The 60,948-nt window shown below is 44.9% G+C and overlaps 1 protein-coding gene and 1 long non-coding RNA gene across 4 annotated transcripts; one reads left to right on the forward strand and one right to left on the reverse strand.

The window, feature by feature from the left end:
• Positions 1 to 8,006: 8,006 nt before the first annotated feature.
• On the reverse strand, positions 8,007 to 16,837 carry LOC134341885 (uncharacterized). Its single transcript, XR_010016900.1, has 3 exons — positions 16,680 to 16,837; positions 14,091 to 14,218; positions 8,007 to 8,470 (listed from the first exon to the last, which is right to left on the reverse strand). It is a non-coding gene; the product is annotated as an uncharacterized LOC134341885 (long non-coding RNA).
• Positions 16,838 to 27,867: 11,030 nt separating this feature from the next.
• LOC134341882 (zinc finger protein 229-like) lies at positions 27,868 to 37,772 on the forward strand. Of its 3 annotated transcripts, XM_063039817.1 has the most exons (3): positions 27,868 to 28,061; positions 32,479 to 32,617; positions 35,483 to 37,772. In XM_063039817.1, exon 3 carries the CDS (start codon positions 35,893 to 35,895, stop codon positions 37,165 to 37,167), a length of 1,275 nt encoding a protein of 424 aa, XP_062895887.1. In that variant the 5' UTR covers positions 27,868 to 28,061; positions 32,479 to 32,617; positions 35,483 to 35,892; the 3' UTR covers positions 37,168 to 37,772. The 3 variants fall into 3 exon arrangements, with proteins under 3 accessions (XP_062895887.1, XP_062895889.1, XP_062895888.1); XM_063039819.1 differs by lacking the exon at positions 32,479 to 32,617 and having other exon boundaries at positions 27,869 to 28,061; XM_063039818.1 differs by lacking the exon at positions 27,868 to 28,061 and having other exon boundaries at positions 31,463 to 32,617.
• The last annotated feature ends 23,176 nt before the right edge of the window (positions 37,773 to 60,948 follow it).

Raw genomic sequence — 60,948 nt, forward strand, 5'->3', positions numbered from 1 at the left:
CCCATTTCAATCAGTAACATTTACAAAGATAAATAAGAACTATTTACACTCAAACCCACTTAGATTAACACTACCTTGGATAGAAGGAGGAAGAGAAATAACACACATGAAAAAAAGATCACACAACAATCAGATAAAAATTCTAAGTATATATTTTCATCAAAAATGAACAGGATTCAGCACTCCATGTGTGTATATGCAATCATGATAAGTAATACAGAGCAGAAAACTTCAATGCGAGACCAACTCAGAAAAAGGAATCATCACTATGGAAGAAAACATTAACCAGTGGAATGAGTATGACCATCCATGGGAGGCATCTCAACGATCTGAGCAGATGAGATGGTGACAAGGAAGCATCAAGCACCTGGCTGAGAGTTGGATCCCTCTTCCCAGAAACAGAGGGGTTCCTTGCAGAAATATGTGACAAGGCAGATAACAAAAGGGAAAAAAAATGAAAATACATGAAATACAAACAAACAAGGCAGTAAGTGCAGAAAATGCCAAGAGAAACCAGACACAATCCAACACATTCCAGGATCCTGCATCAGTTTAACTCAATCTGATTACTTACAAAGGTACAATCAAGTGGCAAATATCATTCACCAAAATCTTGCTTTAAAATACAAACTCATGAATGCCCTCCATCACTTCATAAAGGCACCATAAATTCAAGCCTGATCCAGTTTCAGTCAAAATCTTACAAATTATATGATAATCAGTACATTATTTCAGATAGGACAATCCATAATAACTATCCGGATATAATATTACAGGATAAACAAGCAGGAACAACTCCCTCAATAGATATAACCATCCCAACACACACATTTTCCTTGACCAGTGGAGCACTTCACCACAGGTATTGTTTGTGTCATCAGTCAGACAACCAAAATATTTTCTCAGTCAATCAGCTTCCAAATGTTGCTACTTTGTCGTTCGCTGCCACACCCCACTGCTGATTCCCTTCTCCTCATCATACGTTCTTACCCCGAACATCGTCTAGAGCCCCAAACTCTGCCCTGTGTATACCTGCCTCTGGTTTCTGACCCTACATTGTTGAACATTCCAACTAATGGTTTCCCATTCTACTTTCAGCCTTTAGGGAAAATGACCCATGATGTGGAAACATGCTGTGAATAAGGAGGTTAACTCTCAGTGTCATTCTTCCTCAGCCCAGAGATTTGAGGAGTGAAGATTATCTTAGACAGAACTGCAGTCAGCTCGACTTCTTCAGTCTGCAGAAAATTCAAGGGAAACCTCTTCACCCACAGAATGGTGACAGTTTGGAACAAATCACCACAGGGAGAGTGAGAAATGACCAACAGGGGAAGATTTAAATGGACTGCCGTGGAACAAAATCACTGGCAGGGTCTGGCCGGCCTGAGTTGACTCTCTACTGTACACTAGGTGTGTTATTAATTCACTAAGTACCATAGACAGAGTTTAAAATAGAACTGATTTATTTGTCTCTTATCAAGAATATTAAACTCCAGTCCCATTAAAGGTGAATATGCAGCAGAAGAAACTCTTCCCATGCCCAGTGACCAGGGTGCAGAACTGGGTGTGGTGAGCAGCAGCAATAATTAGGGTTCAGCACCAACAGTCACTCTCGAAATTGCATTCAGCAACAGTGATGGACAAATATCCAGCATGCAGCTTATTGAAACTTCCTCCACAGTGTGAACCCGGTAGTTTGTCACAAGGTTAGATAACTGAGTGAATCCCTCCCCACATTTACAGCAGGCTTCTTCCCAGTATGAACTCAATGATGCACATTTGGTGGAGATGGCTGAGAGAATCTTTTCTGAAAGTCTGAGCAGGTGATCGGCCTCTACATAGTGTGAAATTGCTGGCGTTTTAGTACATGAGTCGATCGTGTGAATGCCTTCCCACATTCACAACAGCTGAACGGCCGCTGCCCAGTGTGAACTCGCTGGTGTGCCAATAGGGTGGAAGAGCGAGCGAATCCCTTTCCACATTCTGAGCAGGTGAATGGCCACTCCCCAGTATGAACTGACTGGTGTGCCAATAGGGTGGATGACTGAGTGAATCTCTTCCCATAGTCTGAGCAGGTGGACGGCTTCTCCCCAGTGTGAACTTGCTGGTGTCTCTGTAGGTGGGATGACTGAGTGAATGTATTGCAACAGACTGAGCAGGTGAATGGCCTCTCCCCAGTGTGAACTCACTGGTGTCTCTGTAGGGTGGATGACTGAGTGAATTTCTTCCCACAGATTGAGCAGGTGAACGGCCTCTCCCAGTGTGAACTGACTGGTGTCTCTGTAAGGTGGAAGAGTGAGGAAATCGCTTCCCACAATCTGAGCAGGTGAAATCCCTCTGCCCAGTGTGAACTGACTGGTGTCTCAGTAGCTGAGATGATTTAGTGAATCCCTTCCCACAGTCCGAGCAGGTGAACGTCCGCTCCCCGGTGTGAACTCGCTGGTGAGCCATTAGGTCAAATGACCGAATGAATCCTTCCCCACAAATTCAGCAGATGAATAGCCTCTGCCCAGTGTGAGCTGACTGGTGTGTCCACAGGTGGGAAGACTGACTGAATTCCTTCTCATACACAGAACAGATGAATGGCCTTGCCCAGTGTGAACTTGCTGATGTACCATCAGTTGAGATGACTGAGTGAATCCATTACCATTGCCTGAGCAGGAGAATAGCCTCTCCCCTGTGTAAAATGACGGGCATGCTAGTTGGTCAGATGATCGAGTGAATCCCTCCCCACAGTCTGAGCGGGAAGGGCGATCGAGTGAATCCCTTGCTCCATTTCTTAAATATCTGGACAAAGGCAGCAAGACAGGTGTGTTGTGTTCAAGATTCCTGTAGACAAGTTCCTTGTTATTTTTAACCTGTAAAAATATTTACAAAATCCATCAATGGGTGAAGGACAACATTTCAGATGAGATCACTTGAGCTGTCAAGGTGTGATCTGACATCACACTGTTACTGTGAGGTTCAACCCAAGTTGGAGAGAGAAATTATTTTCTAACTGGGCACAGTGCTGGTATCTGGAATGACCATCAAATTCTCTGATGCTCTTCCTGTCTCTATAAGAATGGGGCATTTCCACCATCTCCAATCTGTGACCTGGCTCAGTTTGACTCTCTCCATTGGTATTATTCCCTCTTCCCACTGAGCTGCATGGGTGCCTGGCTCCACAGTAACTGAAACACTGTCACACAAATAGCCTTTGTTGACGTACTGCTGGGATTTTCTTTTATGTACTGTCTTGGTGTTATCCACAAATTTGCTGATCCAGTTAACCACACTATCATCCAGATTACTGATATAGATGACAAACAACAACAGATCCAGCACTGATCCCTGTGGCACACCACTAGTCACAGGCCTCCGGTCAGAGAGGCAACCATCTGCTACCACAGTCTGGCTTCTCCCAAAGACAGTGTCTCATTCAATTTACTATCTCATCTTGAATGCTGAATGAGTGAACCTTCCTGACCAACCTCCCATATGAGACTCTGTCAAGTGCCTTGCTAAAGTCCATGTAGACAACATCTACTGCCTTGTCTTCACCTACTTTCCTGATAACCTCCTCAAGAAACTCTATAAGATTGGTTGGACATGACCTACCATGCACAAAGCCATGTTGCCTATCCTTAATCAATCTAGATTTATCCAAATACTTATTTATCCAGTCCCTGCACTTTCCTGTCTTAAACAGTGGAACAACATTGGCTGTCCTTCAATCCTCCAGTACCTCACCTGTCACTGAGGATGCTTAGGCCCCGACAATTTCTGCACTTGTCTTCTGCAGGGTCCCAGGGAACAACTTGTCAGGCCCTGGGGATTTATCCATGGTAATTTGCCTTAAGACAGCAAACACCTCCACCTCTGTAATCTGTACAGGGTCCATGAAGTTGATGTTGCTTTGCCTCACTTCTATAGACTCTGTGTCTTCTGAGTAAATACGGCTGTAGAAAAAAAATCTCCCCTATTATTTTGTCTTCTCATATGGATTACCATTCTGATCTTCCGGAGGATTAATTTTGTCCCTTGCAATCTTTTTGCTCTTAACACATCTGCGGAGTCCCTGAGGATTCTCCTTCTCCTTGTCTGCTGGGACAACCTCATGCCTTCTTTTATTTCTTTCATAAGTGTTCACTTGAATTTCCTGTACTTCATAAGTACCCCATTTGTTCCTATCTGCCTGTACCTGGTATGCACCTCCTTTTTATTGATCTGGAAGATGAAAGCCAAAGGGGTAATACAGCTGCATGGTCGGAGGTGGGTGGATGGGGTGAGGTGGTTAAACTGAAGTTGCAAGGGAAATGGGAGCCTGAATAACAGAACAGATAGTGGAGGGGTTGTGGAGACATATGCTGTTCAGTCCTCAGACAAGTCAGGAATGAAAAAGTTGAGCATGGTGCAGTGAATATGCTAAGCCCTGTATATTTCAATACAAGGAGCATTGTAGGAAATGCAGATGTGTTCAGGGCGTGGATCAACACCTGGAATTATGACACTCGGATCTGGCAACAGTGGACTGGGACAGGCTGCTTTATGGCAAAGGTGTGCTTGGTAAGTGGGAAGCCTTCAAAATGAAATTTTAAAAGTACAAAGCGGGTACGTGCTTGTCAGAATAAAAGGTAAAGATAGAAACTGTAGGGAACCTTGGATTTCAAGGGATATTGAGAGTCTGGTGAAGCACAAAATGGAGCCACATAACAAAAATAGGCAGGTAGGTTCTTATGGAATACAAGAAATGCAAGAGAACACATAAGAAATAAATCAGGATGGCTAAAAGAAGGCACGAGATTGCCCTCACAGAAAAGGTGAAGGATAATCTTCAGGGATTCTAGGGATAGATTGAGAGCAAAAGGATTGCAAGGCATAAAGTTGGCCCTCTGGAAGACAAGAATGGCAATCTACATGTGGAACCAAAGCAGTCGGGGGAGATCTTAAATATTTTTTTCATCCCTATTTACTCAGGAGATGGACACAGGGTCCATGGGAGTGTGGAAAAGTGGCATTAAAATTGTGGACCCTGTACAGATTAAAGCAGAGGAGATGTTTGCTATCCTGAGGCAGATTAGGGTGGATAAATTTCCAGGACATGACAAGCTGCTCCCTCGGACCCTATGGGAGGCAACTGCAGAAATTGTCAGGCCTTAGCAGAAATAATTAAATCATCCTTTGTGACAGGAGAGTTATCAGAGGATCGTTGGATAGCCAAAGTTATTTCGCTGTTCAACATAGAACATAGAAATCTACAGCATATTCCAGGCCATTCAGCCCACAATATTGTTCCAACCATGTAACGTACTCTATAAATTGCCTTGAATTTTCCTACCGCATAGCCCTCTATTTCTCTATAACCCTCTATTTTTCTAAGCTCCATGTACCTACCCAAAAGGCTGTTAAAAGACCCTACTGTATCTGCCTCAACCATCGCTGCTGGCAGTGCATTCCACACACCCACCACTCTGTGTAAAAAGTTTACCCCGACATCCCCTCGGTACCTATTTCCAAGCGCCTTAAAACTATGCCCCCTCGTGTTATTCATTTCAGCCCTGGGAAAAGCTTTTGGCTATCCACACAATCAATGCCCTGCATCATCGAAAACACCGAAAAAGGCTCTAAGCATAAACAAGGAAATTATATATTGCTTTGAGGATTTGTTGGAAGTATACAAAATTATGAGGGTATAGATAAAGTACATGCAAGCAGCTTTTTCCACTGATGTTGGGTGGGAGGACAACAAGAGGTCATGGTAAGTGGCTTCCATATTTAACGAAAATTTAACTGGAACATGTGGAAAACCTCTTCACTGAATTGATTGTGAGAGTGTGGAATGAGAAGCCAGCACAAGTGGTGCATGTGAGCTCGATTTCACCATTTAAGAGAAGTTTGAATAGGTACCTGGATGGTAGGGTATGGAGGGCTATGGTCCCAGTGCAGGTCATTGCATCAGACAGCTTAAATGTTTTCAGCATTGTCTAGATGGGACAAATAGCCTGTTTCTGTAGTGAACTTCCCCATGATTCTTTGACAGAGACGCTGGCCAAACTTGATTGGAAGGGGAAACTGGTAGGAATGACGATGGATCAGCAATGGGTGGAGTTTCTTGGAGAAATTCGGGAGGTGCATGGTAGGTACATCCTAATGAAGTGATTCTTCCTCAGCCCAGAAATTAGAGGTGTGAAGAACATCTCAGACAGAACCGCAGTCAGCTCGACTTCTTCAGTCTGCAGAGAATTCAAGGGAAACCTCTTCACCCACAGAGTGGTGACTGTTTGGAACCCATCACCACAGGGAGAGAGAGAGATGAACAACAGGGGAGGATTTGAAAGGACTGTCATAAAACGGAATCACTGGCAGGGTCCAGCCAGCCTGAGTTAACTCTCTACTGTACACTAGTGTGTTATAAATTCACTAAGTACCAGAGACAGAGTTTAAAATAAAACTGATTTATTTGTCTCAGATCCAGAATATTAAACTCCAGTTCCACTAAAGGTGAATACGCTGCAGAAGAAACTCCTCCCATGCCCAGTGACCAGGGTACAGAACTGGGTGTGGTGAGCAGCAGCAATAATTGCAGAGTTCAGCACTGACAGTCACTCTCGAAATTGCATCAGCAATGATGATGGACAAATATCCAGCAAGCAGCTTATTGAAACTTTCTCCCCAGTGTGAACCCGGTAGTGTGTCACAAGTTTAACATGCTGTAAGGTTTCACTGCTCATGTAATGGCCTCTCTGTAATGTTTCAGTGCTGAGGTAATGGTTTCTCTGTAGCAGCAATATTTAGGTTACGACTGGAGATAACAGGGTTTTGGAGTGCGGGGCTATCCAATGACAGAAATGTTCTTTGTTGTGAGTCTGGAAGAGAGATTTTCATGGTCTTTTGCTTGGGAGAGATGAGAAGATGTGAATGGAGAGAGTGGGCCCTTTTGCTTTTGTTTCTGTTTACTTCACTAACCCTATAGTCAAAGCAAGAATTATAAAGCTCAGTTGTGTAATCACATATTGTGTACTGTTTGTTATTTCAGGGTACTGATTTGTAACGGGACACATTGCGCAGGATCCACCAAAATGAGGTTTCTTAAGATTGGCCAGGCTGGGGGGCTATCACTCCCTATATTAAGCTGCTAGCTGAAGCTAGGGCTACATAAGGTTAGATAATTGAGTGACTCGCTTCCCACATTCACAGCAGGTGAACAGCCTCTCCCCTGTGTGAACTCAATGATGCACATTTGGTTGATTTGGCTGAGAGAAACTCTTCCCAAAGTCCGTGCAGTTGGTGGGCCTCTCCGCTGTGTGAACTCGCTGGTGGCTCTGCAGTTGAGATGACTGAGTGAATCCCTTCCCACAGTCCGAGCAGGTGAATGGCCACTCCCCAGTGTGAAGTGACTGATGTACCAGTAGGTGGTATGATTGAGTGAATCCCTTCCCACAGTCTGAGCAGGTGAATGGCCTCTCCCCAGTGTGAACTCGCTGATGTAGCTTCAGTTTAGATGAGCAAATGAATCCCTTCCCACAGTCCAAGCAGGTGAACGGCCTCTCCCCAGTATGAACTGACTGGTGTGCTTGTAGGCTAGCTAACTGAGTGAAACCCTTCCCACACTCTGAGCAGCTGAACGGCCACTCCCCAGTGTGAACTGGCTGATGTACCTTCAGTTGAGATAAGCAAGTGAATCCCTTCCCACAGTCTAAGCAGGTGAACGGCCTCTCCCCAGTGTGAACTGACTGGTGTCTCAGCAGGTGAGATAACTGAGTGAATCCTTTCCCACAGTCTGTGCACGGGAATGGCCTCTCCCCAGTGTGAATTCTCTGATGTTCCTTCAGTTTAGGTGACCGAGTGAATCCCTTCCCACAGTCTGAGCAGGTGAATGGCCACTCCCCAGTGTGAACTGACTGGTGTCTCAATAGGTCGGATGACTGAGTGAATCCCCTCCCAAAGTCTGAGCAGGTGAATGGCCTCTCCGCAGTGTGAATTCGCTGATGTACCTTCAGTTTAGATGGGTAAGTGAATCCCTTTCCGCAGTCTGAGCAGGTGAATGGCTGCTCCCTGGTGTGAACTCTCTGGTGAGCCATTAGGTCAGATGACTGAGTGAATCCTTCCCTACAAATTCAGCAGATAACCAGCCTCTGCCCAGTGTGAACTGACCCGTGTGTCCACAGGTGGGAGGACCGACTGAATCCATTCTCACACACAGAACAGGTGAATGGCCTTGTCCAGTGTGAACTTGCTGATGTACCTTCAGTTGAGATGACCGACTGAATCCATTCCCACTGTCTGAGCAGATGAATGGGTTCCCCCCTGTGTAAAATGACGGGTGTGGCAGTCGGTCAGATGATTCAGTGAATCCCTCCCCACAGTCTGAGCAGGAAGGATGATCGATTGAATCCCTGGATGCACTTCTTAAATATCTGGACAGATACAGCGAAACTGGCGTGTTATGTTGGAGATTCCTGTAGACAAATTCCTTGTCATTTTTAACCTGTAAAAAGATTTATAAAATCCATCAATGGGTGTAGGACAACATTTCAGATGAGATCACTAGAGTTGTTGAGGTGTGATCTGGCTCACACTGTCACAGTGAAGTTCAACCCAAGTTGGAGAGAGAAATCATCTTCTAACTGGGCACAGTGCTGGTATCTGAAAAGACCATCAAATTCTCTGATGCTGCCCCTGTCTCTATAAGAATGGGGTATTTCTGCCATTTCCAATCTGTGACCTGGCTCAGTTTGACTCTCTCCATTGGTATTATTCCCTGTTCCCACTGAGCTGCATGGGTGCCTGGCCCCACAGTAACTGAAACATTCTCACACAAATAGCCGGCAGTGCATTCCATGCACCCACCACTCTCTGTGTAAAAAAAATTACCCCTGACATCCCCTCGGTATCTATTTCCAAGCACCTTAAAACTATGCCCCCTCGTGTTAGCCATTTCAGCCCTGGGAAAAAAGCCTCTAGCTATCCACACGATCAATGCCCCTCATCATCTTATACATCTAAAAAGGCTCTAAACATAAACAAGGAAATTATGCATTGCTTTGAGGATTTGTTAGAAGTATACAAAATTATGAGGGTATAGATAGGGTGACGGCAAGCAGCTTTTTCCACTGAGGTTGGGTGGGATGACAATGAGAGGTCATGGGTAAGTGGGGAAGGTAAAAATTTAACGGGAACATTTGGAAAAGCTGTTCACTGAAATGGTCGTGAGAGTGTGGAATGAGATGTCAGCACAAGTGGTGCATATGAGCTCGGATTCACTATTTCAAAGGTGTTTGGATGGGAGCCTGGATGGTAGGGGTATGGAGGGCGATGGTCCTGGTGCAGGTAGTTGCATTAGACAACTTAAATGTTTTTTCAGCATTGACTAGATGGGCCAAATGACCTGTTTCCATCCTGAACTTCTCCATGTTTCTATGACAGAGAAGCTGGCCAAACTTGTTCGGAAGGGAAAAGGTAGGATTGACAATGGAGCAGCAATGGCTGGGGTTTCTGGGAGCAATTCGGGAGCTGAGAAATTGATACATCCCAAAGAAGTGGAAGCATTAGAAAGGCAGGAGGAGACAACCGTGGCTGAAATGAGAAGCCAAAGCCAACAGAAAAGACAAAGAGAGGGCAACCAAAAGAGCAAAAACTGTTGGGAAGCTTTAAGAAACCAACAGAAGATAACGAACCGGGGCAGGTCACAGATCTCTCAGTGGGTGAGCATCTGGGGGGCAGTGACAACCGCTCCCTGGCCTTTAGCATTATCATAGAAAAGGATAGAATCAGAGAGGACAAGAAAATTTTTAATTGGGCAAGGGCAAATTATGAGGCTATAAGGCAAGAACTTGCGGGTGTGAATTGGGATGTTGTTTTTGCAAGGAAATGTACTATGGACATGTGGTCGATATTTAGGGATCTCTTGCGGGATGTTAGGGATAAATTCGTCCTGGTGAGGAAGATAAAGAATGGTAGGGTGAAGGAACCATGGGTTGTGACAAGTGAGGTGGAAAATCTAGTCTGGTGGAAGAAGGCAGCATACATGAGGTTCAGGAAGCAAGGATCAGATGGCTCTATTGAGGAATATATGGCAGCAAGAAAGGAGCTTAAGAAGGGTCTGAGAAGAGCAAGAAGGGGGCATGAGAAGCCCTTGGTGAGCAGGATAAAGGAAAACCCCAAGGCATTCTTCAATTATGTGAAGAACAAAAGGATGACAGGAGTGAAGGCAGGACCGATTAGAGATAAAGGTGGGAAGATGTTCCTGGAGGCTGTGGAAGTGAGTGAGGTCCTCAATGAATACTTCTCTTCAGTATTCACCAATGAGTGGGAACTTGATGACGGTGAGGACAATATGAGTGAGGTTGGTGTTCTGGAGCATGTGGATATTAAGGGAGAGGAGGTGTTGGAGTTGTTAAAATACATTAAGATGGATAAGTCCCCTGGGCCTGACGGAATATTCCCCAGGTTGCTCGATGAGGCAAGGGAAGAGATTGCTGAGCCTCTGGCAAGGATCTTTATGTCCTCGTTGTCCACGGGAATGGTACCGGAGGATTGGAGGGAGGTGAATGTTGTCCCCTTGTTCAAAAAAGGTAGTAGGGATAGTCCGGTAACTATAGACCAGTGAGCCTTGCGTCTGTGGTGGGAAAGCTGTTCGAAAAGATTCTTAGAGATAGGATCTATGGGCATTTAGAGAATCGTGGTCTGATCAGGGACAGTCAGCATGGCTGTGTGAAGGACAGATCGTGTATAACAAGCCTGACAGAGTTCTTTGAGGAGGTGACCAGGCATATAGATGAGGGTAGTGCAGTGGATGTGATCTACATGGATTTCAGTAAGGCATTTAACAAGGTTCCACACGGTGGGCTTACTCAGAAAGTCAGAAGGCATGGGATCCAGGGAAGTTGGCCAGGTGGGTTCAGAGTTGGCTTGCCTGCAGAAGGCCGTGGTGGAGGGAGTACATTCAGATTGGAGGGTTGTGACTAGTGGTGTCCCATAGGGATCCGTTCTGGGACCACTACTTTTCGTGATTGTTATTAACAACCTGGAAATGGGTTAGAAGGGTGGGTTGGTAAGTTTGCAGATGACACAAAAGTTGCTGGTGTTGTAGATGGTGTGGAGGATTGTCACAGATTGCAGAGAGACATTGATAGGATGCAGAAGTGGGCTGAGAAGTGGCAGATGGAGTTCAACCCGGAGAAGTGTGAGGTGGTACACGTTGGAAAGACAAACTCCAAGGCAGAGTACAAAGTAAATGGCAGGATACTTGGTAGTGTGCAGGAGCAGAGGGATCGGGGGGGGGGGGGTACATGTCCACAGATCCCTGAAAGTTGCCTCACAGGTAGATAGGTTAGTTAAGAAAGCTTATGGGGTGTTAGCTTTCATAAGTTGAGGGATAGAGTTTAAGAGTTGCGAGGTAATGATGCAGCTCTATAAAACTCTGGTTAGGCCACACTTGGAGTACTGTGTCCAGTTCTGGTCACCTCACTATAGGAAGGATGTGCAAGCATTGGAAAGGGTACAGAGGAGATTTACCAGGATGCTGCCTGGTTTAGAGAGTATGTATTATGATCAGAGATTAAGGGAGCTAGGGCTTTACTCTCTGGAGAGAAGGAGGATGAGAGGAGACATGATAGAGGTGTACAAGATAATAAGAGGAATAGATAGAGTGGATAGCCAGCGCCTCTTCCCCAGGGCACCACTGCTCAATATAAAAGGACATGGCTTTAAGTTAAGGGGTGGGAAGCTCAGGGGGGATATTAGAGGAAGGTTTTTTTTACTCAGAGAGTGGTTGGTGCGTGGAATGCACTGCTGAGTCAGTGGTGGAGGCAGATACACTAGTGAAGTTGAAGAGACTACTAGACAGGTATATGGAGGAATTTAAGATGGGGGGTTATATGGGAGGCAGGGTTTGAGGGTTGGCACAACATTGTGGGCCGAACGGCCTGTACTGTGCTGTACTATTCTATGTTCTATGTTCTATAAATAAAATAAAAAGTCAGATGAGCTCAGTGCGTGAAATTATGATATTGCAGTCATGAATGACTCTTGGTAGAACCCAACAGTCTAAGGCATTTAGAGGAACAAAATATCCGGGGCCTCAATATCTCTTGAAAGCCAAGGTACCCTGCACCAGTTACCTTTCAACTTTTATTTCGGCAGGCACATACAAACTAGACACTCTCCAAATTTCACTTCTGAAGGCCTCCCACTTACCAAGTACTCCTTTGCCAGAAAACAGCCTGTCCCAAAAAACACAGGTCAGATCCTTTATGATACCGTCAAAATTGACCTTTCTCCAACTTAGAATCTCAACCCATGGTCCAGACCTCTGTTTTTCCATATTTACTTTGAACCTCATGGCATTACTGTCACTAATTTCTGTCACCAGCCCTGGATCATTTCCTAACAGATTGTTACACACTTCTAAGTCAGGAATTCTACATACTGATTAAGTGCACATTTGACAAACTCTACCCCATTGAGTCCTTTTACAGTATGGGAGTCCCAGTCAATGTATGGAAAGTTAAAATCACTTACTGAATCAACCTTTGTTTCTTGGCTTGGTCTGCGATCTCTCTACAAATTCCTCGAAATCCCTCAGACTGTTGGGTGCAACCAAGACCCAATAATGGCTACAATATCATAATTCTCTGCCCTGAGCTCACCTGGCTTTCCTACGATGCTTCTTGCATTGTGATATACTCAGCTCAGCACATTCATCGCACCATGCTCAAACATTTGATTGCTGACTCTATCTGAGGTCTGAACAACATCTGACTAGTATCAAGAAAACAAACTCTCCCTCATTGTCACAAAAACAAACCAGCTGATTGTGGATGACGGGAGGAATGGAGACAGGCTAACCCCTATTGACATCAATGGATCTGGGGTTGAGAGGGTGAACAGCTTTAAGTTCCTTGGCATAAACATCACCAAGGATCTCACATGCTGTGCACATACCAGCTGTGTTGTGAAAAGAGCACAGCAGCACCTCTTTCACCTCAGACGGTCGAAGATGTCTGGGATGGGGTCCTAAATCCTAAGAACTTTCTGCAGGGACACAATTGAGAGCATCCTGACTGGCTGCATCACTGCCTGGTATGGTAACTGTACCTCCCTTAATCACAGGACCCTGCAGAGAGCAGTGTGGACAGCCCAGCGCATCTGTAGATGTGAACTTCCCACTATTCAGGACATTTATAGTGACAGGTGTGTAAAAAGGGCCCAAAGGATACTGGGGACCCAATTCACCACAACCACAAACTGTTCCTGCTGCTACCATCCAGGAAATGGTACCACAGCAAAAGGACCAACAGGCTCTGGGACATCATCTTCTACCAGGCCATCAGAATGGTTAATTCATGCTGATACAATTGCATTTTTATGTTATATTGACTGTCCTATGTACTATTTATTATAAGTTACTGTAAATTACACATTGTACATTTAAACAGAGATGTAACGTAAAGATTTCTACTCCTCATGTATATGAAGGATGTATGTAATAAAATCAATTCAATTCAATTCACCCTCTCCAGTATCTGTTCTGTCATTCTGGCTCCCATTCCCCCTACAATTTATATTAACCACATATCCCCTCCCCCCACACTAGCAAGCCTTACCACTAGGATATTAGTCCCCTTTTGTTCTGTTCCCCTAACTAATGAATCCCCTATCACCCCTTTGACTTTCCTCTGCCAGGTAATCCCTCCAACAGTTTCTAAAGTGGTCCACCTGTTGTTGTGTGGGATAGCAACAAGAGTACTCTGCAATGGCTATTGAACCTCATTTCCCTTCCTGACTCTCACCCAGTTTCCTGTGTCCTGCACCTTGGGTGTAACTCACCTCTCTTCATGTCATATCTATCACCCCCTCCAACTCCTGGATGATCCGGAATTCATCCATTTCAAGTTCCAACTCCTTAAAGTACAGGGTTACAAGCTGCAGCTGGATGCACATCTTGTAGGTGAGGGCATCAGGGACACTGGAGGTCTCCCCACCTTCCCACCACTGTCCCCTCTAATTTGTAATGACCAGTGTGCACATAAATCTTGTATTGTGTATTTTCTTTTACCCAGTGACAACGTGTGCACAGTGAATTTTATATAGAGAGTGTTACATACCTCGTGGTATCTTGTGACTGTCTTATGACCATGATGTAATTGTCTTGGGATGGTGGGGTGATGTAATTTCCTGCCAGTGTGAGGTCACATGATGTAATTTTCCCGCCAGCGTGAGGTCATGTGATGACCTGTTTCAACCAGTATATAAAGGAGAATTCCTGTTGTTATGCGGTTTAGTTCGTCAGTTCAGTTCATCAGTTACTCTGTAACTCTGTCAGTTAGTTCTGCTGCGTATTCATCTCATTATGCAGTTTTGTTTTAAAACAGAGTTTTACTTTCTATTTTAAGGTGCAAAGCTTGTGCCGGCAGTATCGCCAATCGCCGCCAGTTTTGTGTGTTGCACCTCTATTTTACCCTTTTCAGTCGAGTATTGGAGAGTGAAGACTTTCACCAAAGTCCGGGAACCCAAAGGATTGAGTAAAGTTGGTGTTGTTTGGCAGTTATATAAAGGATCGACCTTAATGAATCTTCGTTCGAGAATAGTGCCCTGCATCTGAGATACCCCCTACAAGATTAGGAAGGTTTGTGCAGTGTTCACACTCCAGGAAAAGGCCAGTTCCTTTAAGCTGTTTTATTTCCTCCGTCCTGAATCCTGTGGACAAGGCATCTCGGCTGGGATCATCAGTAACATCGCGTCTTCGAGGAAAGCAGGGTTCAGGGAAGTCTCTCCATACTGACTGTATCAAACACTTGGACTTTTAAAATTTACCACTTTAAGACTGTGTTTGAATTTAGCACTTTAAGAACTGTTCCAGAGTTCAGCTGTTTGTTACATTGCTGTAGAGCAGTCAACTTCCGGTGAAGTTAGTCGTTTGTTTACTTTTCACTATTGTTGAGCAGAGTTTAATAAATGTTTATGTTTGTTTATAAAAACCAAATTCAATTATATATTCATTGTTGCCGACCATGTAACAAGAGGTATTCCTTTTAACAGCTAACTGTCGATAAGAACTTTGATCTCCTCTGGGTTCGATCAAGTTCATCTGCACTCTCACACAACCTACGTAGCAGGCCTGTAGCGGGTTATGAAGGATTTTCTCACCAGAGCCCCCATCTTAACACCTTTCTGTCTCTCTGTCACACCTATGCCAAACAGGTAGAACCAGGGGCCTGCTGGGTTTGTGCAGAAATTCCGCAGCCTGGTAAAACTATGATTCCAATGTCAGTAATCCCACTCAACCAGAGTGAGGAACTCTCAGCCTCGGCTTTCTCAAATAGCACCCGGGGAAGTGAGGTGAGGAGCTGTGGTCCAGTCAGAGATGACTGTGGATGTCAGTGTTTTGAGGGATGGTATCTCAGGCCCCCACCAAACGGAACTTCCTATACTGGGAAACATGCATCCTGGCCATACTTGCAGGTGCCCAGCAGCAGAGAGGAATAACTGAGACTGAGCGATTGTGGATGATCGCTTTTCTCTCCTATGGAGTAGCCAGGAATTCACGAGAGATAATCATTTTGGCTACAGCACTTGAGGAGCTGGCCACAATACTGCAGGGGCCCTGACAGAAACACAGGCCCAAGTAACAGAAATATCCACTGAAATGATTGCAATCTGGCAAACAGTCCTACAGAATTGTATGGCTTTAGATTTTATCCTAGCTGAGAAAGGGGGAACCTGTGCTATTATTGACACAGAATGCTGCACCTATATCCCTGATGAGTCTACTAACATTACATCCCTCTCCGAGCACACTGCCAAGGAGACTGACAGCATCAAGAAAGTAGGGCAGGATTTACACGGGTTAACCGAAGGGTCGAAATGGTGGTCTTCGAAGGCCTGTTCAGTAATATGCGGGACATGATATTGCATTGTGCCCTAATAGTTGTACATATGATTGTTATAATTACTGTTGTACGCTGTTTATACCCACTGATGTCAATGCTGTACTCAGTTGCTTTCTCTGTAAAATATTACTGCTTTGTTGATCATGTAATGATCAAAAGGAGGGAATGATAAAGTATGTAAAAGGGTTAACACTTTGTTAAACAATAGCAGTCTGTTTTTCTGAAAGAAACTGCTGATGATCAACAGATGTGCTAAGCCATGCTGAGTCATATTTCTTCTTGAGGGTCGCTAGCTAGGGTTTCAGGATGCTTATCTCCTTGTGCACTCATGCGTAGAGATAGGACAGCTTCAGTCTGTTCTGTGTGTGAACGCCATGATGACTATTTTGTAATTTGTCTTTAGGGGCTGTCATGTAGTAAATAACTTTGGCTCCAGCCTGTCATGTGTGGGGGGTATCTGGACGGATATATCTGTGGTGTGAGGGGAATTGTTAGTCAGTTAGTCATACACTGTTCCTGTTTGAGCGACTAACTGAGTAAGCCCCGGGTGCTTGGAATAAAGAGTTTGTACTTGTACGGTCTCTGAGTGACTTTATCCGGATTCGACTTCCACAGAATGGGAGTGGTTTTAAAGGGCTGGGCTGCTGGAAGCACATTACCAGACCTGGAGTGATTGCAACTGGGTCTGACAGAGGCATAACTAGTTCTTCTGGGCACACTCAGTCTCACTCCAACTATTTCCTACCTTCCTTTGTACAGGTATGTAATGGCTAAAGGACCAGAGTTTGAGTAAATGAGACTCACCAAACTTTCTCCTGACTGAATCACTGGATTCTCCGAGTCAGATGGGTCCTCTCCAGTTGATGTTGTCAATCCTCGGGCTGGTTCTCTTGTTGCTGTTCGCTCGTCTTCAGTCGTGGTTTGCTTCCAGTTGTGGGTTTTTCCTCTAATTAATGTCTCACTTTAACTTTAACATGAAAGATAATGAAGGACATTAACAATAAAAAGGAGAACCAAAAGTTTCTGCTTAATGTTACTAAGAACAAAACTCACTGAAATTTAAATGTTGAAAGCAGATATAATAATCTCAGTGAACAATCTTTTATTGTCCTTCACATGTCACAAAACGATATGGGATAAAAAGGAGCCATCATTCAGTCATGGTAAGACATAAGACACAGGAACAGAATTAAGTGATTCGATCCATCTGGTCTGCCCCACCACTCAACCATGGCTGAGTTTTATTCCAACACCATATTCCTGCCTTCCTCCTGTAACCCTGAAGCTACTTAACAATCATGAATATCTTAATCTCTGTCATAAATATACTCAAGTGGCAGCCTCAACCAACCTCTGCGGCAAAAAATTCTACAGATCGGACATCTTTTGGGCAAAAAACTTCTCTCATGTCAGTTTTAAAGGAAAGCATCTTTATTCTGAGACTCTGCTATCAGATCCAGACTCTCCATCTAATGGAAACTTCCATCTAATGGAAACATCCTCTCCATGTCCACTGTATCCAGGCTTTTCAGCATTCGGTAGGTTTACATAACAATACATCCCTCCACCACCCCCACCGTCCCTCTGAACTCCATTGAGCACAGGTCCAGAACCATCAAATGCTCCTCATACATAATGCTGATCATTCCTGAGATTATTCTTGTAAACCTTGTTTGCAAAAATTGCGCAAACACATTTCCAGGAATAATGGACAATTTGGTACCAGGATAATTTACAGGGAAATGTTGTGCTTTCTTTACTGTTCTACTATCACAGAACAAGCCATTTCCATTCCCAGGTTAAAACAGGTCCATTTCAGGAAATATAAACCATTCCAGGGTGAATGTAATAAAAAGAAACTGGAATTACCAGAAACACTCAGCAGGTAAGGAACAGCTGTGGGGAGAGGAACAAACTTTACAATTCAGATTAATAACGTTTCATCAGAATGACTTCAAACATTTTCAGTTTTTAGTGCAGATCTCCAGCAACTTGAGATTCTGTCTGATTTCCACCGAGTGACAGACAGGCGTGGTATTTCCAAACACAATTTGAACACTGAACTCCAGGGTCTATTTCTACTGTTGTAAACACGGAATTCCTCGCCTCCTCAGATCAGCAGTCATTGCTTCCAAAAGAACTCCAGAAACAAACATTTGATCCCAGACCAGAAATACTCGCTCAACACCTCATAAACCCTGGCAGCTTGATCCCCGGGTCCATTTTACCTGGATCAAAAACTGTGATATCCCAGGACCCAACCTCACAGAGTCACACAGCTGAATCTGCCACTCACCGACCCTGAGAGTCTCACACATCGTCCCCGCATCTCACACTGGGTAGTTCAATCTGGGATTTCCCCACAACCAATGTCCAGCTACTCGAAATTTCTGCTTCATTGCAGAAGGACGACCATCCAGCCCCATCTGTAGAAGCACTAACCAAAGTCAAAGCCAAAACACCAACAGTTCCATATGCCTGGAATGTAGATCACAGGATTATAGCCCAAGCACCAACTCTCCCAGTACTCTTTGCTGCCAGTAAAATGCTGTAGTGTGTCAGCCAGTCACAATTCAGCAACTAACACCTCCACACCAATGTACAACAGAACTGGTACCTGATGACCCTCTGGCATTCCAGCTAACAAAAACTGATTCTGGAAATAACTCATCATGGCCAAAGGTGTAAAAGAACACTTCACAATGAAAACAAGGTTAGAAGAAAGATTGCTGATATATAACATTGAGGTGGTGGGATACAGGGTGGACTGAGGTTGACCCAGTTGGTTGATGCATATCACTGAAGCTGGTGGGGCGGGGGGGATTAGGAGACTGGACCGAGGTTGAACAAGATGGGCAGGGATGACCCAGTCCAGAGAAACACTGACTTCTGGCAGCATCACAGGCAAGTACATTCAGATAACACACGGAACACAGATTATACAATTCTCTGTCGGTAACAGCCTGTAAATTTGTTGTGTCATGATCAATATTGAAATGTGCATTTTGTGTCAATAACAGATTTGAAAATGTTGAATTTGGTCCCTGTCTCCATTCCTCCTGTAGTCCACAACCAGCTCCTTTGTTTTTGTGACAATGAGGGAGAGGTTGTTTTCCTGACACCACTGTTTCGGGGTGATGACTTCTTATCCGCAGGCTGCTTCGTTATTATTTGAGATTAGTCCAATCAATGTAGTGTCGTTAGCAAATTTAATCATCAGATTGGATCTGTGGGTGGGGACAGAAGTCATGTGAATACAGAGAATAAAGGAGGGAGCCAAGGAGACAACCCTGCTCGTATGAGTGCTGAGGGTCAGAGAGACAGAGGTGAGGGAGCCTACTCTTACCACCTGCCGGTGATCTGACAGGAAGTCCAGGATCCAGCTACACAAGGCAGGGTGAAGGCCGAGGTCTCTGATCTTCTTGTCGATACTTCACGCCTTCGTATGGCTACTGCTCTGTCCATGACTGCAAGGAACTGCAGAGAACTTTGGAGAGCAGAGAACATCAGAGAAACAAGCCTCCCCTCCATGGACTCTTCCTACACTTCCCCTGCGTCGGAAAAGCAGGCCATGTACTCAAAGATCCCCACAACCTGGACATTCTTGCTGCAAACCCGCTCCCCCATCGGGGAAGAGATACAAAAGCCTTAAAGCCCGTACCACCAGGCTCAAGGACGGCTTCCTGAATGCGGTTATAAGCCAAATGAATGGTCTGCAGTCCGATAAAACGGACTCAACCTCACAATGTAACTCGACGTGACCCTGCACCATATGTCTATCTGCACTGCACTTTCTCTGCAGCCATAATACTTTGTTACAGTTATTGTTTTGTCGTATATCAGCTCAATGTACTGTCGTAATGTATAGATCTGTGTGGATGGTATGTCGGGCAAGAATTTCACTGTAGCTCAGTACGTGATAAGAATAAACAAATTCCCCATTTTAATTGTGTGGAAATATTAGACAAACTGAGCTTCTGCTTTGGAACGTCAGAGGGAAACTTAACTGAACTGTGGAACACAAATAAATGGAAAAGGCTTCAATCTCGCATTATGATCCGCGGTAACTGGGACCAGGTGACCGGTGGTGGGTCTCCCATACCGATGATCAGAATCAGGTTTAATAGCACCGGCAAATGTCATGAAATTCGTTGTCTCTGCGGCAGCAGTAGAACCTAATTCATAATAATAAATTTTAACAATTGTGAATTACAATAATATACATATTAAATAGTTGTTATATAAGTAGTGCAAAAAATCTAATAAACTCTTAATTGTGTGGAAATTCTGGAGCAAAGCTTAACTAAACGGTACACATTTATGAAAAGCTCAGAAAAATAGAAAAGGCTGAAATCTCATGTGAATGGGTCATATACCCAGAAATATTGACTGCACTTTGGCAGGTTGAGACAGTGGAATAGACCATCAGACCATAAAATATTGGAACAGTAGTAGGCCATTCGGTCCATCGAGTCTGCTCCGTCATTCAATCATGGACTGATCCAATTCTTCCTGTCATCCCCACTCCCCTGCCTTCACCCCATACTCTTTGATGTGCTGGCTAATCAAGAACCTGTCTATCTTTGTCTTAAATACACCAAATGACTTGGCCTCCAGAGCCGCTCATGGCACCAAATTCCACAAATTTACCACCCTCTACCAAAAGTAATTTCTCCGCATTGCTGTTCTAAATAGACGTCCTGAAATCCTGAAGTCGTGCCCTCTGGTCCTAGAATCCTATACCACGGGAAATAACTTTGCCATATCTAATCTGTTCGGGCCTTTTAACATCCAGAATTTTTCTATGAGATCCCCCCTCATTCTCCTAAATTCCAGGGAATACAGTCCAAGAACTGCCAGATTTCCCTCATATGGTAACCCTTTCATTCCTGGAATCATTCTCGAGAACCTTCTCTGAACCCTCTCCAATGTCAGTATATCATTTATAACCTCGCTTAGTTATAGTAATAGTTATAGTCATTGTCATACTGTATTGATCCCGAGGGAAATTGGTTTTCGTTACAGTTGCACCATAAGTAATTAAAAAGTCATAAAACTATAAATAATTAAATAGTAATATGTAAATTATGCCTGGAAATAAGTCCAGGACCAGCCTATTGGCTCAGGGTGTCTGACCCTCCAAGGGAGGAGTTGTAAAGTTTGATGGCCACAGGCAGGAATGACTTCCTATGACACTCTGTGCTGCATCTCGGTGGAATGAGTCTCTGGCGGAATGTACTCCTCTGCCCATCCAGTACATTATGTAGTGGATGGGAGACATTGTCCAAGATGGCATGCAACTTATACAGCATCCTCTTTTCAAACACCACCGTCAGAGAGGCGCTTAGCCTAGTGGTATGATCGAGGGGTGATATCCCGTGTCCAGCCAAACCTTAGAACTCTCGTTTCGGTGGATGCAGTGCGATGTGTCCCCTGTTTCAAATCAGTACCCCGTAATAACAAGCCGTACACAGTATGCGGTTAAACAATTAAGACTTTATAACTCTGACTTGAACTATGGGGTTAGCAGAGAAACAAAATATAAAATAAAAAGGCGCCACTATATCTTTATACAGTTCGTGCACCTCGTTGGAGCTCATGCAATATCCTTGGTCCACCATTCGATCTCCTCCAAACTCTGCCAGGTCGCGAGTCCCCGCTCAGGGTTCGCTTCAATTGCCAGGTCACAGCATCTCTTCAGGTGCATCTTCTCTCTTCTTCCCCATGGCGCGTTCCGGCCAAATCCCACGCAAGCAACAGCTTCAGATACACAAAAAAGAATAACATCTCTCCCATTGGATGGCAAATGAATACAAGTCCCGATATCACAAATTATAACCCAAACATGCTGCTACAGAGAACCCCTTACCTCAGCAGTTAACATTACAGAGAAGCCACTTTATTATCCTTAGCAAATAACATGAAAGAAGAAACCCCCTACACTTTTCTAAAATAAGGATCCCAAACCTGCACACAACAGTCTGTGTGATATCACGAGTGCCTTATAGAGCCTCACCATCACATCCCTGCTCTTATATTCAATACCTCTAGAAATGAATATGCCTTCTTCACCACCGACTCAACCTGGAAGTTAACCTTTAGTGTATCCTGCACAAGGACTCCCAAGTCCATTTGCATCTCTGCATTTTGAATTTTCTCCCCAACTAAATAGTAGTCTGCCCATTTATTTCTTCCATCAAAATGCATGACCATACACTTTCCAACTTTGTATTCATTTGTCACTTCTTTGCCCATTCTCCTAAACTATCTAAGTCTCTCTGCAGGCTCTCTGTTTCCTTAACACTACCCGCTCCTCCAGCTATCTTTGTATCATCGGCAAATTTAGCCACAAATCTATTAATCCCATAGTCCAAATCATTGACATGCATCGTAAAAAGCAGCAGTCCCAACATCGACCCCTGTGGAACTCCACTGGTAACCGGCAGCCAGCCAGAAAAGGATCCCTTTATTCTCACTCTCTGTTTTCTGCCAACCAGCAATGCTCCACCCACGCTAGTAGCTCCCCTGTGATTCCATGGCCTCTCATTCTGCTAAGCAGCCTCATGTGCGGCACCTTGTCAAAGGATTTCTGAAAATCTAAGTACACTATATTTACTGCATCTTTTTGTCTACCCGACTTGTAATTTCCTCGAAAAATTGCAGTAGATTTCTCAGGCAGGACTTTCCTTTCAGGAATCCATGCTGGCTTTGGCATATCTTGTCATGTGTCTCAGGTACTCCATAATCTCATCCCTAACAATCGATTCCAACAACTTCCCAACCACTGATGCCAAGCTAACAGGGCTATACCTTCCTTTCTTCTGCCTCCCACCCTCCTTAAATTGCGGATAACGTTTGCAATTTACCAGTCATCCGGTACAATGCCGGAGTCTGTCGATTCTTGAAAGATCGTCGTTAATGCCACCACAATCTCCCCAGTTACTTCTTTCAGAACCCGAGGGTGCATTCCATCAGGTCCAGGAGATTTATCCACGCTCAGACCATTAAGATTCCTGAGCACCTTCGTAAGCGTAATTTTCACTGCACAAACTTCACTTCCCTGACACTCTTGAATGTCTGATATACTGCAGATGTCTTCCACTGTGAAGACTGATGCAAACAACTCATTCAGTTCCACTGCCATCTCTGCATCTCTCATTACAATATCTCCAGCGTCATTTTGTATTGGTCCTCTATCTAACCTTGACTCCTTTTTTACCCTTTATATACTTAAAAAAGATGTCAGTATCTTCTTTGTTATTATTCTTTGCTTCCTCTCATAATTCATCTTTTTTCTTCCAAATGACTTACCTAGATTTCTTCTGCAAGTTTTTAAAAGCTCTCCAATCCTCTATCTTCCCACTAGCTTTGGTTTCCTTGTATGCTCTCTCTTTTCCTTTTATTTTGGTTCTGACTTTATTTGTCAGCCACGGTAGTGTCCTTCTTCCTTTTGAAAATTTTTGGAAAAAAAGTCTGTCTTACACTTCCCTGATTTTTCGCAGAAACTCCAGCCATTGCTGCACTGTTGTCCTTCCTGCAAATGTCCCTTTCCAGTCAACTCCGGCCAGTTCCCCTCTCATGCCATTGTAATTTCCTTTATTCTACTGAAATACCGACACATTGGATTTTATTTTTCCCTCTCAAATTTCAATGTGAACTCGATCATATTGTGATCACTGTTCCCTAAGGGTTCGTTAACCTTAAGCTGTCTTATCACCTCCGGATCGTTGCACAACCCCCAATCCAGCACAGCCAATCTCCTAGTGGGTTCAACAACAGGCAATGCTAAAAAAACCATCCTTTCGACATTCAAGGAATTCTCTCTCTTCAGGTCCAGTACTGACCTGGATTTCCCAATCCACTTTCTTGTTAAAATCCCCAACGATTATCATGACATTACTTTTCTGACACGCCTTTTCTATCTCTTGCCAAATTTGTAATCCACATCCCGGCTGCTGTTAGTAGGCCTGTACACAACTGTCATTAGGGTCCTTTTACCCTTGCCATTTCTTAATTCAACCCATAGAGGCTCTACTCCTTCCGATCCGATGTCATCTCTTTGCAATGATTTAAGATTAAATCGTACAACGACAACGCGACAATTTGAGGAGTCCACAGCCGACAGGGCTGCGTGGCGCACCCTGACCAGAAAGGCTGCATTTGACTTTGAGGATGACCGAAATCAGCGCCTTGCAGCAGCAGGAGACCGACGCCACAAAGCTGTGTCTGCATCCGTTCAAACAACCGCCATTCCATGTCCAACCTGCAACTGCTTGTGTGCTTCCGCCTTCGGCCTCCGAAGCCACATGAATATCCATAGATGACTGCACAATGTCTTGTCTTCCTCGGACCCCGATAGCCAACCACCTATCTACCTTGTACACAGGGCCTTGCAGCATTATTTGTCTACTAACCTACCTTTCTGATATACCGTATATCAGCTCGCAATGGCAGCTATCCTTTAGACAAGTTTCAGAGTGGGTCAGAACATCATATTTGCCAACCTGTAGCTGAATTTCAAGATCGTCCATTTTATTTGTTATGCAGCGTGCATTCAAATCCAACACTTTCTGTCCAGTATTTACTGTATTATCTGCACCACGCCTCTATTACCCTGTAAATCATCCCACTGGCTGTGATTAAACCTCATCTCCTGCCTTTCCTTAGGGGTCTGTGTTGGCAACGTTTCTTAGAAGTCGAATATTGAAAGGACTAGATAGAGAGGTCGTGGAGGGCGATAGTATCTGGTTATCACAATGCCATAAATACAATTTACATATACAAACGATAGGCTTTCGCCACGGCTTGAGATTCTAAATTGGAGAATGGCGCTTTATTCACAAAAGCACAGTGACTGTACACTGATCCCAGCAATGGAATCCGCCACTACCATTAAATGACAGGAGGGACATAATAATCTGAAAGTCTCTAGTCGCAGCCGTGTAAATAAAACGTGATCTCAGTGGGTGTGTGGCGCATGTTCAGAATGCGAAGGAGACAGACAAACTGAGCCAAGTCACAGACTGATGAAGGGGAGGAATGACCCATTTTCATACAGAGAGGGAAGCAGAGAGTTTGATATTGTGCCTGATGCCGGAACTGAAGCCAGTTAGAAGATGAAGTCTTGTTCCTCCAAATTGTTTTGAACTCTGACAGTGTTTCTATCACAAGAAACCATGGAGACTAAAATTATCTGAGTTGAAATGTTGTCCTTCACCCACTGAAGTACTTTGTAAACTTTTAACAGTGTAGAAAAGTCAAAGGATTTGTGTATGGGAATCACAAACACAACATCACGTTCGTTCCGCTGTATCTGTCAGTTCACCAGCGCTTGAATGCCGCCGATCCTTGAATGTGGAGGTGGAGATGCTGGAGAAGACAGCGTCCCACTCGCTACAAGGAGAGCCCGATCACGTGTCCATGTCCGTGATCTGATTGGATACATCGCCATGACGTTGATAGCAGTGTGATGTCATTCACTGGCTCTCACTATGGAAGGGATTCAGTCGGCCATCGCAAATCCATCCTCCCGCCACCCCACTAGGAATAGGGTTCCCCTTGTCCTTACTACCACCCCACCAGCCTCCGGGTCCAAAATATAATTCTCCTTGAGTTCTGCCACCTCCAACGGGATCCCACCTCTAAGCACATCTTTCCCTTCCCCCTCTCTCTGCTTTCCACAGGGATCGCTCCCTACGCGACTCCCTTGTCCATTAGTCCCCCCACAACCCTCCCCACCGATCTCCCTCCTGGCACTTATCCTTGTAAGCGGAACAAGTGCTACACATGCCCTTACACTTCCTCCTTCACTACCATTCAGGGCCCCAGACAGTCCTTCCAGGTGAGGCGACATTTCACCTGTGAGTCGGCTGGGGTGATATATTACATCTGGTGCTCCCGATACGGCCTTTTATATATTGGTGAGACCCGACGCAGACTGGGAGACTGTTTCACTGAACACCTACCCTCTGTCCGCCAGAGAAAGCAGGATCTCCCAGTAGCCACACATTTTAATTCCACATCCCATTCCCATTCTGACATGTCTATCCACGGTCTCCTCTACTGTCAAGATGAAGCCACACTCAGGTTGGAGGAACAACACCTTATATTCCGTCTGGGTAGCCACCAACCTGATGGCATGAATATTGACTTCTCTAACTTCCGCTAATGCCCCACCTCCCCTCCCCGTACCCCATCCGTTATTTATTTATTTATTTATATACTCACATTCTTTTTCTCTCTCTCTTTTTTCTCCCTCTGTCCCTCTCACTATACCCCTTGTCATCCTCTGGGCTTCCCCCCACCCCCTTATCTTTCTCACTAGGCCTCCAGATCCATGATCCTCTCATATCCCTTTTGCCAATCACCTGTCCAGCTCTTGGCTCCATCCCTCCCCCTCCTGTCTTCTCCTGTCATTTCTGATCTCCCCTCCACCCCCCCCCGCCCACTTCCAAATCTCTTATTAGTGCTTCTTTCAGTTAGTCATGATGAAGGGTCTCGGCCCGAAACGTCGACTGTACCTCTTCCTAGAGATGCTGCCTGGCCTGCTGCGTTCACCAGCAACTTTTATGTGTGTTGCTTGAAATTGCAGCATCTGCAGAATTCTTCGTGTTTGCAGATACACCAACAGCTTCGCACTGGGAAGCGGCCGATCACCTGCTCCGTGTGTGCGAAGAGACTCATTCAGTTAACCCACCTTGTGATGCTCCGGTGAGTTCACAATAAATAGAGGCCACATTTCTGTCCGGAGTGAGCAAAGAGTTTGACTCAATCATCCCATCTGCTGCAGCACCAGCAACTTCACATCAGTTTCTGTTCCATATCTGTATTTTAAAATCTATCCCTGCCGTTCACCTCTCAGTCTCCCTGTGAAGACAGGTTGTAACCGGTCACCACTCGTGGGAGAAGAGATCTCCCTTGAATTTCATGGAATCATAGAAATCTACAGCACATTACAGACCCTTTGGCCCACAATGTTGTGCCGACTATGTAACTTACTCGAGAAACTGCCTAGAATTACCCTGCCGCATAGCCCTCTATTTTCCCGAACTCCGTGTACCTAGTCTCTTAAAAGACCCTATTGTATCTGCCTCTACCACCGTCACTGGCAGTGCATTCCACACACACACCACTCCTTGTGAAAAAAACTTAGCTCTGACATCTCCTCTGTGCCTATTTCCAAGCAGCTTAAACCTATCCCCCTCGTGTTAGCCCTTTCAGCCCTGGGAAAAAGCCTGCGGCTATCCACAGGATCAATGCCTCTCATCATCCTATACACCTGCATGAATTTCCTGCATGATTGTCTCCAGGCTGAATAACACGATGAGCTCGCTGTGGGTTTGATGTTCTTCAAGGCTCTGGACGAAGTTGGTTAAACTCCTTCCCCGCTCTTTCCAACGTTTTGTGTCATTTTCACTAATTTGAAAGGACTGTGCTTCAGACAGTTGGGTTGTTGCAATGCGCCTCTCAAGCCTGACAGCAGACTAGCGAATGAATCTTCGATAGAGCGGAGTCAGAAAGAGTTGGCAGTATGAGTCAGGGCTTTGGGGCTCCAGAGAATGATGGGGTCTAGAGTTTGCGAGGAGGAAGAGAAATCAGACCAGCAGGATATGGCTACAAATGAAAGATCAGAAACATTTGGAAATTGGTTGAATGAAAAAAAAAGGTGGTTGATTTTTGCAAATTACTGGTGGAAATCAACAGATCAGGCAGCAAATGTGAAGAGGAATAAATAGACTACGTTTAGGCCGAGCTCCTTCAGTATGCTTAGCCTGTGAACTCCGCTGCTTATTTGCTGCCTGAACTGCAGAGTTCCTCCAGCATTGTGTGTGTGTGCGTCTCTGTATTTCCAGCAACTGCAGAATCTCTTGCATTTGTAAGAGGATTGTACTTTGGCATTAGATAGACGGAATAGCTGTTGATAATGAGCAAATCGTTTATGGGATCTGCTTTCTATGTTAAAACAGCTACTGAGTACTCTACACAAAAATAAACAACTGAGATCTGGACATGGAACTGAAGCTTGCAGAAACTTTTAATGTCACTGTGATCGACCAGAAAGCTCTGCATAACAATTTTCGCCGTCGCCGAAGCACCGATCAGATGCGCATGCGTCAGGGTTGATGTTTATTCCCGAATATCGCGCATGCGCGCAGTACACTAAAGGCCTCGGAAAATCGGCTCCAGGTAAGAGACAGTTTACTGGTGGGGTTTTCAACACCGACTGAGGGACATTTACTGTGACTCCGGACACCGTGACCCGCGATTCCGGGACAGTCCTGTTCCCTTCCCTCTCTCTCAGCCCCACGATCCGTACACGGGTCCCGGGGAGCTTCCGGCTGATGAGGGAATGGGAACCGATGGATCTCTCAGACAGAGCTGAGCTCCAGCTGTCTAAATGCAAGGATTGGGAACTCGGAGAAACGGAACAAATCTTTTAAATCACCTTTGTTCTACCTCCTATCACAAACGAGAGAAAATCTGTAGATGTTGAAAATCCAAGCAACACACACGAATTGCTGGAGGAATTCAGCATTAGTACTGTTCCTTAGATGCTGCCTGGCCTGCTGAGTTCCTCCAGCATTTTGTGTGTGTTGCTCCTTCTACCTGCTCTTGTTCTGGACTTTTCTACTCGTGAGAACACGTTTTGACCCATTCTGTATGGGTACATGATTATATCAAACACCTTTGTCCTGGGCAACAAGTAGCTTTCACATCACAAATGTGCCGGACCGACTACTGCCCTTCCCGTCATATTCATTGGCATTGCCATCAATAAGCTCAGCGCCGTCAGTCACCTGGGGGGAGGGTTCAGGGGAAATATTTATGTACAAAACAGAAACTGTGTGTATTGTGGCGATGCAAAAGTTGCTGGAAAATTTGCAAGTGGGAGGAAGTGGAGTGATATTTGGAAATCTGACTTTTGAAAGTGTCATTTAGCAAGCAAATCAGATATGGATGGTGTGCAAAATCTTGAGTGAGAAAATTCTTCCTAACCCTCTACAGGCCTGCTACGTAGGTTGTGTGAGAATGCACATGAACTTGATCAAACCCAGAGGATATCAAAGTTCATATTGACAGTGATTTACTAACTGTTAAAATGAATACCTCTCTATTTAAAGTTCAGTGTGCACATATTGTTGTCACTGGGTAAAAATTGCACATCCCAAGATTTTTTGGCACACCGCTCACTACAAATTAGATGGGACATTGGTGGGAAGGTGGGGAGACTTCCAGTGTCCATGACACCCTCACCTACAAGATGTGCATCCAGCTGCAGCTTGTAACCCTGCACGTTAGGGAGTTTGAGCTGGAAATGGATGAATTCCAGATCATTTGGGAGTTGGAGGGGATGATAGATATGACATGAAGAGAGGTGAGTTACACCCAAGGTGCAGGACACAGGAAACTGGGTGAGAGTCAGGAAGGGGAATGAGGTTAAACAGCCATCGCAGAGTTCTCTTGTTGCTATCCCACATAACAACAGGTGGACCACTTTAGAAACTGTTAGGGGGGATTACCTAGCAGAGGAAAGTCAAAGGGCTGATAGGGGATTGGTTAGTTAGGGAATTAAAACTAGCAGAGGTCTAATATCCCAGTGGTGAGGCTTGCTAGCTAGTGCGAGTGTGTGACAGGGAGTGGTGGTTAAATTAAAGTTGCAGGTGGGGTTGGAGCCAGAATGTCAAAACAGATGGTGGAGAGGGTGAATTGAAATGACTTATATCCTTAATATACAGGAGGAGTAGAAATCTTTACATTAATTCTCCATCTAAATGTGCAATGTGTAATTTCTAGTAATCTATAATAAATAGTACAGTCATTATAACAGAAATACAATTGCATCAGTATGAATTAATCAGTCTGATGGCCTGGTGGAAGTAGCTGTCCAGGAGCCTGTTGGGCCTGGCTTTTATGCTGTGGTACCATTTCCTGGAGAGTAGCAACTGGAACAGTTTGTGGTTGGGGTGACTCGGATCCCCAATGATCCTTCGGGCCTTTCTACGCACCTGTCTTTGTAAATGCCCTAAATAGTGGAAAGTTCGCATCTACAGATGCTCTGGGCTGTCTGCACCACTCTCTGCAGAGCCCTGCGATTGAGGGAAATACAGATCCCATACCAGGCAGTGATGCAGCCAGTCAGGATGCTCTCAATTGTGTCCCTGTAGAAAATTCTTAGGATTTGGGACCCCATCCCAAACTTCTTCAAGCTTCTGAGGTGGAAGAGGTACACAGCCACATACCACACAGCCGGTGTGCACAGACCAGATGAGATCCTCGGTGATGTTCATGCCGAGGAACTTAAAGCTGTTTACTCTCTCAACTCCAGATCGATTGATGTCTCCAATCCTTCTGTAGTCCACAACCAGTTCCTTTTTTTTTGTGACATTGAGGGAGAGGTTGCTTTCTTGACACCCAGACAGATGTTGTTCAGACAAAGTCAGCAATCAGAAGGTTGAGCATGGTGCGATGAATGTGCAGAGCTGTGTATATCACAATGCAAGAAGCATCGTAGGAAATCCAGATGAGCTCAGGACATGGAATCATGATATTGTAGCCATTACTGGGACTTGGTTGCATCCAACAGTCTGAGGGATTTAGAGGAACAAATTTGTAGAGAGATTGCAGACTATGCCAAGAAACATATGTTGATATAGTAAGTGATTTTAACTTTCCAAATATTGACTGGGTTGGCCATACTGGAAAAGGACTATCTGGGGTAGAGTTTGTCAAATGTGTCCTTCATCAACATGTAGAATTCCCAATGTAGAAGTGTGCAAAAAGCTATTAGGAAATGATCCACGGCTAGTGACAAAAATTAGTGTATGGGAACACTTTGTATCTGGTGATCTTAATGCCATGAGATTCCAAGTCAATATGGAAAAAGAGAGGTCTGGACCACAGGTTGAGATTCTTGGGAGTCCTCGTACAGGATACCCTTAAAATTAACCTGCAGGTTGAGTCAGTAGTGAAGAAGGCGAATGCAATGTTGGCATTCATTTCTGGAGGAATAGAGTATAGGAGCAGGGATGTGATGTTGAGGCTCTATAAGGCGCTGGTGAGACCTCACTTGGAGTATTGTGGGCAGTTTTGGTCTCCTTATTTAAGAAGGGATGTGCTGACATTGGAGAGGGTACAGAGAAGATTCACTAGAATGATTCCGGGAATGAGAGGGTTAACATATGAGGAACGTTTGTCTGCTCTTGGACTGTATTCCTTGGAGTTTAGAAGAATGAGGGGAGGCCTCATAGAAACATTTCGAATGTTAAAAGGCATGGACAGAGTGGATGTGGCAAAGTTGTTTCCCATGATGGGGGAGTCTAGTACGAGAGGGCATGACTTAAGGATTGAAGGGCGCCCTTTCAGAACAGAAATGCGAAGAAATTTTTTTAGTCAGAGGGTGGTGAATCTATGGAATTTGTTGCCACGGGCAGCAGTGGAGGCCAAGTCATTGGGTGTATTTAAGGCAGAGATTGATAGGTATCTGAGTAGCCAGGGCATCAAAGGTTATGGTGAGAAGGCGGGGGAGTGGGACTAAATAGGAGAATAGATCAGCTCATGATAAAATGGCGGAGCAGACTCGATGGGCCGAATGGCCGACTTCTGCTCCTTTGTCTTATGGTCTTATGGTCTAAATTGGGGAAAGGTCAATTTTGATGGCATCAGAAAGGGTCTGACAAGTGTGTTTTGGGACAGGCTGTTTTCTGTCAAAGGTGTACTTGGTAAGTGGGAGGCCTTCAGAAGTGGAATATTGAATGTGTAGAGTTTATATGAGCATGCCAAATTAAAAGTTGAAAGGTAACTGGTGCAGGGATCCTCGGTTTTCAAGAGATATTGAGGCCCTGGAGATCTTGTTTCTCTAAATTCCTCAGACTGTTGGGTGCTACCAAGACTCATTACTGACTACAAATCATAAATCAATGCCCTGAGCATATCTGATTTTTTTTTTTAGTTCTCTTCTGTTGGTTTTAAAAACTTTCCAATAGTTTTTGTTGTATTATTTGCCCTCTCTTTGGCTTTTATATTGGCGTTGGCTTTGGCTTCTCATTTCAGCCACGGTTGTGTCCTCCTGCCTTTCCAATGCTTCCACTTCTTTGGGATGTATCTACCATGCGCCTCCCGAGTTGCTCCCAGAAACTCCAGCCATTGCTGCTCCATCGTTATTCCTACCAGTTTCCCCTTCCAATCAAGTTTGGCCAGCTTCTCTGTCATAGAAACATGGAGAAATTCTGTGCAGAAACAGGCCATTTGTCCCCTCTAGACAATGATGATAACATTTAAGCTGTCTAATGCAACCACCTGCACCGGGACCATCGCCCTCCATACCCCTACCATCAAGGTACCTATCCCAGCTTCTCTTAAATGATGAAATTGATCTGGCATGAACCACTTGTGCTGGCATCTCATTCCACACTGTCACAACCATTTCAGTGAAGAGTTTTCCCACATATTCCCCTTAAATTTTCACCTTCACCACTTACCCATGACCTCTGGTTATAGTCCCACCCAACCTCAGTGGAAAAAGCCTGCTTGCATTTACCCTCGTAATTGTGTATACTTTGAACAAATCCTCAAAGCAATGTATAATTTCCTTGTTTATGTTCAGAGCCTTTTTTACGTGTATAAGATGATGAGGAGCATTGATCGTGTGGATAGCCAGAGACTTTTTCCCAGGGCTGAAATGGCTAACACGAGGGGGCACAGTTTTAAGGTGCTTGAAAATGTGTATCAAGGGGATGTCAGAGGTAAGTTTTTCTCACAGAGAGTGGTGGGTAAGTGGAATGCACTGCCAGCAATGGTGGTAGAGGCGGATACAATAGGATCTTTTAAGAGACTCTTCGATAGGTACATGGAGCTCAGAAAAACAGAGGGCTATGCGTTAGGGAAATTCTAGGCAGTTTCTAGAGTAGGTTACATGGTCGGCACAACTTTGTGGCCTGAAGGCTCTGCAATATGTTGTAGATTTCTATGTTCTATGTTAAACAGCGAAACAACATTGGCTGTTCTCCAATCCTCTGGTACCTCCCCCTGTCACCAAGGATGATTTAATTATCTCTGCTAGGGGCCCCGACAATTTCTGCACTTACCTCCCGTAGGGTCCGAGGGAGCACCTTGTCATGCCCTGGAGATTTATCCACCCTAATCTGCCTCAGGATAGTGAACATCCCCTCTTCTTTAATCTGTACAGGGTCCATGATGTTAATGCCGCTTTCCCACACTTCGATAGACTCTGTGCCCATCTCCTGAGTAAATAGAGATGATCTTCCCCATCTGCTTTGGTTCCAAACATGGATTACCATTCTGGTCTTCCAGAGGACCAACTTTGTCCCTTGCAATACTTTTGTTCTTAATCTATCTCTAGAATCCCTTAGGATTATCCTATGTCTTCTTTGAGAGGGCAACCTCATGCCTTCTTTTAGACATCCTGATTTATTTCTTATGTGTTCTCTTGCTTTTCTTATACTCCATAAGAACCTGCCTGCCTATCCCTGTTATGCAACTCCATTTTGTGCTTCACCAGGGTCTCAATATCTCTTGAAAACCAAGAGATACAGTTTCTATCTTTACCTTTTATTCTGACAAGCACATACCCGCTTTGCACTTTCAAAATTTCGCTTTGAAGGCCTCCCATTGACCAAGCACACCTTTGCTATAAAGCAGCCTGTCCCAGTCCACAGTTGCCAGATCCCAGTGTCATAATTCCAGGTGTTGATCCATGCCCTGAACACATCCGCCTTTCCTACACTGCTCCTTGTATTGAAATATACAGGGCTCGGCATATTCACTGCACCATGCTCAACTTTTTCATTCCTGACTTTGTCTGAGGACTGAACAACATCTGTCTCCACAACCCCTCCACTATCTGTTCTGTTATTCAGGCTCCCATTCCCCCTGCAACTTTAGTGTAAACATCCCCCTACCGCCACCTCCCACCATGCAGCTCTATCACCCCTTTGGCTTTCATCTCCCCGATCAATAAAAAGGAGGTGCATACCAGGTACAGGAAAATAGGAACAAATGGGGAACTTATGAAGTTCGAGCCTCAGCTGTGGCAGCGTGTTTGTGTCCTTGAGCAAGGCACTTAACCACACATTGCTCTAGTGTCTGTGCAAGGAGTGGCGCCCCACACAGACTTCCAACCTGTGCCTTGTAAGGCATGAAAATGCCCAATGCAGGCCTCTCATGGTCTGAGTCGACGTTCCTTCCTTCCTTCCTATGAAGTACAGGAAATTCAAGTGAACACTTATGAAAGAAATAAAAGAAGGCATGAGGTTGCCCCAGCAGACAAGGTGAAGGAGACTCCTCAGGGATTCTGCAGACATGTTAAGAGCAAACAGGTTGCAAGGGAAAATATTAATCCTCTGGAACATCAGAATGATAATCTATATGAAGAGACAAAATAGATGGAGGAGATTGTTTTTTCGCATCTGTATTTACTCAGGAGATGGACACAGAGTCTATAGAAGTGAGGCAAAGCAGCATCAACTTCATGGACCCTGTACAGATTACAGAGGTGAAGGTGTTTGCTGTCTTAAGGCACATTACCGTGGATAAATCCCCGGGGCCTGACAAGTTGTTCCCTAGGACCCTGTGGAAGACAGGTGCCGAAGTTGTCGGGGCCCAAGCACCGATACTTAAATCATCCTCAGTGACAGGTGAGGTACTGGAGGATTGGAGGACAGCCAATGTTGTTCTGCTGTTCAAGAAAGGCTCTAAAAATAAACTAGGAAATTGTACGTTGGTGAGCTTCACATCAGTAGGGGGAAAGTTATTGGAACGTATGTGCAGGAACTGGATATATAAGTATTTGGATAGATGAGGACTGATTAAGGATAGGCAGCATGGCTTTGTGCATGGTAGGTCATGTCTAACCAATCTTATAGAGTCTCTCGAGGAAATTATCAGGAAAGTGGATGAAGGCAAGGCAGTGGATGTTGTCCACATGGACTTTAGCAAGGCACTTGACAGAGTCTCATATGGGAGGTTGGTCAAGAAGGTTCAGTCATTCAGCATTCAAGATGAGATAGTAAATTGAATGAGACATTGTCTTTGGGAGAAGCCAGACTGTGGTAGCAGATTGTTGCCTCTCTGACTAGAAGCCTGTGACTAGTGGTGTGCCACAGGGATCAGTGCTGGATCTGTTGTTGTTTGTCATCTATATCAGTAATCTGGATGATAGTGTGGTTAACTTTTCAGCAAATTTGTGGATGGCACCAAGATTGGTGGTGTAGTGGACAGCGAGGAAGACTATCATGGCTTGTAGTGCAATCTAGACCTGCTGGAAAAATGGGTTGTGAAACCAAAAAAATGGAATTTAATGCAGACAAGTGTGGGGTGTTGCTTTTTGATAGGACATAGGCCGTACACGGTGACTGGTAGGGCACTGAGGAGTGTTGTAGAAGAAGGGGATCTGGGAATACAGGTCTATATTTCACTGAAAGTGGTATCACAGTTAGATAGGGACAGAAGTTAGAAGATGATTTTTCTCTCCAACTTGTGTTGACCCTCACTGTAACAGTGTGATGTCAGATCACTCCTTGGTGACTAAAGTGATCTGGTGTGAAATGTTGTCCTTCACCCACTGATGGATTTTGCAAATGTTTTTACAGGTTAAAAACGACGAGGAATCTATCTACAGGAATCTCGAACACAACACGCCAGTTTTTCTGTCTCTGTCCAGATATTTAAGAACTGGAGTAAGAGATTCACTCGATCATCCTTCCTGCTCAGACTGTGGGGAGGGATTCACTTGATCATCTGACCGACTGGCACACCCGTCATTTTACACAGGGGAGAGGCCATTCACCTGCTCAGACAGTGGGAATGGATTCACTCGGTCATCTCAACTGAAGGTACATCAGCAAGTTCACACTGGGACAAGGCCATTCACCTGTTCTGTGTGTGTGAGAAGGGATTCAGTCGGTCCTCCCACCTGTGGACACACCAGTCAGTTCACACTGGGCAGAGGCTGGTCATCTGCTGAATTTGTGGGGAAGGATTCACTCGGTCATCTGACCTGATGGCTCACCAGCGAGTTCGCACCACGGAGAGGCCATTCACCTGCTCAGACTGTGGGAAGGGATTCACTCGGTCATCCAAACTACTGGTACACAAGTCAGTTCACACAGGGGAGTGGCCATTCACCTGCTTAGAATGCGGGAAGGGATTCACTTGCTCATCTCAACTGAAGGTACATCAGCGAATTCACACTGGAGAGAGGCCATTCACCTGCTCAAACTGTGGGAAGGGATTCACTCGATCATCCCAGCTACAGAGACACCAGCGAGTTCACACTGGGGAGAAGCCGTTCACCTGCTCAGACTGTGGGAAGGGATTCACGTGCTCATATAAACTGAAGGGACATCAGAGAGTTCACACTGGAGAGAGGCCATTCACCTGCTCTGACTGTAGGAGGGGATTCACTGAATCATCCAGCCTACAGAAACACCAGTCAGTTCACACTGGGGAGAAGCCATTCACCTGCTCAGTCTGTGGGAAGGGATTCACTTGCTCATCTAAACTGAAGGTACATCAGCGAGTTCACACTGGAGAGAGGCCATTCACCTGCTCAGACTGTGGGAAGGGATTCACTCGGTCATCCCACCTACAGAGACACCAGTCAGTTCACACTGGGGAGAAGCCGTTCACCTGCTCAGACTGTGGGAAGGGATTCACTTGCTCATCTAAACTGAAGGTACATCAGCGAGTTCACACTTGGGAGAGGCCATTCACCTGCTCAGACTGTGGGAAGGGATTCACTTGCTCATATAAACTGAAGGTACATCAGGGAGTTCACACAGGAGAGAAGCCGTTCACCTGCTCAGAATGTGGGAAGAGTTTCACTCCGTCATCCAATCTGAAAGTACATCAGCAAGTTCACACTGGAGGGAGGCCGTTCACCTGCTCAGACTGTGGGAAGGGATTCACTGAGTCATCCAGCCTACAGAGACACCAGGCACTTCACACTGGGGAGAGGCCATTCACCTGCTCAGACTGTAGGAAGGGATTCACTTCGTCATCTCAGCTACTGAGACACCAGCGAATTCACACTGGAGAGAGGCCATTCACCTGCTCAGTCTGTGGGAAGAGATTCTCTCGGTCATCTCACCTACAGAGACACCAGTCAGTTCACACTGGGGAGAAGCCGTTCACTTGCTCAGTCTGTGGGAAGAGATTCTCTCGGTCATCCAGCCTACAGAGACACCAGCGAGTTCACACTGGGTCGAGGGCGTTCACCTGCTCAGACATTGGGAAGAGATTCTCTCAGCCATCTCCACCAAATGTGCATCATTGAGTTCACACTGGGGAGAGGCCATACACTGCTGTGAATGTTCGAAGGGATTCGCTCAGTAAACTAAACTTGTGACACACTACAGGGTTCACACTGGGGAGAAAGTTTCAGTAAGCTGCATACCGGATATTTGTCCATCACCATTGCTGAATGCAATTTCGAGAGTGACTGTTGGTGCTGATCTCTGCAATTACTGCTGCTGGTCACCACACCCAGTTCTGCACCATCAGCACCCAGGGCATGCCCTTTTCTCACTGTTGCCATCAGGTGGGAGATACAGAAGCCTGAAGGCACACACTCAGCGATTCAGGAACAGCTTCTTCCCCTCTGCCATCCAATTCCTTAATGGACTTTGAAAACTTTGGACACTTTTTTAATATGCAGCATGTGTGTTTTTACACATTTTAATAATATATTCATTATGCATAATTGATTTACTTGTTTATTTACTATGTTTTAATTTATGTATTATTATTATTATCTATGTCAAAATATGTATTGCATTGAACTGCTGCTGCTATATCAACAAATTTCACTTAAAATGATGGTGATAATAAACCTGAAACCTGAAACCCTGGTCACTGGGCATGGGAGGAGTTTCTTCTGCTACACATTCACCTTTAATGGGACTGGAGATTAATATTCTGGATCTGGGACAAATAAATCAGTTTATTTTAAACTCTGTCTCCGGTACTTAGTGAATTTATAACACACCCTGTGTACAGTAAAGAGTCAACTCAGGCCGGCTGGACCCTGCCAGTGATTCTGTTCCACGACAGTCCTTTTCAATCCTCCCCTGTTGTTCATCTCTCGCTCTCCCTGTGGTGATGGGTTCCAAACAGTCACCACTCTGTGGGTGAAGAGGTTCCCCTTGAATTTTCTGCAGACTGAAGAAGTCAAGTTGAGGCAGTTCTATCTGACCTGCTTTTCATTCCTCAAATCTCTGGGCTGAGGAAGAATGACATTGGTAGTTAACCTCCTTATTCATGGCTCATTTCCACATTATCGGTCATTTTCCCTGCTTCTGATGTGTTAACGTAAAATAACGTACAGCACAATACAGGCCTTTCAGCCCACAAAGTTGTGCCGAGCATGCCCCTACCTTAGAAATTACTAGGGTTACCCATAACTGTTTCTAAGCTCCATGTACCAATCCAAAAGTCTCTTTAAATACCCTATAGTGTCCGCCTCCCCCACTGTTGCTGGCAGCCCATTTCACGCACTCACTACTCTCTGCGTACAAATCTTACCCCTGACATCTCCTCTGTACCGACTCCCAAGCCCTGTGCCCTCTTGTGGCAGCCATTTCAGGCTGGGGAAAAGCCCATGACTATCCACACAATCAATGGTTCTCATCATCTTATACACCTCTATCAGGTCACCTCTAAGGAGAAAAGGCCGAGTTCAGTCAACCTGTTTTCATAAGGCATGCTCCCCAATCCAGGCAACATCCCTGTAAATCTCCTCTGCACTTTATTTTGTTTGCACATCCTTCCTGTAGTGAGGCGACCAGAACTGAGCACAGTACTCCAAGTAGGTTTTGACCAAGGTCCAATATAGCTGCAACCATTACCTCTCGGCTCTGAAATTCAATTCCACGATTGATGAAGGCCAATACACCGTATGCCTTCTTAACCACAGAGTCCACCTGTGCAGCTGCTTTGAGCATCCTATTGACTTGGACCCCAAGATCCCTCTGATCCTCCACAATGCCAGGAGTCTTACCATTGATACTACATTCTGTCATCATATTTGACCTACCAAAATGAACCATTTCACACTTGCCTGGGTTGAACTCCATATGCCATTTCTCAGCCCAGTTTTGCATCCTATCAATGTCCCACTGTAACCTCTGACAGGCCTCCACACTCTCCACAACACCCCCAACGTCTGTGTCATCAGCAAACTTACTAACCCATCCCTTCAATTCCTCATTCAGGTTTCTTCTAAAAATCACAAAGATTAAGGGTCCGAACAGATAACTGAGGCACTCCACTGGTCACCGACCTCCTGGTTGTGCCCAGCTGGGGATCAGCATTTCTGGATTTGGTGTTGTGCAATGAACCGAATGAGATCACTTGAGGTAAAAGAACCCTGAGGGGAAAGCGATCATAATATAATTGAATTCATCCTGAAATTTGAGAGGGGTAAGCTAAAGTGAGATGTATCAGTACAACTGTGGAATAAGGACAATTACAGAGGCATGAGAGAGGAATTGGCCAAATTTGATAGGGAGAAAAACACTGGCAGGGATGACGACTAAGCATCAATGGCTGTAATTACGGGAGAAATTCTGAAGACACAGGATATAAACGTTTCAAAAAGGAAGAACTATTCTAAAGACAACATACAACCACGGCTGATGAGAAGGCAAAGCCAACATAAAAGCCAAAGAAAGGGCAGATAACAGAGCAAAAATTGGTGGGAAGTTAGATGATTGGGAAGATTTTCTGAACCAACAAGTGGCAACTAAAAAATTAATTAAGAAAGAAAAGATGGAATATGAAGCTAGCTAATTACATCAAAAATGATACCAAATGTTTCTTCAGATACATAAAGTGTAAAAGAGAGGCAAGAGTGGATATTGGACCAGAGGGAAATGATGCCTGGGGAGGGTGGGGTGGGTAGTAATAGGGGACAAGGAGATGGCAGGTGCACTGAATAAGTATTTCATATCAGTCTTCATTGTGGAAGCAACCAACGGGAAGGTGGAAGTCCAGATGTCCATGGTCAGAAGTGTGTGAAGTTGCCATTACTCGAGAGAAGGTTCCTGGGAAACAGAAAGGTCTGAAGGTAAATAGATACCTGGACCAGATGGTGTACATCCCAGATTTCTGCAAGAGGTGGCCGAACAGATTGTAGAGATATTAGTAATGATGTTTCAAGAATCAATGAAGTCTGATATGGTTGCAGAAGACTCCAAATTTGGAAATGTCACTCTGCTAGTCAAGAAGGGAGAGAAATAGAAGAACGGAAGTTTTAGGACGGTTAGTCCGACCTCATTGGTTGGATAGATATTAGTGTCGGTTGTTGGGGATGTGTTTTCAGGGCACTTCGAGGTACATGATAAAATAGTCCTTCAGCATGTTTGCCTCAAGGGAAAATCTTGCCTGAAAAGTGTGTTGAAATTCTTTGAATTTATTGAAGTGGTAATAAGCAAGATAGACAAAGGAGAATCGGTTGATGATGTGCACCTGGACTTTCAGAGGGTGTTTGACAAGGTGCCACACATGACGCTGGTTAACAAGTTATGAGCTGATGATATAACGTGTTGCATACCTCATGGGTATCTTGTGACTGTCTTATGACCATGATGATACAATGATACAAAGATTGGAGGTGTAGTGGACAGTGAGGAAGGTTTTCAGAGCCTGCAGAGGGACTTGGACCAGATGGAAAAATGGGCTGAAAAATGGCAGATGGAGTTTAATACTGACAAGTGTGAGGTATTGCACGTTGGAAGGACAAACCAAGGTAGACCATACAGGGTTAATGGTAAGGCACTGAGGAGTGCAGTGGAACAGAGGGATCTGGGAATACAGATATAAAATTCCCTAAAATGTTGTCACAGGTAGATAGGGTCGTAAAGAGAGCTTTTGGTACATTGGCCTTTATTAATCAAAGTATTGAGTATAAGAGCTGGAATGTTTTGATGAGGTTGTATAAGGCATTGGTGAGGCCAAATCTGGAGTATTGTGTTCAGTTTTGGTCACCAAATTACAGGAAGGATATAAATAAGGTTGAAAGAGTGCAGAGAAGGTTTACAAGGATGTTGCCGAGACTTGAGAAACTCAGTTACAGAGAAAGGTTGAATAGGTTAGGACTTTATTCCCTGGAGCATAGAATAATGAGGGGAGATTTGATAGTGGTATATAAAATTATGATGGGCATAGATAGAGTGAATGCAAGCAGGCTTTTTCCACTGAGGCAAGGGGAGAAAAAACCAGAGGACGTGGGTTAAGGGTGAAGGGGGAAAAGTTTAAAGGGAACATTGGGGGGGGCTTCTTCACACGGAGAGTGGTGGGAGTATGGAATGAACTGCCAGATGAGATGGTAAATGCGGGTTCTTTTTTAACATTTAAGAATAAATTGGACAGATACATGGATGGGAGTTGTATGGACGGATATGGTCCGTGTGCAGGTCAGTGGGACTAGGCAGAAAATGTTTCGGCACAGCCAAGAAGGGCCAAAAGGCCTGTTTCTGTGCTGTAGTTTCTATGGTCTCTATGGTTTCTATGATGTAATTAAGTATGTGATGAGCATGATGTAATCGTCTTGTGGAGGTCACATGATGTAATTTTCCCACCGATGTGAGGTCACGTGATGATATGTTCTCACCAGGTATATAAAGGGAGACCTCTGGTGTGATGTGGTTAGTTTTTCCAGTTGAGTTTTAAGTTTAGTTTTGTTATTTAATTCGTCAGATACTCCGTTATGCTGCATATTCGTTTAGTTTCCCTCTAAAGTGGAGGTCTACTTTCTATTGTGAGTAGTATTGGAGAGTGAAGACCTTACTAAAGTACAGCAACTCGCAGAGTCAAGTAAAGCTGATGTTGTTCGGCTGTATTGGAGAGGATCGACCTTTATTGAATCTTCGTTCAAGAAATAGTGACCTGCATCTGACATATCCTCTGCTAAAGCAGGAAGGATTGTGCAGTATCTATTCTCCAGAGGAAAAGGTCAGTTCCTTTAAACCATTTTATTTCCATTGTCGTGAATCCTGCGGACAAGGCAGGTTCCGGCTGGAATCAGCAGTAATGTCACGACCTCGAGGAATTCATTACTTTAGGAAAGTCTCTCCTAATTGGCTGTATAAATCTCCTGGACTTTCGAATTTACCATTCTAAGAACTGGGTTCGAATTTACCACTTTAAGAACTGTTTTCACATTTACCCTTTTAAGAACTGTTTCAGAGTTGCCGTAGATTAGTTAACTTCCGGTTAAGTTAGTCGTTTAAATACATTTTGCTACTTTTGAGCAGAGTTTAGTAAATGTTTACAACAGGAATTCTGCAGATGCTGGAAATTCAAGCAACATACATCAAAGTTGCTGGTGAACGCAGCAGGCCAAGCAGCATCTATAGGAAGAGGTGCAGTCGACGTTTCAGGCTGAGACCCTTCGTCAGGACTAACTGAAGGAAGAGTTTAGTAAATGTTTGTTTGTTTTTATAAACCCTGACTCAATTCTATATTCATTGTTACCGGTCACTTGACATGGGAAAGATATTGCATGGATAAAACAGTGGCTGATTGGCAGATGCAGAGGATAGTAATAAAGGGGATGTTTTCTGGTTGGCTGCCGGTGACTAGCAATGTTCCACAGGACTTGGATGACAGAATTAATAGCTGTATTGCAAAGTTTGCCGATCGTATCAAGAGAGCTGAAGGGTCAGGTAGTTTTGAGGAAGCAGAGAGGCTATAAAAGGACTTTGGCGATTAGAGGAAAGGGTGTAAATGAAGCAGATGGAATACCGTGTCGGGAAGTGTATAGCCATGCACATTGGGAAAAGAAATACTGAATACACTATTTTCCAAATAGTCTAAACTTGGGAGCACTTGTGCAGGATTCCTTAAAGGATAATTTGTAGGTTGAGTCGGCGGTGAGGAAGACACCGAGTCCTGGCCCAGACCCTGAGTCCCAGCCTAGCCCAGGGCCTGAGTCCTTGTGTTGTCATGGTCCGGTCCGTGAAGTCTGCATTCCGGTTCAGGTCCATGGACTCAGGTCTTCCAGCTGTCCCTCGTTTGGTTGAGTTAATCATAGGCACCTGATTCCCATCTTTAAGCTTGGAATATAAGTAGCCTTGGGGTTGAGTGTGGTCTGCTGGTTTGTCTCGTCAGTCCCCCTTGGAGCAACCTGCTGATGGAAGGCTAGTGAAACCATTCATGATCTCTAGGCCTGGTTGGAGGACCAACGCTTCATGGAGCCTTGTTGCCACTCGTTGGAGCAGTCATTGTGGTATGGAGTTGGCCGTTTCTGTAGCCAGCCAAGGTTGCTGGGTGCCACGAGACTCAGAGCCACCCTGGATTGAGCTCCTTTCCTGTCCTTGCCTCTGTTGGGTAAGCCAGGCCGTAATTGCCGTTACCCTGCGGTTGGTTCTGTCCCTTCCTGTCCTTGCCTCCGTGGGGTGAAGTTCCGCGTCCTGCCCAGGAGTTCCACGTCCTGCCCAGGAGAAGGTCCAAGAATCCAAGCCTCGAAGATCACAACCCAAGCTCCAAGAACACAAGCCTTGAAGATCCCAAGCCAAGCCCCAAGAACCCAAGCCTCGAAGATCCCAAGCCAAGCTCCAAGAACACAAGCCTCGAAGAACTAAGACCACAGCCTGCAGCCAAGCACAAGACCCCAACCTGCAGCCATGCTCAGGACCCAGGACCCAGGACCCCAGCCTGTAGCCAACCACAGGACCCAGGACCCCAGCCTGCGGCCAAGCTCAAGGCGCAGGACCCCAGCCTGCGGCCAAGCTCAAGGCGCAGGACCCCAGCCTGCGGCCAAGCTCAAGGCGCAGGACCCCAGGCTGCGGCCAAGCTCAAGGCGCAGGACCCCAGCCTGCGGCCAAGCTCAAGGCGCAGGACCCCAGCCTGCGGCCAAGCTCAAGGCGCAGGACCCCAGCCTGCGGCCAAGCTCAAGGCCCAGGACCCCAGCCTGCGGCCAAGCTCAAGGCGCAGGACCCCAGCCTGCGGCCAAGCTCAAGGCCCAGGACCCCAGCCTGCGGCCAAGCTCAAGGCGCAGGACCCCAGCCTGCGGCCAAGCTCAAGGCGCAGGACCCCAGCCTGCGGCCAAGCTCAAGGCGCAGGACCCCAGCCTGCGGCCAAGCTCAAGGCCCAGGACCCCAGCCTGCGGCCAAGCTCAGGACACAAGACCGCAGCCTGCAGCCAAGCTCAAGACGCAAGACCCCAGCCTGCAGCCAAGCTCAGGACCCATGGCCCCAGCCTGCAGCCACGCTGAAGGCCCAGGACCCCAGCCTGCAGCCAAGCTCAAGGCGCAGGACCCCAGCCTGCGGCCAAGCTCAAGGCCCAGGACCCCAGCCTGCAGCCAATCTCAAGGCCCAGGACCCCAGCCTGCATCCAAGCTCAAGGCGCAGGACCCCAGCCTGTCTCCAGGCTCAGGCCTCTAGACCCCAGCCTCATCCTGCTCTGAAGCCATGTCATGTCCTTGCCTGGTTCTGGAGTCCGAGCCCGAGGCAAGACCCAGGTTCTGGGTCTTTGTCCAGTCTCGGGCTCGGAATCGAAGCCTTGTCTCCTAGTCCATGGTTTCTAGTCCTGGTCCCGCTTTCCGTAGCCCAAGTCTGCATTCTTGTCCCTTCTTCTTGCCTGTATCCTGTCACGTCCCTACTCTAATTGAGTCCTGTTCCTTGTACTTCAGTGTCTATGTCTTCCAGTTAGGTCCGTTCCCAATGCCCCCGTTGTGACATGTCCATTACGCTTATTCCTGCTTCCGTTTTGCTCTTCCTGTAATGAGTAATAAAGTCAATTTAGTTAACCCTACTACAAAACGTGTTTGTGACCTGCATTTGGGTCCGCCCCAGCTCCTCCATTATGACAGAAGGCAGGCAAGTCTCCCGGACAGATGATGTACACCCAAGGGTTTAGAAACTGTTAACTGTTTGTGCAGTTTGTGCAGACATTCGGGTCATAGAGCAGTACAGCACAGAATAATGCCATACGGAGAATCTAGTCTGTGCCAACCCATCAATCTGCGAATTCCAGCAACCTCCACCATGACCATATCCCCCATACCCCTCTCATCCATGAACCCATCCAAACTTCTCTTAAATGTTGAAATCCAACCGGTCACTTGCTCTTGCAGCCCATTCCACAATATCACCACCTCTGATTGAAGAAGCTCCCCCTCATTTTTCTCTTAAAGAATCAGCCATGATCTTTTAAGAACCACTAGATTTGAGAATGGTTATGGCGGACTAAAAAGTTGCAAATGCCACTCCATTCTTTAAGAGGGGAGGGAGGCATAAGAAATGATATTATAGGACAGTTAGTCTGACCTCAGTAGTTGGGAAGATGTTAGAGTCCATTAACGATGAGGTTTCAGGGTACTTGGAGCGTATGATAAAGTACAGCCAAAGTCGTCATGGTTTTCCTCGGGAGAAATATTCCCAGATAAATCTGTTGGAATTCTTTGGTGAAATAAGAACGGCGGTGAATGTTGTTTGTTTGGATTTTCAGATGGTCTTTAACAAACAAGGTGCTGCACATGAGACTGATTAACAAGACCACAGTTCATGGTATTTGGTGTTTTTGTGCCTGTTCCCGCTGGAGTTTAGAAGGGGGAGTTCCCGAATATTGAAAAGCCGAGATAGGGAGGATGTGGACAGGATGTTTCCCTTAAGGCAGAGCCCAGGACCGGGGGCACACCCCCAGACTACAGGGAAATCAATTCAGAAGGGAAATGAGGAGGAAGTCTTGTGGTAATATGTTTATTCAACACGGCCGTGTCTGATCTATGCTCCTGTGCCCATCCCCCTCTATCTCCACCTCAAATGTACCCAGACACCCGCCTTCACGCCCTCGGGGCAGCGAATCTTAAGAAAAACATACATTCAACTCAACTAGATAGATAGATAGATAGACACTTCACTGATCCTAAAATAAATTACAAGGAAGATTTAAAATTCCAATAATTTCCATATGTCTCAATTTAAAATGAACGGCCCTTTCGATCCCTCTTCGTTTCTCTCCTACTGATCCACAGAGATATCTAATAGCCCGTCTCTTACCCTCGTTTATCTCCCACCATCTCAATCTCTAGTTTCCATCCCCGTTTAACTCCCACTGCCCATTTCTCTTCCCTCCCATATTCCCTCCGATCTCTCTCCTCCGTCATTCCCTCCAACGCCACTCTGTGCCCCCTCACTCACTCCCCATTTATTTCTCACCCACGTCCATCTCACTTCCCGCCATTCTCTCCCCTCACTGGTTGTCGCCGCCATCTCTCTCCCCTCTGTTTCTCGCCTTGGACACTTCCTTCCCATCTGTCCTCAGTCTGTCCCGCTCACTCTCCCTCAACCAGTCTCCCTCTTCCCCTTGGTTCTCTCTCCCTCAGTGTCTGCTTCATCCGACTCCGAATGTCAGTGAGTTCCGGTGTCTAGACAGAACACCAAGGCTGGTTGCCTTGTCGACAATTGTGTCCCTGTCACCATCGCACATCGTGACGTGGGACGGGGTGCTATCCTGGTGTGAACACAGGCCGAGATTCAGTGTCGGTCTGTCATGGTTGGGAGGGGTGGGGAGCGGGTGAGGACGGTGGTGGTTTGTAGACAGAAAGGGGAGAAGAGAAGTGAGAGTGACAGAAAGTTGAGGTGAGCGGAGTAAGAGAGGGAGGTGAGGGAGACGGAATGGGTGTAAAAGTGTGAGCGGAGAGGAGGAGAGGAGGAAGGGGCGAGTAAGAGAAGATGGAGGAGGGAATCAGGATGGTGTGCTGAGGAGTGAGAGGAGGGTGAAGGGTAGGGAGGAAAGGGGTGACAGATAAAGTGAGCGCACTATGGAGAGAGGAGGGAGCAAGATGTTGAGGAAGCTGTGCACACTCAGTGTTGAGGGAGTTCCACTCCCTCTGTCCCACTCACAGTAACTCTTCAAAGGATGTATTTTCATCAATGAAAGCAGGATCCAACACGGTGCAAGCATGTGCTATTCTGAACTGAAATGAAAGGCCAACCCAGAGAGATGAGGAAATTATCACAATAGAACAGTGATTCCCTCTGGGGGCAGTTACATGTCCTAAGATGGCTTTAGGAACAAATAACACTCACCGGGGCGCGTTCAAGATTCCTGATGGGGCAGTAATCTGCTCTAACTTGAGACACCAGACCTGACCGACCGTTAGTAGAACAGGCACTTCCAGAAAAGGATGTGGCGCTGGGTCACAGGAAGAAGCCTAGCACTGCAGGCCGTGAGCATTCGTCATCACAACGCGTCTGACACTCGGCAATCTCGTCCGACCATACCAACGTAACAAACGTTGTTGGGGATGCATAAATTAGCAACGAGGGTGCTCGACAGTTCGCCTTGACCCACGGCACTCCGGGTGAAATAGGTTGGGAAACACTGCTATTGAAAAAAAGAGTTAGCCAATAGATGAGTGTAATTGTCCATGGATGAGATCCCCACGATGTGAGTAAACGAGGAAAGCGTCCAACATCAGCCTCAAAGCTGGAGACCTTTTCCCATTAACTGAGTGGTTTCTTGTGTCAATACAGGACCAGGCAGTTGACACAAAAATAACAAAAATGCACATTAAAAGACTAACAAGTTCAAGACGAAGTGTGCTGTGCCTCTGTCGGGCTCCAAAGCAGAACCTGTCAATTGAAACGAGAAACATTAGAGTATCCAACAACAATTAATTTCAATCTGGTTACTTACACAGGCACCATCAAGTGGCAAGCATCATTCACCAGAATCTTGCTTTAGGATACAAAGTCATGAAAGACCCTATAGTTTACTATAAACTCACGCCTGATCCCGTTTTGGAGTTGGAGTCTGACAATTATATTACGACCAATCCATTACACTGGACAACAAAGATTTTGCTTCCTGAATACCTTTAGGTGTATCTTGTGAAATCTGGGCTACTGATCAAGAAAATCACCATGAAATTTCCCTATCACACACCATTTTTAATAAGCTTACGTCTATTATTTCAATTCATAATTCAACTCAATTAAAATGTTGCCTACAACGTAAGCTGGAAAGTTTCTTATCTTTTCCAGGCATGCTTGGGCATGCTTAGGCGGCGTGGCTGCTGCACGGCAGGACAGGTTTCAGTAATAATTATTGGGTTCAGGACTGTGAGGATGGATTTTGCTGTCACCAGGCACAAAAATTACTATGAAGGATTTTGATATTTGAGACAGATGCTTCCCAGAATAACTGATGCAAAGATTAAGGAAAGCCTTTTTGTTGGTCCACAATCAAACAGGCCATCAATAGAACATAAACGTAGAATAGTACAGCACAGTACAGGCCCTTCAGCCCACAATGTTGTGCCGACCTTCAAACCCTGCCTCCCATATAAGCCCCCACCTTTCATTCCTCCATATACCTGTCTAGTAGTCTCTTAAACTTCACTAATGTATCTGCCTCCACCACTGACTCAGGCAGTGCATTCCACACACCAACCACTCTCTGAGTGAAAAACCTTCCTCTACTATCCCCCTTGAACTTCCCACCCCTTACCTTAAAGCCATGTCCTCTTGTATTGAGCAGTGGTGCCCAGGGGAAGAGGCGCTGGCTATCCACTCTATCTATTCCTCTTATTATTTTGTACATCAATGACAGGTAATTTGAAGAATTTCCACTGGGACCGGAGAAAATCATATGGAAGGCATTCAAGGAAGTTGTTGATTTTTTTTTCCCTCGGCATCTACAGAGCACCATGCTACATGCAGCTGGTTGAAAGCATGCTTCAAGCATATGAAACCATGAAATGCAACATGTCACTAAAGGTTCATTTTCTGCATTCCCATTTAGACTTCTTCCCTGCAAATCTCGGTGCTGTTAGTGACGAACATGGTGAAAGGTTTCACCAGGACATCGCGATCATCGAGAAAAGTTGCCAGGGCAACTGGAATCCATCAATGCTGGCGAATTATTGTTGGATACTTAAGCGAGAAGCCTCAGACACTGAGTACAAATGAAAATCATAAACAAAATATGTTTAACTTAGTTGAACTATTGCAAAGCATCAGCACCATTAAGCAATTAAACATATTATAGTCGATAAAAGTTAATTTGTTATTTCTCCAAACTCCTACATGATACAAGTAGTCTGAATTTATATTTGTGTTAATCTTCAAGCAGTCTATCATAAATTTAAAAAAAAAATCTGAGGAAGCAACACTTTTGAAAAGATTTGTTGTCCAGATAGGGCGATACATGATCCCCGTCTGGATATCACAGGGTAAACATGCAGACAATTTACTTGATAGGTACAGCAACTCCGACACACAACACGCAGAAATCAGTATGAGAAAATCACCAGGAATATGCTGACTTGAAAGAGGAAAATGAAAGTCTGCGATTCATGAACAGGGTAAACATTGTCCCAATTGTAGTATATGCATTGATCGTGTGGAAATTCAGAGGCTTTTTCCCAGGGCTGAAATGGTTGCCACAAGAGGACACAGGTTTCAGGTGCTGGGGAGAAGGTACAGAGGAGATGTCAGGGGTAGGTTTTTTTACCCAGAGCAGTGAGTGGGTGGAATGGGCTGCCGGCAACGGTGGTGGAGGCGGATAAGATAGGGTCTTTTAAGAGACTTTTGGATAGGTACATGGAGCTTAGAAAAATTGAGGGCTATGGGTAAACCTAGTAATTTCTAAGGTAGGGACATGTTCCGCATAACTTTGTGTGCCGAAGGGCCTGTATTGTGCTGTAGGTTTTCTATGTTTCTATACAACTGGTGTCATCCCAAAATCACTACACAATAACATTAAACAATTGGACCTGCCGGACAATAATAAATACCGCTAGAAAAGGCTGAAAATTCATCGCAATTGAGAAATGAGTTCCTTGTCTATGTCCATACCTCATGTTTTACCAGTTTTAACTGAGAAAAAATAAAAACAACGTTAAACATGCGATTGTACTGTGGTGAATACAGGGGAGATTGAACGTGCAGTTTGCATGGGTGGAAATTTATGAAAAAAATCAGGAAGCGATGTGACATTTTTCCTTGAAGCAGAGTAAGCATTTAGTTGCTCCATGGAGATTTGCCCAATTATGAACCAAATCCAGGAGTTCAGTAGTGTTAATCATTTCTCCTTGACAGGTTTATCTAATATGAAGGACAAGTACTGTAAGTTCGTGCAGACTGTTGACTTTCTTTTTCATTTCTGTCATGGTCCGGTCCGTGAAGTCCGCATTCCGGTTCACGGTCCGGTCCATCGATCCTTGTTCCAGGTTTCCTGTTTTCTCCCTTGTTCGGTTGGGTGCCTTAATTGAGACATCTGATTCTCATTTCGGTCTGGTACATAAACACCTCTGCAAACCAGGGATTGTTTGCTGGACTGTTCCCTTCCCTCTTCCTTCCGCCTGAAACCTTCGCCTACAACCTTGTCAGTATCCCCATCAAGTTCAACCACTGGAGTGAGACCGGAGCCTTGCCACGCCAAGATAAGGAACTAGCTATGAATTTGGAATGGTCTCTTTATGCCCCCGTGTTTAGTGTCCGTGTCTAAGACGAGTCCCGGCCCTATGACCTGTTCCCAAGGAGGGGTCCTGGTTCTGTGTTCTCTGTTCCTGTGTTCCAAGTCCCAGGCTCTGTGGCTTCTTGTCCTCACCCAGTTCTGGTGCCTCGTCCAGCCCAGGAGTACCTCGCCCAACCCGGTGCTGGAGATTTCTCATCCTGTGCTGGATCGCCCCCATCCGAATCCTCGGCAGTCATCTCAGCCCTGCGTCCAAGAACGGGTCCCGGCCCCATACCCAAGAGCCTCACTAAGCCGACTCCAAGAGCCGAGCCAAAACTAGTCCAAGAGCCTCGTCCTGCCCTGGAGTACCTCGTCTAGTCCAAGAACCTCGTCCTGTCCAAGTCAAGGCTTTGTGTTCTCGTCTTGTCCATGTGCCTCGTCCTGTGCAGGAGTTCCACATCCAGTCCTATAGCCACGTCTCGTCCTCGTCGAGATCCGGGGTCCGAGCCCGATTCAAGACCCAGGTTTCGAGTCTCTGGCTCGGAGTTCCAGCCCAGGCTCCTAGTTCCAAGTTCTTTGTCCTGGACCCGCTTTCCTAGTCTTAGTCCTAGCCCAGGCCCGGTGACCTTGTCTCGTCCAGGGTCTGTGTCCATGTCCAGGGTCGTTTCTTCCTGACTCCCCTTGCTTCCTTGACAAACCTAGTCCTGTTCCTGGAACTGCAGTGTCTGTGTCTTACATTTGGGTCCGCTTCCGGATGCAATTTTGCCAATTAGGACTTGAATATCCCCGGATCCTCTCCCGCTTTATCATTACCGAAAGGGTTGTGGCGGTGACAGGGGCCGGAATATGGTGGGGAAATAAACATAAAAGATAGGGTGAGTTCAATAATTGATAGGAGGTGGATGTCGCGGGCTGAAGGTGTGAATGTGTATTTTCCTGTGTTTTGCCTCTAAGCCAGTTTTATTCTCCCCGCTGCCATGTTCTCGGGTGTCAGTTCTGCAGTATCCAGATGGAAATCACCACAACCCCGTCTGAGAAGAGCTTAGATATTTTGTTTATTTTCTTTCTTTTCAAATCTTTTTATTGTTATATACAGAAAAATAACATGAGTACATCGAAGTAACAACACTTACAATACCTCAAAATAAAATCTTAAGGATTGAAAAATTTTTTTGTGGTAACAAAAAAAACTCCTAAGCAGAAAGGTGAGAAAAAAAGAACCCATTAGGTGTACAGCCCCGGAGTCGTGCATCATAAAAAAAAGCTTCCAAAAAATAAACACCAAACGGCCAGCAAGAAAAGAAAATATACTAAAAAAAATTTACAATTAGATCGTGGAAAAATTATATCAATTAACTCAAATGATAATAACGAGCAAATGAGCCTCATCTTTTCTCAAAATCAGATAAAGGTTCAAAGGTTCGACTTCTAATTTTCTCCAAACTAAGACATAGCATCACTTGAGAGAACCATTGTGACAAAGTGTGAGCTGATGTATCCTTCCACTTCAACAAAATGACCCTCCTAGCTATCAACGTAACAAATGCAATAACATGTTGGTCAGACACAGAAATACCATGAATATTTTGAGGAACTATTCCAAAGAGCACAGTTAATTTATTAGGTTGTAAATTAATTTTAAGTGCTTTAGAAATTGTTGAACTGTTCCAATATAGAACAAGATCAAAACATATATGTCAGTGTAGCTATCTCAGTTTTACATCTATCACAATGACTATCAACATTAGGAAAGATTTTAGAAAGTCTCTCCTTTGTCAAATGATAACGATGTACAATTTTAAATTGAATCAATGAATGGCTAGCACAAATTGAAGAAGAGTTAACCAACTTCAAAATCCGCACCCAATCCTCCATCATAAAAATCAAATTAAGTTCCTTTTCCCAATCCTGTTTAATCTTAGTTAAAGGACGCTTATCCCATTGTAATAATAAATCATGAATTCTTCCAATAGAACCCTTAATCAAAGGATTCATAATCATAATAGTATCTAACAGGTCAGCCTCCAATATGTAAGGAAAATTACTTAAATATTTTTGTAAAAAAATATCTAACTTGAAGGTATTGCAGAAAGTGTGAGTATGAAAGAGGAAGATATTTTGTTTATTAATTAGTTGAATAATTGACGTAAGACAGTGGATATTTCGCTGCGCTGATGAACTGCTCTCCGAACTTGGACTGAGTTACCCCATAAATAAAAGTGTTTGTGAGAGAGGCACAACACGCTTCATCTTGAACTTGTCAGTCTTTAAATGTGCAGTTTTGTTCTTTTTGTGTCATCTGCCCGGTCCTGTATTGACACAAGGAACCACTCAGTTTCTGGGAAGAGGACTCCAGCTTTGACCCTGACGTTGGACGCCTTTTCTCATTTGCTCACATCGTGGGGATCTCATCCACAGCCGATTATGCTCATCTATTGGCTAACTCTTCCTTCCGTAGCAGTGTTTCCCAGCCAATTTCACCCCTAGTGCCGCGAGTCAAGGCGAGCCGTCGAGCACCCTTGTTGCTAATTTATGCATCCCCAATAACGTCTGTGAGGTTGGTAAGGTCGGCCGAGATTGCCGAGGGTGACGATGATTGCTCACAGCCTGCAGTGCTTTGCTCCTTCCCGTGTCCCAGTGCCACATCCTGTTTAGGAAGTGCCTGCTCTACTAACGGTCGGTCAGGTCTGGTGGCTCAAGTTGGGGGCGGGGGTGGGGTCGCTGACCGCTCCACCAATTATCTTGAATGCCCGCCCCCCACCAGGTGATCTTTATTTGCTCCTAAAGCCATCTTCGGACACGTCACCAGCCCCAGAGGGAATCACTGCTCTACTGTGATAGTTTCTTCATATTTCCGGTTTGAGCTTTCATTTCAGTTCAGAATAGCACATGCTCGCACCGTGTTGGATCCTGCTTTCGTTGATGGAAATATATCCTCAGATGATTGACTGTGAGTGGGACAGAGGGAGTGGAACTCCCCCAACACTGTGTCTGAGTGTGTGCAGCTCCCTTAACATCTTGCTACCTCCTCTCTCCATAGTGCGCTCACTTTATCTGTCACCCCTTTCCTCCCTACCCTTCACCCTCCTCTCGCTCCTCAGCACACCATCCTGTTTCTCTCCTCCATCTTCTCTTACTCTCCTCTTCCTGCTCTCCTCCTCTCCGCTCACACTTTTACACCCGTTCCGTCTCCCTCACCTCCCTCTCTTACTCCGCTCACCTCAACTTTCCGTCACTCTCACTTCTCTTCTCCCCTTTCTGTCTACAAACCACCACCGTCCTCACCCGCTCCCCAACACCCCCACAACCATGACAGACCGACACTGAATCTCGGCCCGTGTTCACACCGGGATAGCACCCCGTCCCATGTCACAATGTGCGATGGTGACAGAGACACAATTGTCGACAAGGCAACCAGCCTTGGTGTTCTGTCTGGACATCGGAACTCACTGACATTCGGAGTCGGATGAAGCAGACACTGAGGGAGAGAGAACCAAGGGGAAGAGGGAGACTGGTTGAGGGAGAGTGAGCGGGACAGACTGAGGAGAGATGGGAGGGAAGTGTCTGAGGCGAGAAACAGAGGGGAGAGAGATGGTGGGGACAACCAGTGAGGGGAGAGAATGGCGGGAAGTGAGATGGACGTGGGTGAGAAATAAATGGGGAGCGAGTGAGGGGGCAGAGAGTGGCATTGGAGGGAATGACGGAGGAGAGAGATCGGAGGGAATATGGGAGGGAAGAGAGATGGGGGAGTTAGATTGGGGTGGCAACCAGGGATTGAGACGGTGGAGATAAACGAGGGAAAGAGACGGGCTGTTTGATATCTCTGTTGATCAGTGGGAGAGAAACGGACAGGGATAGAAAGGGCCGCTCATTTTAAATGGAGACGTTTGGAAATTTCTGGAATTCTAAAACTTCCATGTAAATCCTTTTAGGATCAGTGAAGTGTCTGTCTATCTCTCTGAGTGTACGTTTGTTTTTGGGTTCGCTGCCCCGAGGGCGTGAAGGCGGGTGACTGGGTACATTTGAGGTGGAGATAGAGGGGAATGGGCACAGAAGCATAGATAAGACACGGCGGTGTTGAATAAACATAATATCATAAGACTTTCTCCTCATCTCTCTTCTGAATTGATTTCCCTGTAGTCTGAGGGTGTGCCTCCTGGTCTTGGGCTCTCCACATCCTCTCTATCTCGGGTTTTCAGTATTCGGGAACTCCCCCATTATTCCAAACTCCAGCGGGAACAGGCACAGAGACATCAAATACCATGAGCTGTGGTCTTGTTAAGCAGCCTCATGTGAAGCGCCTTGTTAAAGACCATCTGAAAATCCAAACGAACAACATCCACTGCCTCTCCTTTGTCAATCCTGCCTGTCATTTCATCAAAGAATTCCAACAGATTTGTCAGGCAAGATTTCTCCTGAGGAAAACGATGCTGACTTTGGCCATACTATATCATGCACCTCCAAGTACCCTGAAACTTCATCGTTAATGGACTCCAACATCTTCCCACCTACTGAGGTCAGACTAACTGTCCTATAATTTCATTACTTATGCACTCCCTCCCCTCTTAAAGAATGGAGTGGCATTTTCAACTTTCTAGTCCACCATAACCATTCCCAAATCTAGTTATTCTTCAAAAATCATTACTCATTCTTCAGGAAAAATTGAGGGGGAACTTCTTCACTCTATGACTCTAATGTCTGCACAAACTCTTCAGCTGTTTCTGAACCCTTGGATGTACACCATCTGTCCGGGAGACTTACCTACCTTCAGGCGTTTCAATTTCCAAAGCACATTCTCTCCTTAGTAGTAGCATCTATACTGACTTCTGCCCCCGATACTCTTGAAGTATTGGCATTTTTGGGGGGAAAGACATGCAAAGTCAGGGTAAGGAATGTAGGGGGAACAGGGGAGGAAGGAGTACAAGGTGGGAGGTCATGGGTGAAACTTAAGATGGGGAGGGGTGAAGTAAAATATCTCCTCAGGATATTATTTCTACAACGAAACCAGGATTCAGCACTCCAAGAAGAAGGTAATAAGGAGTACACACCACTAAGGTTAAATGAAAACACAATCCAGAAAAATGAAGAAATGATCACCATGGAAGATCAAGTTCATCACTCCTGTCCGTCCATTGGAGACATCCCGGGATCTGAGCAGCCAAGTTCCTAGTAAACTGAGAAATGGGTATGCCTTGCTGGAGGTGAGAAACAATAATTATTATAGGGTGACAAACTCTCTATAGACGGACGATCACTGGGCCTGAAGTCTTGGCCTTCAGAACTGCCCGTGGCAACGAATTCCACGGATTCACCACCCTCTGTCTAATCTCATCTTCGTTCCAAAAGGATGCCCCTCTGTTCTGAAACTGTTTTGTCTGGTCCTAGACTCACCCACCGTGGGACACATCAGTCTATTGAGGTTTTCAACATTCGATAGATTTCAATTATATCACCCTTCATGTTTTGAATTCCAGTGACACAGGCCCAGAGTCATCAAACACTCTTCATATGACAAGACATTCAATCCTGGAGTCATTTTCGTAAACTCACTCCAGTGTCAGCCCATCCTTTCTAAAGGGTCAAAAACTGCTGACAATATTCTAAGTGAGGTCTCACCAATGCTTTACAAAGCTTCAACATTAAATTTCTGTTTTATATTCTCGTCCTCTTGAAATGAATGCTAAAATCGCATTTGTCTTCCTCACTGCTGACTCAACCTACAAATTATCCTTTAGGGAATCCTGCACAAGTACTCCCAAGTTTAGAATATTTGGAAAATAACGTACCCTGGTATTTATTTTTCCCGAAGTGCATGACTATACACTTCCTGACACGGTATTTCATCTGCTCATTTATGCCCATTCCTCTAATCGTTGAAGTCCTTTTATAGCCTCTCTGCTTCTTCAAAACTACCTGGCCCTTCAGCTATCTTGATATCATCGGCAAACTTTGCAATAAAGCTACCAATTCTGCCATCCAAGTCCTGTAGACATCACTAGTCACCGGCAGCCAACCAGAAAACGTCCCCTTTATTACTATCCTTTGCGCCCTGCCAAACAGCCATTGTTTTATCCATGCAATAATCTTTCCTGTAATATCATGGGCTCTTAACTTGTTAACCAGCCTCATGTGTGGCACCTTGTCAAAGACCTTCTGAAAGTCCAGGTGCACATCATGAACCGATTCTCATTTGTCTATCTTGGTTATTACCACTTCAATAAATCCAAAGAATTTCAACACATTTTTCAGGCAAGATTTTCCTTTGAGGCAAACATGCTGAAGGCCGATTTTATCATGTGCCACAAAGTGCCCAGCAAACACATCCCCAACAACCGTCTCTGATGGCTACCCAAACAGTGAGGTCAGACGAACTATCCTAAAATTTCCGTTCTTCTCTCTCCCTTTTTGAATAGCTGTGTGACATTTCCAAGTATGCAGTCTTTCACAACCATACCAGACTTCACTGATTCTTAAAACATCTTTACTAATACCTCCACAATCTCTTCGGCCACCTCTTCTAGAACTCTGGGATGTATACCATCTGGTCCAGGTGATCTATTTACCTTCAGACTGTTCTGTTTCCCAGGAGCCTTCTCTCAAGTAATGGCAACTTCACACACGTCTAACCACAGACATCTGGACTTCCACCATCCCGCTGGTTGCTTCCACAATGAAAACTGATGCGAAGTACTAATTCAGTTCACCCACCAGCTCCTTGTCCCCCATTACTACACACCCCACACTCCCCAGGCCTCATTTTCCCCTGGTCCGATACCCACTCTTGCCTCTCTTTTACACTTTATGTATCTGAAGATACATTTGGTATCATCTTTAGTGTAATTAGCTTACTTCATATTCCATCTTTTCTTTCTTAATTACTTTTTTAGTTGCCTCTTGTTGGTATAGAAAAGCTTCCCAATCATCTAACTTCCCACCAATTTTTGCTCTGTTATCTGCCCTCCCTTTGGCTTTGCCTTCTCATTAGCTGTGGTTGTATGATGTTGTCTTTAGAATAGTTCTTCCTTTTTGAAATATATATATCCTGTGTATTCTGAATTGCTTCCTGTAATTACAGCCATTCATGCCTTGTTGTCATCCCTGCCAGGGTTTTTTTTCTCTTTTCCTATCAAATTTGGCCAATTCCTCTCTCATGCTGCTGTAATTGTCCTTAAGCTCGCTTTCCCCTTAGGGTTCTTTTACCTTAAGTGCTCTAAATCTGTTCATTGCACAACACTAAATCCAGAATAGATGATCCCCAGCTGGGCACAACAAGAAGATGCTCTAGTAAGCTATCGTCTGGGAATTCCAGGGATTCTCCCTCTTGGGATCCAGCAGCAACCTGATTTTCCCAATAGGTCTGAATGAATATCTTCCATGACTATTGTTGCATTGGCCTTTTGGCCAGCATTTTCTATCTCCTGTTGTAATTTGTGGAGGATATACCTACTACGGTTTGGGGTCTCTAGATAACTCCCATCAGAGCCTTTTCAACCTTGCTGTTCCATTTAGGGTGGGGGAGATTCAAACAAGAGGACATGAGTTGAGAGTTAAAGGGCAAAAGTTTAGGGGTAATGCAAGGGGGAACTTCTTTACTCAGAGAGTGGTAGCTGTGTGGAATGAGCTTCCAGCAGAAGTGGTTGAAGCAAGTTCGATGTTGTCATTTAAAGTTAAATTGGATAGATATATGGACAGGAAAGGAATGGAGGGTTATTGCCTGAGTGCAGGTCGGTGGGACTAGGTGAGAATGAGAGTTCGGCATAGACTAGAAGGGCCGAGATGGCCTGTTTCCGTGCTGTAATTATTATATGGTTATATGTTTATATGTCACTTTCTGATGATTTGATTTTATTTCTTTACCAACAGAGCCACAGCACCCTCTCTGCCTACCTATGTGTCCTTTCAAGAAACATATGGGACACAACAGATACTGCAGGTGCTGGAAGTCTAGAGCAATAACAGAATGTGCAGGAGGAACTCAGCAGGTCAGGCAGCATCCATCAATGGGAATCAATGTTTTGGGCCAAGACCCTTCATTGGGACTTTTGCCACCAAGTTGTCTGGAATATCAACAGGCAAAGAATATAGGCCAAGCAGATCTCCATGACACAGCAAGTACAACAAAGCCAATAAACACTTCCGCTATACCAATATTAATGTATTCTTTCGGCAAAATATCTCAGTCCCATTCTGATCTGGACACTTTATAATGAAAGATAAGAACAGAAATTAAAAATTTTAGAAAACACTATTTACACTCATATCCACATAGATGAACACTACCAAAGACAGATGGAGGAAGAGGTATAACAGACATTTAAAAAAGTCGTCCAACAGTCTGATAAAATTTATAAAGTATATATTTTCAACAAAAATAAACATGATTCAGAACTCCATGTGAGTATATATGCAAGTCTGATCAGAAACACAGAAAAAAAAATGTATTATCACAATGGAAGAAAATGTTAACCAGTGGAATGAGTATGACTCTCCTTGGGAGACATCCCAACGATCTGAGCAGATGATCTGGTGACAAGGAGGCATCGAGCACCTGACTCAGAGTGGAGACCTCTTCTCAGAAACAGAGGGGTTCCGTGCAGAAATATAGGGCAAGGTGATTAACAAAAAAAAAATCAAAAATGCATAAAATACAAACAAGGTGATAAATGCAGAAAATGCCAAGAGAAAGCAGACACAGTCCAACACATTCTGCAATCCTGCAGCTGTTGAACTCCTCGGATTTCTTACACAGGTACAATCAAATGCCAAATATCATTCACCATATTCTTGCTTTAAAAGATAAACTCGTGACTGACGATCGATAATAACCATCCACATATAATATTACAGAATAAACAAGCAGGAACAACTCCCTCAATAGATATAACCATTTCCAACACAACAGGCTTCATTTGTGTCATAAGTGAGACAACCAAATTATTTTCTGTCAATCAGCTTCTGAATGTTGCTACTCTGTCATTCATGCCATGCCCCACTGCTGATTCCCTTCTCCTCATCATATGTTCTTACCCTGAACATCACCCAGAGCCCCAAACTCTGCCCTGTGCAGACCTGCCTCTGGTTTCTGAACCTGCTTCGTTGAACATCCAAATAATGGTTTCCCAGGGATTCTCCCTCTTGGGATCCAGCACCAACCTGATTTTCCCAATATATCTGAATGACTATCTCCCATGACAATTGTTGCATTGCCCTTTTGGGCAGCATTTTCTCTCTCCCGTTATAATTTGTGGACGATATACCTACTACTGTTTAGGGTCTCTGGATAACTCCCATCAGAGTCCTTTCACCCTTGCTGTTCCTTAGTTTTTCCCACAATTATTCAACACCTTCCAACCCTATGTCAGCTTTCTGATGATTTGATTTGATTTTTTACCAACAGAGCCACAACGTCCTCTCTTCCTACCTGTGTGTCCTTTTCAGAAACACACAAGTCTATGGGACACAAGAAGTACTGCAGATGCTGGAAGTCTAGAGCAATAACAGAACGTGCTGGAGGAGCTCAGCAGGTCAGGCAGCATCTATCGATGGGAATCAACGTTTTGGGCCAAGACCCTTCACAAGGGCTCTTGACACCCAGTTATCTGGAATATCTATAGGCAAGAATATAAAAAAATAGTGCAAAAAAGAAAAACTGAAACTTATGACAGAATTTACATCAGGGCTTAATAAGATTTGCCAAGCAGATCTCCATGGCATAGCAAATACAACAAAGGCAATAAACACTTTTGCTATACCAATATTAATGTATTCTTTCAGCAAAATATCTTGGTCCCATTCTGATCTGGACACTTTACAATGAAAGATAAGAACTGTAATGAAAAATTTAGAAAGCACTATTTACACTAAAATCCACATAGATGAACACTACTGAAGACAGATGGAGGAAGAGGTATAACAGACATTTAAAAAAAATCACCCAACAGTCTGATAAAATTTCTAAAGTATATATTTTCATCAAAGATAAACATGATTCAGCACTCCATGTGAGTATATATGCAAGTCTGATAAGAAATACAGACCAGAAAACGTAATTGAGAAGCCAACTCAGAAAGATGGATTGTCACTATGGAAGAAAATGTTAACCAGTGGAATGAGTATAACCCTCCAATGATCTGAACAGATGACCTGGTGACAAGGAGGCATCGAGTGCCCAACTCAGAGTTGGAGACCTCTTCCTAGAGAGAGAGGGTTTCCTTGCAGAAATACAGGACAAGGTGGTTAACAAAGAAAATAAATCAAAAATGCATAAAATACAAACAAACAAGGTGATAAATGCAGAAAATGCTGAGAGAAAGCAGACACAGTCCATCACATTCTGGGATCCTGCAGCAGTTGAATTCAATTGGATTACATACACAGGTACAATCAAATGGCAAATACCATTCACCAAAATCTTGCTTTAAAATATAAACTCATGAATGACCACTGTAACTTCATAAAGACAGCATAAATTCAAGCCTGATCCAGTTTCAGAGTCAAGGTCTTACAAATCATATGATAACCATACAATTTTACTAATAGGACAGTCCATAATAACTATCCGGATATAATATTACAGGATAAATGAGCAGGAACAACTCCCGCAATAGATATACCCATTTCTGACACAACAGGCATTGCTTGTGTCATCAGT

The sequence above is a fragment of the Mobula hypostoma genome, unplaced genomic scaffold, assembly GCF_963921235.1.
Source record: "Mobula hypostoma unplaced genomic scaffold, sMobHyp1.1 scaffold_60, whole genome shotgun sequence".
Classification (NCBI taxonomy): Eukaryota; Metazoa; Chordata; class Chondrichthyes; order Myliobatiformes; family Myliobatidae; genus Mobula; species Mobula hypostoma.

Excerpts from the sequence above, each read along its gene's own strand:
- LOC134341882 (XM_063039817.1), top strand. The coding sequence starts at position 35,893 with ATGGCTCACCAGCGAGTTCGCACCACGGAGAGGCCATTCACCTGCTCA.